A 72,089-nucleotide genomic window follows, 5' to 3' on the forward strand; every position below is an offset into this window, starting at 1 on the left:
AACATTTAAATGGAATCAACCCTTCCTATTAGGCTATAGCTATGTTATATGAAAAAATTCGCTTGCTCCACCGTGCTGAGAGATCGTTTCATAAAAATCGTAATGCACTCATTTGTGCACCTTAGTAGACAAAGAGACTTCCAATTTACCTATTTTTAGGTTCTCTATTTTTAGGATGTCGAAACGATGTAGTTTCGTGTTTATCTCTTTGGACGAATATGACTCCAGATTCCAGGAGTCAAGTCTCGGTCATGGTCAGATACCAGACGCTGCGATAAATGAAGATGAACTGGAGCCAAATTCAAAATTCAATGGATTTAGTTATTAACAGTATTGAAAAAACATACTAGTAACATTCCTTGATATTAAAAAAGCTGTTGATACAGTAGAATTTAAGGTATTAGTACAGAAACTAGAAACACTAGCAATTAGAGGTAAAATATTAGAACAATTCAGTTGCTATTTAAATAAAACATGATTTAATACAAAAATTGGCATGAAAATTTCAAATTTAGAAACAGAAACACTTGTGATGTTCCTCAAGAAAGTTGTTGATTAAAATCTTTATTAACAGTATTAAAAATATAAATTTTTATGAGTATATTTTTCAGACGACATAGACTTAGTTTTTAAAGGCAAAGACATAAAAAAGTAAACTATACTATAAACAATACTCATAGTATTTTCATTGGATGTATAAACCGTTTTGTAAATTTATTATTTGTTTTATATTAATCAGTGTTGTAACCTGCTGCGATCCGCGTTACATATATATATATAGCTTTTGTGTAATTATTTCAAATATTGAATGCAGATTGTAATGTACTTGCATGTAACGGTTTTCCGTTAGATAAATAAATAGTTAATAACAGTAAAATGATTGCTGATTCTTATTTTAAGATTTTATCATGTAACATAATGTATTACTAGTTCGAATATTGCATTTCTGACCCCTCTCTTCAGTTTGCTTGCCCTGATGCCCCGATCAAGAAAATATATACATATAAAGGTCTCGGAAACCTACTTGAGCAATCAAATTCTCTTTCACTCATTTCCGGTCTAAGATTTTTTAATTGACATAAGTTGGGTTTGCCTTGTTGCCCTGGTCTTGAAATATATTTACAGTTACACGTGGCTTCTCAAGTGTGTTCGCAGGCTTTGCACATATATCAGCGCTTCTAGTTCGATTAAATGTGCTTATTTACTCGAACCAGGATTTGTCACCCGTATAGTGCGTACTACAGTGCGTGCCAAGAAGCGGATGGCTGCTAACAGTGGAGATAAAAAATACAAAGTGTTCTAATTTTTACTATACTTTTAAAAGCTGTTATGAAACATAACTTAGTTGTCTACTGACAGAAGTAGGCTTTTCAGATATATGTATTTTCTTGATCGAATAAAGGTTTATATCATCAGTGGAACAAAAAAAAAAAAAAAAAAAAAAAACGCGAGACCAGAATAAATAACATTGGCCATAAATATAAAATTTTTAACAAATATTCTTGATCATAAAAAAAGGGTACAACATTGGCATCAGAAAATTCAATTTACTCGAACTATAAGTGCTCATACTGGTGCAAAACTTGGGTGCGAAACCGTGGGTAACTGCTAGAAAAAAATAAAATTTTTACGTTGCACTTTACAACTATAAAAAAAGGGTACAACATTGGCATCAGAAAATTCAATTTACTCGAACTATAAGTGCTCATACTGGTGCAAAACTTGGGTGCGAAACGGTGGGTAACTGCTAGAAAAAAATAAAATTTTTACGTTGCACTTTACAACTATGTTATAAGATTTTTCATTTGACTAGTGAATGAAAAAATAAATAGCTCCTGTCATTCTGATTATAATAATTTATTCTGTATTGTGTGTTCACACCTGATTTTATTTATTATATATTTTAACAGTACATTATGAAATAACTCATATCATCAGTATTGGATATTTAAATAAAATATCATGATCGCATATGATTGCACATGAGGTTGGAGATCTCTGAGGCCGCAGAAATAAATACTTGATTTACAAAGTTACAATTTTAAAATAAATAAATGTCTTGCCTTGCTGTTTCCAGAATAGAGTAATAAAGAACTTAAATGCTATCTTGAAGGGTTGGCCTAATGGTTCCTATTTTCTATAGAACATAATCATGATTAAATAAAAGATTTAAGTTCTGTATACTGAAACCCCGTGTTAATAAAACAATTCAGCTTCATGATTTTTCTCATAATCTGAAAAAAACACATTATCATTATTTTTATCATGGCGTTTATCAAAGTCACTACCTTAATGTTAATTTCAATGCTATAAAGAGAGGATGAGAAATATATTAAAGTTATAATTATTAGAATGTAAAATTATAATTCGAAGTCTATCTCACTATACCAAAACATCGTTGATATTTTCACATAAATGGTGGAAATCAAATGGCTACTTCAATAGGATTTTACCTTAGTCAATACATTGTGTTTGCAACGTTATTGGCTAGTGGTGTGCTACTTCCAATGACGTCAGGGCGTGGGTGAACATTGAGTGTATGGTCAGCGACTAACAGTTGATATATGTAAACATCAGGATCGACATTGCGGAGCATAAATTCTCGATTACAACGCCACAGCTAGAACCTCTGAGGAAAATAATCAGCAAATTTTAACCTCAATAAAATATTTTGTTTCAAAAACATTAGTCAAACCCATGGAGATCTTAATGTTTCCTGATAATCTTTAAAGTAAAAAATAATTATAGTTATTAGTTTCTGTAATCCGTATTTCAATCCTAGTGTAGGATTAATAATCGTATTATAACATTTCATACTGTGTTTTTATTACGACTTTGTAGTGCACAAAATCTCAAAAAATATTGTAGGTTGCTATATTGAATCAGGAGATAATACCAAACCATTGCCATACTATGCACTAAAATAAAATACTGCGTTAAAAAAGCTTTTAAATTATTTGTCATAGAGTAGATCTAGACTACCTGTTTTAAATTCTCGGTGATCCTGTTAAGTATAAAATATAAATAAAACGTTAACAATAATAATAATAGGCAGTAGATTTTACTGATTCGTTCTGGTGTACTTTAGATGGATGTGATGTTATTACGACTTAGATTCAGAAATAACTGATCTTTTTTAAGTTACAATAATCAATAAAAAGAAGGATTTTGTACACATAGTTTTAAACAACGATACCAAAAGAATGCCTCATATCTCGTATGGTAGGATATAAAAACGAAATGAACAACACAAGTGATCTATCCTTTCCCGTTAAATATTATTGCTATTACCTCAACCTCAGTGGAATTCGTAGGAAGTACCAGGGTTAGTCCCGTAACAAAGTCCTCCGATTCTCATGACAGGTTTCTTCTTGGATTTTAAAAATAAATAGTAACTCATTGCTCATGTGAACCGGTACACAACATATAAAGTAGAAGGAATTCATTGTAATAGTTCACTATGAATGTAAGGAAACTCATCGCTTTCATGTCTTGGAAGTACTTTCGTTAGATACATTCCTGCTTCAATTCCTATATCTTACTGGGGTTAAAGGATTTATCCCCTAATTCAGTAAGGAAGTAAAAAAGTGTTACCTTTAAATCAAATTTGCAATTTAACAAATATATACTACATGATTATTGCATTAAATCATAGTTTTATAAGTAATTTTTTAATGCATTTTTGTCAAATGAGTAAAGAGTCGTAAGTTTTGATGGAAAATTTATCATTTTAAAAACTTTAAACAATATTTCAAACTAAAAATTCATTACAAAAATATGCTAATTTGAAATAAATCTATTTTTAAATGTAATTTATTATGATCTATATTTATTTAGAAATGACCCACAGCTTGTTTGGGCATTAAAATGTATCTAAAATTTATTTTTACTCGCACCGCGTAAGATAATGTAAACCTACAATACCGGCACAGTTATCCTATAATTATTTAAAAATTACCTTTTAAATGCAAACGAGATGAAATAATTTTTTCTTTAACATTGAAGTAAACATCTATCGTAAACATAAATAGTTGTACGCTAGGAGAACACATTTTAACTCATACTACAGACGTGTAGCCATGAGTTGGTACGGTGTCATGTTCAAGGAGTTAACAATGTCAGGACATGCAAGTCAAGTGAAACTCCACGAAAGTCACTGAGTCACAATGGCATTGTTTAGAAACATTGGTTTCTATTATATCTTTTTGTTATTATTTGCCCAATTATAACATACTTTCTGTGGTTAACCAAGTATAAGATCTATTTTTCGACAACAGTGATCACTATAAATATAAAACCATGCAAACTCAATAATATTCTGTTTTTAATTTTTAGAATTATCCAAATAAATATCGGATCGTCGTAAAAGTAAGCTCCTTAATTTTAAATATTACATAGGTTTGATATGTGGTTGCAAGCAGACATAAACTTTGTCATAACTACCATAAAACAATGTGTAGTACGACACACCACATGTTTAGATACAGGCTTCACTAAGGATGGTTGTAAAACTTCAAATATATAGCTAGTTTCGTTTACAAGAGGTCCTGCGAACAGATCTTCAAGAAATCATTTCCTCTGGTATACAAACAGAGTGAGCCTAATGAAGCATTGACTTTAATGACGCTAAGCCGAACTCCGTGGTTGACAAAGTATTAATCTTGATCGTATACAAGGATCCAATGAACAATGTTCAATCTCTGTTTCTCCAAACCGTTACCACTTTAGTTATCACTGAACTCTAAAGTATTTTTATGTTGGACAATACAAAGACACAATTACAATTCAATTAGAATTTTCGTATTATATTAGAGATATCCCAATAATAATAACAATTTTAATAAAACAGTTAAAAATTTCTAACTAAAACATTTTCATGCTATTCAATAACTTCCTAAAATATAGTTTAATTTATCTCACTAACACTGCCAGCAAATCGGTATTAATGCACGCACATGGCATTATTTAAAGGTTTTTAAATTTAGAATATTTATATTGTTTTTTTTAATTTTGTGTATTAAAACTAATGATGTCCTGGAGTTGTAGGCTGTGAATTTCTTGGCACTGGCAGACCTTGGCGTAAGCTACTTGTTTTTATAGTGCTTCCTCGCCTGCGTATGATATACAAGCAGTACACCGTGATATATAAATAGTGGCCTAATAGCTTAAATAAATAGAACCCGAAAGCATTTATAATCAATATAAGTAGTCCTGTAATTTACGATGGAAATATAAATAATACTTATATGTTTATGGTATGGAAGTATGCAAAGACTTCCTCCCATGTTTCTACCTTGTACGACCTTTGCACCAACACAAATATATGGTATATAAATTTTAAGAGCTCAAATGAGATGGAACATTAATTTTGTAGAAAATACGTAATTCATTGTATTAGCTGTGTGGGGATTCAGAAAGAGATTTAAGAAACCAACTTTCTGACATCTTTAGTCCCATAAAATATGTATTTTATATAAGTGCATAAGCGTATGCATCTACAGACATAATAAAAATCACTCACTTATTACCTGATATTACAACGTACAGTTGGTTACAAGAGTACACTGCAGATATATATTTTATATCATTTAGATCTGGAAATTATGTCCTAAATGTTAGTATTTTCAGACTTTTGGAAGTAGTGAGACATTTATCACTCGAGTGAGTTATATGTATTGAAAGGTAAATGTACAGGGAAAACATCTGATGAAGAAAGTCGAACTTCCGAACTTCTTGCTTTGGGAGACACAAACTCCAACAACTTGGGCCAGATAGTGCTCCTTGCGTAACACAAAAGTTTGCTGTGGCGAATTTATTGAGACATCTATTAATAACGAAAAATAAACAACTTAAATAACTGTTCTAAAATCGATTATTAAAATCGTATTGGTTTGACATATAAACTATTATTTAGAACGCACATACCTTTAGGGCACAATTATTCTACTTTTTTTTACTTTATACACAACGTTTATATTCACAACATTATCATAATGAAATACATTTCAGAGAATAATATTTTGTGGAGTCTAGATATAACGATAGTAAAGATGCCATTCAATTGAAAATGATTTTATTGACAAATTAGATAATTGAATAAATATAAGTTACTGCTTAGAAATAGCTAATGAATTTTTATTTGGATTAAGGATTTTTATTTCACACTTAGCAACTCAAGTGATTCATACTAAACGGTAAACTTTCTCCCAAAAATATCAGCATTATTAGGACAATAATTGTTCTTGTACACGAGGAGTCCCCAAGGATATATACCGCAAATTAACGCCTACAAAAATACTTTAAAAAAGAAACGCTAGGAATTACTGAAAATGGATTTTTAAGAGCTAAATAATGTTCGATAAACACAAATATAGATGTTTTTTCGAGAATTAAGAAGAAATTGCTGGGAAGGATAAACTATTTAAAATGCATGTAATGTTATTTCCAAAGTTTATAAATTTCAAATTCTTGGTCCAGATTATTTTTATCAAGTGGAAGAATAATTGATTTATAATTGATAATACCCTATGCTTTCAATAAATTTTTAAATTATACAAGGAAATTTATGACATGAGCAACTTACAAAAATGTTATAAAACTTATAGATTTTCAGAAATTCTAGCCTGGAAGCAATTATTTTCACAAACCTTAAAATAAGGTTATGGTTTCTTACAAAACATTTAGTCTCCTATGTAACAAGTTATTTGCTTACAGGCAAAGGTATTTTTTAATTATATATTTTGTGATCTAGAGTTTCAAAACTAAAATCTTCTAGGCTCTGAGTGCGGAACATATCAGGGGCAAACTAAGCTATAAATTCCCTACCGTTAAATCGTAACTATCAGTAGAATAACCTATAAAATCATGTACATTCCCGAATAATTAAACCAATTTCTGCTTCTCTAAACCATTATTTGTGAGAGTGATTTAGTATCTGGAAAGTAAATATTGTAAAAATTAATTAAGTTAAAATGCCTTTAATTAAACTGGTCCGGAAAAGTGTACTATAGATTACCTTCCTTAACTCTGGCAAAACCTGTGTGTTTCATTATTTCATTCTCTAGGGGTATAAAGCTTCAATTTATTCACACATAGGAGCTCACATTGGAGAGTTGCCACCCTATATAAATGTCCAGTATGAATGGGCTCATAAAACCTAGGCACGCTCAAATCTTCCAATGTTAATAAAAAGTCTGATTTCAAAATGTGGTGCCATATGGCTTCCGGACTAATTCAATCATATTGTCTTTGGAAGGTAACGGAAAATAGGAATAGCAAAAAACGACGGCTAACATTTAACAACTACTAAGTTCTAGGAACTCTAGTAATTGGATAGTTTCTCTCGTAACGATTCGTCGTAGTGGATATCATAACGTAAGGAGATTACTTGACTATAAGAAAACTAGCAAATTTAGATTTATGTCTAACTGAAAGATTCTGACGGTTTCGCAAGAAATTTTATCAATGGAATATAAGTAGTCCCGGCGGAGCAAGTAGTTTTTGTAATATATATATATATATATATAATATATATATAAAATTTCAATAAACATTGTAATAAACATATATACAATGTATCAATATAGTCGACAGGGTGGTTTTCTGCACCTTCGGTGGACATATTTAAAGACAGAGAAAAAAGAATTTCGACACTTTGGACCAAAAGAATGTAATAGGCCTACTCTGCCCTCTGCAATAAAAACCCTCCTTCACATAAAGGAAAATAACAGTATTACAGGAATGTTTATATGATTAATGTTACTCGTATTTTTATCTTTATTTAATGAATTTTGTATACTTAGGCACAAGTTGCTATGGAAACAGAGACTGCCCACGATAGATCTAACAGATCTCTGTACATGGATGAACCATTTTATTTATTTATAGTGCTTCATATTGAGAATCTACTATGCTATCTGAATGTGGCAATTCCTACCGTTTCAATTAATATGTAGTTAATATTATAGTTAGTTAATAGTTATAGTTAATTTTGTCTTGTTGCCACGATCAAAATATACATATGCCAATTCTAGACCTGATTTGATCAAAACCGTATGTCCACTGACCTTTGTAATGTATTTCCGAACTTAGATACTCGTATTTTAAGAGGCACGTTAAATGTTGCCTTAGTATTTATAAGTTACTGTGGTGTGTATTTATACCGTCCGTTTAAATTCACTACCATTTAAATTCCTGTTCATCAATAATTGAGTTTGCTGTGTTGCCTCGATCTAGACATTAAGTACACATTTGGGCTTTAGAAACCCAAATCAACTTAGATTAAAACCGTCTATTTCTGACCTAAGATATTTCCGTTGCTATAACTAGTAGTATACCTCCCCGGAGGATAGGCCCTGCCACTGATTGGCCGATAACGGGTCACGTGATTTAAGATAGCGGCGTCCATGTGCACGTTTTAAGGGGAAACCAATATGCCGGCTAGGCCCCGTCCCCCCCCCCTAACGTCACATGCATGCAGAGGAGAATCTCCGCGGTGCTGGCGGAAATCCCTGTTGAGTAGGAAAAAGCCCCTTCTAACTCTCTCATGCTATCGAAATTTTACAAATATACTGTTAAAATTGGCAATTGTTTTGGGTCCTTACACTCTTATGCTCACTACGTTGACCAATATGACAACAGCTGGATTGTAAGAATTTGAAACAAATACATTGACTGAAGTAAATACTGCGATGTTATTTATTAATTTTCTACTAATTAATATATAACATTCAACAGTTTCCCAATTAGGAACAAAACACAATATATTAGTAATCAACAAATTAGGAATTTATATTAACCAACGCATCCACCCAATGGGTCGCTCATCTGGGGAAAGCATCCGCCTTGAGGTCACTCCATCCGAGAATCCCATCCCCCGGTGGTTATTCCATCCCAGAAGCCCATCCCCAAGTGGTCACTCCATCTGGGAAGCCCATCCTCCAGTGGTCACCCCATCCGGGAAGTCCATCTCCACCCAGTGGTCATCCCATCCGGGAATCACATTGAAAATTGATGTCTCATTTGCTTATAACTTGCGAAATCCTGTGTTGTGATAGGAGGCTCAGAAGTCTCATCATCTGAGTCAACAGATTTTTCGGGGCTGGTCATCGATTGTAATCTCAAATACCATCACCATATAGACAAGGTATGTGGAAAAGCGAGTAGTGGAATTTTTATATTGCGTCGCCTCTCTCATTTTTCTAACAGGGAAATACTTTTTGCAGCATATTTTGGTTGTATCTACCCTCATGTAACCTACGGTCTGCAAATTTGGGAGGGGGGCTGAATTTACTAGCACTCAGTACGTATTCCGGTTACAAAAAAAGGTAGTTAGGGTAATTCTTGGCCTCAAAACATCACAATCGTGAAAAGAACCTTCTGACATTTCCCAGTATGTTCATTTTAGAAAACAGATCCTTCATGAAACGAAACGCTCAAGCCTTTAGTTCTTACACACAAACCGCTTACTCTTTGCGAGATCTCTACCGCTTGCCAAATCCTCAGCATCGGACAACATTTTTTGAAAAACAAATTTTGGGCTTAGCGATTATACTATTTAATCACTTGCCGGTATACCTAAGATCTGAACAGAGTATGACTGTGTTCCGGAAAAATTTGAAAAGGTTTCTTTAATGCTATACTAATACTATTCTAATAATGCTTTCTCATCTGACAGGAATGTAGTATAATTAAGTTAGTTTAGTATATTAATTTTGTTATGTTAATTCTGACGTTTGTTATGTAATTTTATTTTCAATGGCAAATAAACAATTTGATTTGATTTGATGCTGTTAAATCTCAGTAAGTTTGTGACTTTATTTAATAAAAATTAAGCAATTTCCTTGTTAAAATTATAAAAGATATACATTTTTTAAATAAAAAAGGCAATTGCGGGAATTAATTAATTACGAAAATGAGTAGAGAAATGCTCTTTAATCTCGTATGAAAATGTTCCTTTTTTCAAAGTTGTGATACATAAAATACGAATGTTAAGAGTAATTTTGTAACATTTCATGCTTAATTACTGTAATATTTTATGAATATGACAGTACTACCACAGAATAAAAGTTGTATATCATAAGTAAAAATCAGAATTATGATTTTTGAAGTTATTTGATTCTAATCTCGAGTTAGTTTATAATAAAAATTGGATAAATTGTATTGCTCTTACATAGAAAATAGATCCAACATTATTTAGATATCTATCCTATTACGTTTCTTCCGTGATGTAGTTAAATTTTTTACAATATCCAGGAAATAAAGGTCATTATTAAAAGTGTTGTATTTGTTCTGCAGGTCTCTATTCAATGTAAAGTCAAGTTTGCGAAACTTATAGTGGGAGTAGCTTTATTACTTTTCAGCAAATTACATTTCCAGGAATTTCAATTCTGATAGAGTGTTATTGACTAAGCTGGATCATGATGTCAAAATGTTATGGTATTTTTATATTGAAAAAAAATTAAAAATATGTATTACTTAATGCTGTAACATTAAGTAGACCACTTTTATATAAATGTCTTTTAATATTTCAGCATTTGCTGTTCTCAAAAAGGACTAAGAAAAAATAATAAAATTGTACATAAAACAAACAGAATGAACATACATAAGTAGAAATTTACATAAATAAATAAATAAACAAAAACGTTTGAACATTTTATTAACAGCTAAGAGAAATACCATAAACAGAATTTGGAAAAAAAGTATTACATAATGAATACAATTTATCGAATGATAATTTAGTCAAATAAAAGGTTACTTTAGATTTTAATATTAAGTGATGTAACTGTTCTAAATGTTCAAAGTAAATTTTGTTTACATCTTCGGGTGCTTATCAAATACATTTAAGTGAATATCATTGCTAAAACCTTTTTGATGGTCTAATTGCGTGTTGGGATACCAATTTTTCATTCTGTTTTGTAGACGAACAACAATGATTAATTCTAATGTGCAATGAGTTTGTTGTCAATCCAATACAATCCATTGTGTTAATGTAATGCATTTAATATGGATTTTTGTTTTGATAAAAACAAAAATTATAAGTGCTCTTTTATATATATATATATATATATATATATATATATATATATATATTCTTATATATATACATATTCTTATATATATATATATATATATAAATCAAATTTGTATAAATGACAATAGCCTTATTTAATTTTTAATAAACATTGAATCACAAAAACTATACATACATGCTTATATACGCGCGCGCGCGTGTGTGTGTATGTGTGTGTGTGTGTGTGTGTGTGTGTGTGCGCGCGCGCGCGTGTGTGTGTGTGTGTGTGTGTGTGTGTGTGTGCGCGCGCGTAAAATACCCTCTTAACCTCTAAAGTTGTTTATTTATGTATGTTTATTTAAAGAGCCCGTTACGTGTAGTCAACTGCCCTGTGTAAGTATTATTTTGTGACGACAACTATATGTATAATTCATTTAACAACTATTTTCAATTTGACTTATTTATAGTGTGTGAAATCGTTCAGTAATAACCATTAATTTTCACCTCCTTTTTATTTTTACTCAATTAGGTAAGTACTCATCAACAATAGAAAATGTCCTAAAAAACAATATAGTCATAATAGGATTCCAAAAATTCCCTTTCAATCAGTCGGGATTAACTATGCTAGATGTAGTTCGCTGGAGTGTTAAACAATGTGTCAGTTAAAGCTCAAACATATTATAAAATATGAAAAATATTTTTCAATTTAGAAAGAAACTAACACGTAGGTATTCTCATAGTCAATGTACTTTTAACTGTACATTTTTAGCAAATTGGATATAAAAGATAAAGGTACAATCTAACTTTTAACATAAAGTTGAAGACTGTTACTAAACCCACCTCGGTTGCCTTTTGATAGAGGTAGGATTCTCTGGTCTTTGATACATATTTTCTTGATCGGGAAACAAGACAAAATAAACTATGGAAGAGTAGGCCTACTGAAAAAGAAATAAATGAATACGCACTTTTTATGCATATTCTTGAACGTGGTAACAAGGCAAACTCAACATTGGAGTCTAAAATACAATTGAACATAACCAGCAGTCATCTTTCACGTGCAAAAAACAATGAAATAGCGTGCAAAGCAGCGGGTACCTGTTAGTTATTTATATAGCATTAAACACTGTGACAAAGTAATACTTATCAGACCTGTTATTTACAATGATGTATTGCATGTACAGTATATAAACTTTATTATGAAAATGAACTGTGTTAAATTCAAAGATAATCTCTATCTACAAATAAAAGCTACACTATTGGAATATGAACGTCATCCTCTTATTCAAATCTTTCTTTGTGGCTTATTCGAATAACATTTCGTAAATTTCCAAAACTAACTTCTTCTTCATATCAGGTATCGTTGCAAAGATGATTTTTTATAATATGGCAACATGGTAAAGACCCCTCAAAGATTTTCTAGCTTCCCTGAATAAACTTACCACATTACATTTCACTTGAAATTATTTTCTGACATTCATTACCTTCCTAGATGTTGATGTGTTTGTAGAAGAAAGCTTTCTTAAATTAATGTTAAAGATACCAATACTATGTAATACCTAAATTATACTGAAAGTATTTTTCATGTTTTAAATAAAATAAATGAAATTAAGGGTAACTTCTTGAATGAGTATAATTTTGTATAATACCCCACTCCATACAAAATTCCAAGCAGTCAACTCAATCACAGTATAGTAAGAGCGTGCATCAGTATTTTATAAACTTAAGTTTATAACTATTCAATTTAACTTAACTCCTTATTAGAGACCGACTTCCGTCTAAGACCCCAAAACTGTGTTCATCAATCAGACAAACTCTTGAAAAACCAAAAGGAGGAAAGATCCAAGCTAAGTGGATGTTACAGCAACATTTTCAACAATAATGGACCGACTTCAGCGTTTCTGAGTAATTTAACCAATGGTCGATCCGTCACTCAGATATTCGATATTTGGACATTTTAATAACAATATAAATAATAACTTTGCTTTTCAAATTAGTATGATATATTACGGAAACGAAATTGCCCTAAGAAGTTACCGTGGTCGTAGTTTAAACAACTGCAAAATGATGCGGTTTTATTGAAACTAAAAAATGCGTAAGAACAACAATATTTTGCGACACTTTCCATTGTGATGTATTACGGAAAAAACATCAATTAATCTTTATTAATTACTGCATATGCATAGAAAAATACAGATTTAATAGTGTCAGTGTACAGTATTATGCTAGTAAAATAAAAGCAACCTATTATTTATACTTTTACACAGTTTAAAGGATATTATTTAGTCAATAAACAAAGTGAAGTGCAATAATATAAAATTGGCCTACACAATTACAGATTTTTGCTCTAACTCTAAAAAATCTTCAAATGAGTAAATTGGATGTTCCGTAAGGTATTTTTTAATTTCGTTTGAAAAGATATTTTTCTTTTATATTTTTGATTTCAGTTGGTATGAAAAACAAAAGTTTTACCCCATGTAGTTCTTAAGGACTAACCTATTCCTTTTATTATACTCATTAGTTACGGGATTGGAATTCGTATTACATTTTGTATATGTTACTTTTATATACAGGGTGTCCAGCAACCATTTGAAAAAACTTTGCCACATTGTTCAGCAGGCCAAAACTAACAAATAATGCAATGTAACAGGTGCCCTATTTCGCTTCGTTTAGCGTCTGTCTGTCTATGTGTTTTTTGGGAAAAAAATTACTACTCAAAAACCACACATGATACAGAATTCAAACTTAACAGTTATGTTAACCTAGTGTTGGTCCTTTTCAGTGAAAAAATAAAACAAATATCTCATTGCATTTCAAAATGGCGGCCGTTAAAAATTTTCAAATTGTATTAGCTTTGAAACGGCTACTTTGACAACAAATTCACCATGATAACATTTTTTAGCGTATTTTATTACCAATTCAACAATTTTTGTTTCAAAAAGATTGAATAACAAATAACTGAGTTACAGCACCAAACGTAAAAACATATTAAATCCATGCATTGCAAGTACATACAACAATGTAGTGGATTTTTACGAATAAACTTTTTAAGGTTCTTTATTAAAATAGTGAACAATATTATAACCTGAAATTTAATATTTATTTTTTAAATTTGTTTTAACGTAAGTTTAAAAAAAAGTTCTTAACCAATTAATTGTGAATCCTGGTTTTTAAATCTTTAAAAAAAATGTTAATGGTTGGGTATAGGGTTTTCTTACATGGCAATTGTGTGAAAAAGCGTAATTAATTCAATGTGTTTGAAAAATTTTATTGAACATGATTTTTTTTATTAAGAAATCAATGATTACATTACTGTAAAACTTTAATAATCGTTGCTCAAAGTGGCGTTCTTGTAACTCGTTGCAGGTTCTGAAGCGTCGTAAGCACGATTGTCTCACCCCTTCAAAAGGATTACTGTCTTGAATAACTGCAGCAGCCTCAACAACTCTAGCTACTAGATCCATTTGATTCTGTATGGGAGTGGTATACACTAATTGCTTCATGTGTCCCCACAAGTAAAAATCAATTGGTGTGAGGTCAGGTGACCGTGGAGGCCAAGGGACGGGACCTCCACGTCCAATCCAACGATCTCCATACACTTCATTCAAATGTTGTCTAGCAATCAGGGAAAGGTGGGCCGGTGCTCCATCGTGTTGGAACCACATTCTTTGTCTAGTTTCAATAGGAACATGTTCCAACAGCTCAGGTAAGATTTTCATCAAAAAAACTTCATAAGTAGGTCCGTTCAGTCTGTTTGTTATAATGTGTGGCCCAATGAAATATCCGTCTACTATTCCAGCCCAGATATTGAAAGAAAATTTGTGCTGAAACTTACGTTGCCCAATTTCATGAGGGTTCTCTTCAGCCTATAAATGGCTGTTTCGGCTATTAAATATGCCATCTCGAGTAAATGACGCTTCGTCAGTAAAGAGGACATACCTTAAAAAATCGGGTTCATCAACTAATTTGTGAAGGAACCAACGAGAGCAGTCTACCCTGAGAGGAAAATCTGCAGGTTCTATGGCTTGTACTTTCTGATGTCTGTAAGGGCACAAACGTTCTTCATTTAGCACTTTCCACACAGAACTTTTGCATACATCAAATTTATGAGCAATAGCGCGAACGCTGGTGGAGGGGGTTTCTTCTACGAATAATAAAACCTCTTCTTCAAAATCAACAGTCCGTACGGATTTACCCGTTGTACAACATTATTTTTCAAATGTCCAGTTTCCCTAAGACGAATATGAACGGCACTGAACACGCTATGAACTGGGTGCAGCCTATCTGGAAAGCGCTCTCTGTACAATCTGCTAGCTAATCCGGCATTTTCTCCAGCAAGTCCGTACACAAAGTGAATATCAGCATACTCTTCAAAAGTAAAACGGTTCATATCGTACAAGAAACAAAGTAATAAAAGAAATTTAAATTAACAGGAAAAACTAACAGGAATTACAAAGAAGAACAGAACATTCAAACAGTGACAATCACATTCAAAACATAGACTTGCTCAACAATGTCTTGATAGTTTTTTTATTAGTTTTTCTTCATTTAAAACACCTGATTTGGTTGCTGATTGTTGGTCAGCTGTTTTCATGTAATATTATGCTATTGTTTTTTTAAGAGCATTGTGAATAGTTTGTTTCTTTTTTATTTGTGTGTGTGTAACACATTGATTACTGAAAATGGAACAAATATGATAGTAATATTTTTTTAGGCTATAATAATTGTTCAGTATTTTAATAAAGAACCTTAAAAAGTTTATTCGTAAAAATCCACTACATTGTTGTATGTACTTGCAATGCATGGATTTAACCTGTTTTTACGTTTGGTGCTGTACTCAGTTATTTGTTATTCAATCTTTTAGAAACAAAAATTGTTGAATTGGTAATAAAATATGCTAAAAAATGTAGCCTGGTAAATTTGTTTTCAAAGTAGCCGCTTCAAAGCTAATACAATTTGAAAATTTTTAACGGCCGCCATTTTGAAATGCAATGAGATATTTGTTTTATTTTTTTCACCGAAAAGGACCAACATTAGCTTAACATAACTGTTAAGTTTGAATTCTGTATCTTAAGTGGTTTTTGAGTAGTAATTTTTTCCCAAACAACACATACAGACAGACAGACGCTAAACGAAGTGAAATAGGGCACCTGTTATATTGCATTATTTGTTAGTTTTGGCCTGCTGAACAATGTGGCAAAGTTTGTTCGAATGGTTGCTGGACACCCTGTATATACATATATATATATATATATATATATATATATATATATATATATATATATATATACAAATTACAAGTATAACATAAGAAATATGTAAGAAATATATATCTCAGCAATCAGGTGTTTTACGGTTTCTTTCTACTTTAAATTTTATACTGTCTACTGTTTTATCATGTTAAGATTTTTTTTAAAATTAATTTTAAATATATACATACTAATAATATAGAATGTATTAATGCAAAGTAAATTTGTTTAAAAGTGTCTTGGGTGAATATTTTTGATTTTTGAGGGCATATAGTCCAGTGTTCATGACAGATTGTACATTTTGATTTTAACTTAAACTTCCATCAATTAATCGGCTCAGAAATTTTGATTCCCCTACTTCTTATAATATATTTTGATTGCAAATTTAAATGTAAAACTAAAAATTGGAATTAGATTGGTATGTTTGAAAATTTATTAATGTAGTTTTGCTAATATTCAGTAAACTATTCTTTTTACTCATGAAAGAATTAATCAAGTGTAAAGAGTTAATGACAGATTCATTAACTTTGGATTTTTTCCCTAAACAACCAGGTTTGTGTCTTAAGCATATGAAACGGATACCATATATGTTATTTTCTATAACTATATTTGGTAGTCCTGTTATTTAGCAACTAAACAGGAATTGTCCCAATATTTTGCCTTGGGGAACACCGTATCCGATAGCTTTTTGCTTAGATAAATATTTATTTCTATTTTCATTTTTTTATGTCTTAGTTCTACATGCTGTTAGGTTTGACTGTTAGTCGAATAATAGCTAAGCTGAAAGCTCGATGGAACACCTATTCAGGTGTTTAGCGATTGTATCTTTTAAAAATCATTTAAAGGCACTTAAGTTATTACCAATAAGTTTGGATTGTCTTGTTCATCGCTCACTTCAGTATGTAACAATGATAAGTAGAGTGCTTACCATTCATTGTATCATTTCATTTACACCCGAGAGTTGTGAATGGTCACTAATTGCGATGGAAATCCAGTTACGTCGTTTTCAAAACAATGTTGGAATTACAGATGAGTTCCGAAAAATGTTTAAACATGTGAACCTTTATTGTCCACTCTTTACAACAATACTTAATGATAAATACTAAAACTTCCCATTCCGTTGTTCAAAATGTTGAAACTTTCTTATTGGCTGAAATAAGACTTATTTCAAAAAATGTATCAAGGCTGCTAATTGTACCGTAATAAGATAAAAAAAATACTATGTGAGTAACAATGAGGAGTCTGTAAGTTTTTCATTACAGTATGGACTCAAAAAATAATCTTGTTGAAACCCCTCGAGAAATGGAAATCAGACTGGTCCCTAGTTTGCAGATGAACCCTATGGTTAATTAATAGTGTTTTACAACATCACAAATTACAAATTTTCCTGTCAAAGTGTTTTGGTGTTTTTATAGATACGAGGTTCCTGATTCATTTTGGCATGAAAATATAATTCACTTCAGAGGAATAGTCTACAGTTGACGAAGTTTAAAAAAATATGGAATCATAAATGGGTAGATAAGACAAACAAAAAAATAAAAAGTTATATCAGCAGGATAATTTCATTTCTGTAACATAATAATATGATAAGCAAAGTCATTATTTATATTCTTATTAGAACGTGAGAGTACTGTATATCTGATTGAGGGTTGAACATTGGTTAAATTACTCAGAAACGCAGAAGCCGATCCATTATTGTTGAAAATGTTGCTGATAACATCCACTTAGCTTGGATCTTTCCTCCCTTTGGTTATTGAAGCGTTTGTCTGATTGATGAACACAGTTTGGGTTCTTACAAGGAACTCGGTTTATAATAAAGTGTTAAATAATAGGCTATTAAATGGTCAAATTTGTCTTGTTTATTTTTGTACACTCTTTACAACAATACTTGTAATAAACTAGTATTTTTTTTTAATATCACAGTTATACGCAAGAATACTAAATAAAATAAACATTCGAAACTTTCGTAGATAAAACAATACACACGTGAACTGAAATATGAGCATAACCCGACTAATTGCATTTTACGACTTTCTGTTTACTTTCATCTTCGTGCGTTGATGAAAGTAAACCAGAAAGCGGACACTGTTATTGTCTGTAATAATCTTTTGTTTGGTTTCAATCCTGTATGAAACGGTAAAAGTGTATGTTAATGTTAATGCTCTCAAAATTTGTATAAGGAAACGCATATCAATTATTTTTTCACAGCAATAGGATGGGTAAATTTAGATGTGTAGTGTCTGGCCGGAATATAAATGATAACTATTGCTGTTTTCTGGGTACGAGTAGTCATGCAACCAGTGGTGGTCCCATCATCATGTTGTAGTTTGTGACATAGTGCTTCCGTATTTTATGCTCGCTGTTGTGTAACACATTTATTAAATCCTATGGTTACTACAGTACTAGAGTTCTTTCGTAGCCTTCCAAATTATAGGGTTAACACCAATCTCTCATGTATGGTAAATTTATATTAACATTTTTTGTGAAGTAAACTGGATTTTTCCGGACATTTGCCATCGTTCCATGATTCAGTAAAATCAGTAACACTACGTTTCGAGATCTGCAATATGATCTCTTTTTCAGGTAAAAGAATAAATCTCGGAGAACATTTGCTATCATCACAATGTAATACAAATCGTAAGTAGAAATTTAAATTAGAAAAACTTTAAATCAAATAATTTGTTATACATTTGAAAGATCGTAATTTATCCACATAAAAATGGGATAGTTATAATCAAAAACGAAATTAGATAATTATGACATACTCGTGCCGGTTTAATAACAACTATCCACACTCTACTAAACCGCATCTACCAAACCACTGGGAAAACATGATTCACTCCCCCTTCTTATACTGTTACACAAATCCAACCCACTCGAGCACAAATGGAGTTTGAATGTAATTAAGAAACTTCAACATCATTCAACATCATAAAAGCAAATAATAAAAAACAATTACTACCGTTTCCCATTATTATGACTCAAAGTGATAATGGTTTGGGAAACGTAGTTTCATCGAAAATTTGAAACCTCAACTAAACACTTAGAACATTAGAGCTTATCCCCTACTAAAAATTATCTATATCGATACGTGCCAGCTCATAAAATGTTGTTTGAAATATCTTCATGAACAATGGCAAATCGAAATTAAAAACATAAATTAGAAAGAACATAATATATTCTAAATTTCTCTTACATCACATATTTCCGCTCACACAGATAAGAAATTATAAAACCGTTGATAAAATTTATATCGCAATTAGAAAATCGTTACTTCTTCTGCTATAACAATCATGCTTACATAATTATATAATAAGTTATTAATGAAAATATGCACCACATGTGAAAATAGTATGAACATTTGATATGAAGCTTTAGTTTTTATCATATGAATATTATATATTCTATTAATATTCAAGGAAGATAAAAACCGTAAAGTGATGAGGTAGCTACTAATTACATACTGTAACTATGGAAATGTTTTATGACACGATAAGCTTTGAATACAACATTTAATGTATATTTTAATAAATATTTATTAATAACTAGCAGTTGTCCGCGGCTTCACTCGCAATTTCCTATTGAAAAACAGTACACTATATTCACGTATTCTTCTTCTATCACATTCTACTCCTGACATAATTGATAGTCGTTCCTCAGTGAGACTCTTGGGCACATTATAAAGGTAGTTACCATATTTCCTGCCTCTAACTTTCATGGTTTTTGCTAGGTGTTGATATGTTATTCAGTACAATTAATTTATATTGATGAATTTCGATACACTAATTAGGTTATATAGAATAAAATTCGGTCTGTTAAAATTAATTTTCTGTGTTTATAATTGTGGTGTTTGCCTTGTGCTCTGATCAAGAAAATGTATCAACGAAAACCAATTTCGATCATAAAGCGTCTTCTTTCGGTTCTTTTCATTTAACTTCGATCTAACCAAATTCGATTACCTTATGTGCAGACATTTACGGCTTTTTGAGGTTTAATAAAACAACGTTTAATACCATTTTCATTGCTTTAGATTATTGATCATTGGTGTAATCTAAATTTGAAATTAGGCAATAACTTCTTCTATGCAATCTGCATTTAATTACTGATCAAGCGCGTTACAATAATGATTTTCGAAATTTTAAATGTAAACAAATGTTTCTGCCTCTTTGATGAACTTCAGCTGAAAGTATTAACAGCTGTTAAGTATATATAATAACAGTTTATCATTAAATATTGATTAAAAACAATTTAAATTGGACCAAAACTGTGTATACAAACCATTCTTGAATTCCATTGAAAACACACACAAAATTTCATCAAAATCGGTCCAGTCGTTTAGGAGGATTTTAGTTACAAACACACGATAACAAGAAATATATATATATATATATATATATATATATATATATATATATAAAGATAAGGCATTATTTCCTCTAAAAGTAAGATAGTGGGGTTCTCTTTAAAGTTTAACTAATTTAAATCTTTTCCTAAATATTAAACTAAAATTTAAATTCTTATAACTATGTTTAGAACCAAAGTCTATTATTTGAAATTCCTTATTTATCCAGTTTGACATGATAACTGATTGGAACATTTCTTCGATATCTAGTCATTTATACCTGGTATAATCAGATCAGAAATCTTTAAGTTGTGTAACGTAATATATTGTAACTCTACGTTCTTCCCCTTTATAACAAAACAATACATTTTAAAACTAATTAAATGATTACAATCAATATATTTTGTTTCAAATTTTATGTTTTATGTTCAAATTGAAATTTTTAAACAAGAAATGATCCTTTACTTGATTGCACATTATTTGAAAACTGATTTCCAGGTTCTAAAGAGCTTGGTGTGATGAACATTCAGAGTATTGGGAAACTGTCAGCTCCTCTTGCCCTACTAGGCAGACGATAATATTGCATTTTATCTTACAATAAACTATATTAACATTTGTAAGTATTCAGTCAATATAAAAGCATTTTCTATTGGATGATTTGTAAAAACTAATTTGTAAAGTACTAATTTTATACTGGTTAAAAAAATATAAACATTTAGATGCACATTTTATAGTTGAAAATATTTAATTCATAAAATTGTACGAAATTTGTTTAGTCGAAATGGAAACGTAATAATATAAACATTTTTTTTATGTGAAGTAATAATTTAAATACTATTACTGATGGCGAGAGAAGAGGAGAGACCTGGATTCTGGCCTATCTGAAATTTGCAGGCGCTACTACTAGTATGTTGCCGCACCTTGTTTCGTAATTCCATTATTGTTTCACTGTTCCATTGCTAGAATAAACAATTCGCAGGGTTGGCTGTGGGGCGAAGCGCCTGAAATTACCGCGCAACACACAAGTACACAGCTGTGCGCCGGCACGGGCCAGGTCTCTTCTTTTCTCTCGCCACCAGTAACTTATTGAAAGTAACTGCAGAAACCCTTGGTTGACATCCTGTTTGAATCTGTTGAATATTTTGTAAATCGAATGGAATTTTTTTATAAAACACGTTTATAATATTCTACTAGCAGGTACAAGCGGCTTTCCACGCAATTTTTAAATTCGAAGTACTTAGCCTCCTTAGTAGAAGCATTTAAAATGTAATATGATGAAGGTTTATGATTACTGAATCAGAATTATTCGTATATGATCTACATTAGACTTAATTTTTCATGGTTGAGAGAAGCAAAGGTTAAGTGAAATTGCGAGTAGTTTTATATAAGGCTTTGCGTGTGCAGGATAATTTCTGGTTCCAATGAATTATATTTCCGACGCAACAGAGTTAGTTGATATGATTTTAGATATATATATATATATTGGTGTATGTGTGTGTGTGTGTGTGTGTGTGTGTGTGTGTGTGTGTGTGTGTGTTTGCGCGCGCGCGTGTGGTTAGTCTTTTCGGTAAGTCTTGTTCTTTTCGGATTGTAGTATAAAAATAGATCGTTAAGGCATGTTACTGTTCTTGCCTCTGGGTTTGCTAAAGCCACTGTAAAAATGCCATATAAAATGCAAATATAGTAACCCAGTTTTTTAGTACCTAATATGCATTCAAAACTTCCTGGGTTTTATAAATGCGTTTAAATAGTATTTCCAATGAATTAGATGTTGTAAATTCGTAACTGGCGCAATCTTTAAGTACAGTGTAGATAGTAAAGAAGAAATATTTTATATATGCATTACACTACTTAACAAAAACTGAGTAGTATTTTCTAATATACAAATGTAAATAAAGTTCAGCCTCTTTAGTGAACTGAAACAGTCAAAATGTATCTATTGCCCGTAAAATATGAATTATGAAACTTACATTTTATCATATTTTTCCTATATTCAAAAATATTTCGGAAAACCTTCTGATATTTTTCTTTTTATATACACCTTTGCAGACTTCAACGAATACAAAAAAACCAACTTGGCCCCCATAATATCAAGATTAGCGTTTAGCAACGCATTTAGTCATTTTTTCAGAAGAGTACAAGTGTCAGTGTGTAAAATTTTGACAGTAAAGTTTACATGGATGCTTTTAATCTTAGAGATATTCATTTAAATGGAGTTACGTAGAGTAGTTAAAATTAATTACATAACTGATTATAAAAATCATACACATATTACTTTATCTAAAGTCTAGAAACTTTTAGCATTTTGAAGGTATGTATTGAATATTATCTTGATACTGGAATATTAGTATTCATAGCTTGTTCTACTAGTCCTCGTGCGATGTCATCCTAAATGACCACATCCATCTTTTGTTTCCTGTCGCTATAACCCGACTTGCTATAACATCAATCGTTATTACACAATTGCAAGGCTCAAAAGAATTTTTATTTTCCTGCCTCTACAAACTATTGGCATGTTTGAACTGAAATTACGCCTACAAGATATATGAAAATAAAGAATGATCTCATGTTGTAAAAGGGCGTCTAATTTTGCTGGACATTTCTGGCATTTAGAATAATTCAGTGACTAAAACATCCTGGCAGATTGAGCTACTCTGAAGGTGTGTATCTCTGGTATCTCTGAAGGTACCAGGCGTCAATGAAGATTTCAGGCTCTAAAAATTGTCACTAAACCTTGAACTACCTGCCATCAGCAGTTTTTTATGTTTGAGAGATGTTTTCTATTAGAAGATTGATATTAAAAATGTTTTCTACCTCTGAAAGATCCTTGCCGGTTTTTTAAAGTCTTTTTAGACTATTTAATGATGGTCTTTGACATCTGGTAGTTAACGTCTTTTGGTATTTTCCAACTTTTGGGGGTACTCGATCTTGAAATGCTCCAAACATCATTTATACTCCAAAATTCTATATATGAAGAGTTTTCCGAAATTCCAAGTGATAACCTAGCAACATGATACATCAATCATCCTCTGAGTACATTCTTAAAATATGGGCCTTCATAAGATCAGTAGGTCTGACTTGGAACTTGGTCTAAACCTCACTTAACATGATTTATTATTTTACTCCCATAGGTCAAAGAGCTCTGAATAAATATCAAGGGTGCCTAACTAAGTTTTAAGAGATATCAATAAACTTTTTTGCAATTAAAAATCCCTACGATTTGCAAAATAACTAAACTTCAAATATTTTTTTCCTGAGCCTTGTTTCCTTAGATAATCGTCAATTTATAGATTATTTTTATTCAAAATTTATTCTTTAGCTTCTCAATAATAATTGTAGTTACATTGTATAAAATCCTAGGCTGTTTAGAGTAGCTGTGTAGAAACCGGCTGAGTCCTGTGGTTCCATCTTCGAAGGTACAAAACAATTCAAAAACTGCACTTAAGAAGTGTCCTTAAGATGTCTACACAGCATTCTCAACACAACAACACTACATACTCTCCGAGCTCCTGCGCATTCACCTGCTTCAACGAAAACCCGATGTCTTTAGTAACACAAGTCTCACCGAAAACATTATTTTTTCGTAACAAACATCCAAACAAACCTGAAAGTAGTATGCTCACATCAGAAGACCCATCACTACATCCAAGAACCGAACAAAATCTTTTAGGCGTAATAAGTGTCAAGTGCAAATTAAATGTAAGTTAAGAAAATCTTGTATTTAATTTTAGGAACGTAGTATTATATATCAGGGTTGATTAATCATTTAATTACGTCTCATTTACAATTCCAAGGTACCTGTACCTAAAGTAATAAAAAGAAAATATTATAATGTGAAGAAATCAAATAAATAGTTTAGTATTGAAATTTATATTTTTTATTTCATATATTTTATTTAAATGATCTAAATTTGGAACAGTCACTCATTTGTTTTAATCATATACATTTATGTAAATGTTTAGATATTTTAAAATAAAGTTTTCTCACGTTAGTTCATGAACATATATTTATTGCAACACTACAAAAATTTTTAATAAATGTTATAGTTAAATTAATTAAACATAAATTGTAATGAATAATTTAATATTAAACGTAATAGGTATTAAAGTTTGTGTTCAATATGTCGGTTGATGATATCCATTGTTATTTAAAATTTTAATCAATATAATGAAATGCTATTACAAATAAAATATGTGTTGGTTCATTTGAGGGTGTTGCATTGCCAATCGTACCTATTATTTAAATCCTCTCACAACAGCCCTTGCTCATAATGCATTATAATATTTCACAACCTTAATATAAACAAAACCAACCTTACAGCTTCAAATTCATTACATATTATGTATATTCAAATTGTGGTACGAATAACTATAAGACGTCTAGAGTACTTGTATAGGAAAAATAAATTTGCTGTTAAGTTGCAATTAGGTTAGTAATCCTCCTTCGGTCTTATTAACAATACATATAACACTTGTAGGAACTTGATGAACTTACTCAAATATTTGTAAATACGTATTAAGGATTAATGATGTCTTATTTTGGTATAAACATAAACAAAGATCTGTTTACGCAAAAAAACTGTAGAATTAATGAAAATATATCCCAATATATAATCTCTCATAGCTTTTAGCCATTCAATTTCGCTTCAATCAACTCCAACTAAAATCAGAAACGAGTACAATCATAAATCAATGTGATGAATGTGTCAAAGTATAACTTTATGAATAAATCATGAAACGACAAGAAAATAAAACGATTTATTCATTATTCACAGGACTGCACGATTAATGTACATAATAAAAGAATGTAGCAAAATTTATCTAATTTCACATAAAATTATACGCATACTATGGTAACTTATTTTATGACGTTATACAAATAAAATATGTAAACTACTATTTAAAATATTGTATATTGATAAAAAACATGAAATAGTTTTTTATTTTGTGTTTGTTTCAGTTTATTTAACAGGATAACAAATAGAATATTAATACAATTTATTGAATAATGAATGGACAATGTCGACCATTGAGATATAAATATTGACTTTAAACGACAAATTGGGTTTTTACTTTTTAGACGGTCGAAAATTTGGGTACTAACAAGTGCAAGATTACATAAGGCTTCTACATTTTTTACAAACATTTTCATGGACAATTTTTCTCTTTTTTTAAGTAAAGGAGGTATATATAATGTAAAATTTATCAGTATATATATATAATATATATATATATATATATATATATATATATATATATATATATATATATATTAAAACACACATTTTTGTGAACCCATGTTATATTTCAGAAAATTTTGCTATAACTATAAAATATAAAATTATAGATAAACTCTGTGTGAACTTTTCTAAATAAATCTTTTGTTATTTTATAACTTTTACATATTCCCTTCTCCACTAAGCTGTCGCCTTAGGTGCCGCCTAGTTTACATAATGGTCGCAGCTGATTAAACATATTACTTAGACAATCTAATGAAAAAACGAATTCCTTAGTGGCCGCCTAGTTTTCCCATGGTCGCACCTGATTGAACCTATTACTTAGACAATCTAATGAAAAACACTTACTTAGTGGACGCATAGTTTGCCCAATGGTCAGCAAACTATGGCAATAGAATACACAAGGTATTATACATGTAATAATTTTAAATGTTTTAATAATAATTACAACATAGCACATTAGCATATAAATATTTTAGTATGTTTACTCATATTATCTAAATTTGCTTGTATATATATATATATATTTATCTAAGAGGAATTAAAACATCACTGTATGGTTTTTATAGATAGCTCTATCATCGGATATATTTTTAATTTACACTGGCTTAATCTGTAATAAAAATTAGTATTTATCTCTTTTTTATCTATAACACACTAATGATTAAGCACTGATACTTATATTCCATGAATGTTTCAGCACTCTTAGCAACAATTCGTAAAATCAATTTGCATAATAAATTTAATAGAAATTCAGAAAATAATGAAAACTAAATGTAAAAACATACTGTGTAAGCAAAACCGTTTAGTGATAGGCGTTGAATACGCTACTCTTTGAATAAGTGAAATCGTAGTCTGAGGACAAAGACATGATTTGTCTACTTCAGCTGCCCGGATATTGGTCATATCACTGTTCCGGAACTGATTTCCGGTTCCTTCACAAAAGCATTTCTTATTTCCTGTGTTTACAAGAAAGAAGTAACTCGTGGAAATTTTCCTTTTTGAAAGTGTTGCTATCTTCATATATATACATATATCATTTATTTTGCTGACGTTTAATCACATCTACAGTCAATAATGTATCAGAATTTTGATAAGGAACAAAAAATGAATTCATTCATATTATAGTTATAGTATGAATGGGCATATGTGACTATATAAATGAATCATAGTATGAATTGCAAATATCATCTTTTGAATACAATTTACAGGTTCTTTGATATATTACGTTTATTTGTGGTACTTGTTTAAGATTTACTATTAATATATTTAGAATTGATTAACATCATACCATTGCCGCTTATCACAGGGATTGCATATATTAAATGTTAAGTAATATTTTATTGAATGACTAATATTATTTACTATATTATTTTTTAGTATCGTTAAGATTAATAATTTTGGAATTGGTTATTGGTGCTACATTTCTTTATCTATAAATGTTTCAGATGCCCCTTTTGTAAAAGGACACTCTATACGTTCTTGTTATAAAGTTATGAAAATGTTATATATATATATATATATATATATATATATATATATATATATAACTAAAACTATTTTATACATTTCACAAAATCTTCGTTCTGTCAAATGCAAGATTGCACTTTACTCTGATGTGAAAATTATAATTTTGAACAAATACATTAGTATATAAGAATCTGATGAGATAGACCTTATGAACGCAAAATTACTAAGTTTAGGAAAATTGGAATGAAAGTCGCACAGTGTTTTCGTACCGTGCTAGCGTTAAAAGATCAAATATTTACCTAAATCAGATGTTCACATATTATATATATATATACACACACACACATAATATGTAAACATCTGGTTCAGGTAAATATTTTATTTTTTTATGCTATCTCGATGAGAAAACAATAAAGGAGCCATTCCACTGAATTTGTGCAAACTCTTTAGTTTGCAGGTAATTTTGTTGGTGTATTGTAAGATATTGGTTTGAATATATCCGCGATAGTAATTTATTTATTAATGAATCAAAAATATAATTAATTAATTTAGTGCATCATTTAATGACGGTATTTAAAGCTCATAAGGTTCCAGTTAATATAAATTCCTATTTCTGTTCACTACTAGTTTCGTCTTCACGAGGTTTACAAAAGGATTAAAAATAAATTGAATAAATCTTTTCTAGCTAACAAAAGCTTAGTGTAATTTATTCTAGCAAGAGAATTAGTCTTAATTAGTATATTGTTGATTATAATAGTAACATGTGATAAACTACATTGGGCCTTACTACCATTGACTAAAACAATAAATTATGTAAAAATAGTTAAAAGACGTTAAAACCATTAATTGACTTTTTTTAAACATAAATTAAATTTAACAATTTTAAACGATACAAACACAAGTGCAACTAGATATTGAACAATAGGTGCTGTGTTTACAAAATATTTACTAAGATTTGTTTTAACAATTTTTATTTCTCATTTCAGTCATCTTAAACCGATAATTTCATTTCATTATTTAATGACAGTTAAAATAAAGTGATTATTTAGGAAATACAATTTTTGAGTGAAAATGGTACGGACTTATACAAACTTGTATAAACGATAGTAATGAAAGTATTTTATATTTTATTGCTTTAATATTTAGAAGTCAGTGATCATTGTATTGTAGGAAATGTAAAAATATTACATAAATATGTATTTATAGAGATTATGAAAATTTTTATGTTAAAGACTTTAATGTCTTAAATTATTAAAATAATAACTATTTTATAATTAGCAATTGTACAGCCCGTTATAAGAAGTAGTTACTTCTGTAGGTCAGTCCCACGACTGCCTTAATTTTTTCACCCGAGTCAAATTATCAAATTGCAGACCTCGAAACGTACTTTTACTGATTGCTTTATCTCACTGTACGATGAGAAACGTCCGAAAAATCCTGTTTCCTCCACAGTTGTTCCATCAATAAAAACATATTCAAAGGTTTTTAAAAATTTCATTTTGTATGTTGTGTAACCAGAAACATTTACGGTTTAGATTTTAATGTGAAATAAGGTACGAAGCTAAGTATACTACTTATTTTATTTCTTAGATTGGACTATTGAATATTAACTGTGTAGCTATAATACGTGTAGTTTATACGTTTATTGTGGCTCTTTTTAAAATCTATATTTTATCATTCTATTGGTCATGTTTAAAATCGACACATTTACGTTATATTAAACGTTGCATTTTGTGTGTGTGTGTGTGTGTGTGTGTGTGTGTGTGTGTGTGTGTGTGTGTGTGTGTGTGTGTGTGTGTGTGTGTGAGATTTTAGATGAAAGCATGATTATCACGAATTGGTAGTAAGAGAATATAAAATTTTAAATTTAACAAAAGGAAAATCATAATTACATTTAACGCAAGTAAAATAGTACGTCAGATAATACAAAATATTTATTTAAAATATTAAAATAGATTATTGTCAATTAATAAATGTACATAATTAATAGATATATTATAAGTATTTGACTCTTTCTTTATTATAGATTACCACAAACCATGAATATGTTACTCCGACCTCAAAAATCACTTACATTTACGTTGTATTCTGGTAATAGTTTTGGTCAAATATTCCATAAAACACATATTTGCTCCAACAATTTCGTTTAACTTTGTTTTTGATATTACACAAAAAGTAAATTATGATCGGTGTTATATTTCAATGGTTGGTGAAGTTGATTTAGGGACATATCTTTAATAACATACCTACTGAGTGAATTCCAAGGATAGTAATATTGTTGTAAAGAAAGCGAATAGAAACCTTTTCTCGTATACTTGTTATATTGTAAATGTTATTTAATTTGCCTAGTTCGTTATCAAATTTTAATTTGCCCTTGATTAAATATATTTATTGATATTATATTTTTAAAGAGGTAAATAGAATCTAACTACTTAATAAAATTAAAAATCACTTAATAGTAAAATAATTGTACAATCCTTGTAAGACATAACAAGGGTAAACATCTGAAATACTGTTATCAATCGCAATTAGTATTAAATTTAAAATGCTGGGCATAATTGGGATAGGTTTCCTAATATATGGACTTAATGTAAAAAAAATTGGGACTGCATTAACAAAACCGTTATAAAAGTACTTACAGGTCACCTTTATTATAATTTCAATATTGTAGTATGGCGTGACACTAATGATAACCAAATCCACAAGGGAAAGCAATTTAATCGAGCTCCTACATAATGCCCTTCGTCATGCTATGTCGTATTTCGAGAACATAACACTAGTTTTATAGTCTTTTTATGGCGCCTCGTTCTGAATAATTGAGCTAACATTTGCCGTAATCCCTATCTGTATTTTAACGTTATAATTTTTAACACTAAATAGAAACATATTAACCGAATATTTCTGTAACTATACAGAATTTGTACAGAGATTTAATTATATTTGATATAACGTTCAAGGATTAACCTCTTAATGGCTCTTAAATGGCCATCTCCGGTTGTTTTATCGGACTTAACCACTACCAAAGGCACTGCATATTTTATTGGAAGCTGCAGTTTCACTAACCTTATTGCTCTAACTATAGCAGACTAACCATGGTATCAATAATGACATTGCAAATTAGGTTTATCGTCAGTGTATTTGTAACTTTAACTCGGATTAGGTTGAAGTAATTTGGCTCACTTGCATTTATCACCAAATTATTCTTTACATAAATTGCTGACTTGATCCTATGAACTACAAAGTACGAATGTCTATTGTAAACAGTAGATTGCAAAAGACAATGTATCTCGTTATATAGTTTTATATTGAGTAATGTAGTTGAGTACATGCTCATCATTGGTAGACAAAGTAAGGCATGATGTTGACAACATAGCAGTTATCCATAAAATACATTATTTAATTTGGGATGAGAAACTAAGGAAACCTCGCTCTTGCATACTGCTATAACGACTTCTAAACGTTTTCCGGATTCATGATAGTTAAAGATAGGAATTGGGACTGTCTCCTGTCAAATAAAGTAAACAGTTTAGCAACTGTGAGAGATAGTGGTATTATTTTTATCAATTACACTTTGAAAGAAAAGAGAATACGGTCTGTTTTAGCCTTTCCCATTTAAAATGTGTTGAGAACGTTTTGAATCCTCACGTTATGAAACGTTCTGTCACTAAAGATGCTCTACTCTATTCAAAAAGAACCTCAGCAGCAAAATTTAATTATAATTTTGTAGTTATTTATCATGCCACTATTTTATTGTAATATTTACAATTAACGTTATGTCGCTTCTTTCCATTAATTGTATTTCCTAGATTGTAAACGACACAAGACTTTGAACTCTTAATCACTTGAAGGCACTATTTGCAGGTAAAACAAGATCGGATCATTCTGAGGATTCACGGTGATTATCCACTGTTTTACACTAATAAAATGGAGTATAAAAGTACTTGTAACGAACGAGATGGCCACAAACGTGAAGACTTTTTACAAGATGAATCGAACTGTGCTCAGCTTTCCAGTTCTTTAGTACTCTCTAGAAGGGAATCCAAAGCTCCGCATGCGGTAACAAGGAAGGATTTATTACATATTATTATTTTATACCATAGAATCCCCAGTATTGACGACCCAGTGCCGGTGTTTCAAGCTCTTACATTTTTACGTTTGAATTGGAAAACGTAGCACAAATATTGTGGAAACTCGATTTTAAGAATGGAATATAACATATTAAAAATTTGAATGCTTATAAAATGATTTAATTTAATGTTGATATGTGAATCTAGTATCAGTTGATAAGATCATATTTCCTAAATCAAGCAAACATGCAATATATTTATTTTGGATTATCTGGAGTTGTTGTTCAATAACACAGCCATCTCATTAATAATGGAGTTGCAGTAGTTAAAGTATGGAAGTAAATGTTTTCACTAGCAATAGTTCTATATGAACCGGTAAAAAACGTTGCATTTTCTTCAATAAGAACTTTTTACAAGTACTTGTCACGTGCTCAGTCCAGTCAATTGTAATAGTAAGTTGAGTTGACAGTAAGTTCCATACTTCTATCACATACTGCAATTCGGTATCGGTATTCCGGTCACTGTCATTTTCTGTACGTTGTTAATGTTAACTGTGTTCAGTACTCAAGAGTGAGCAATTATTATAACAATAGGTTTCATTTTCTCTAAGTTAAGTTTAAGTCCATGATGTTCTGTTAATTTTACTATGTGTTTAATTTCTTCACTGTTACCGCAATTGTTACATTGCAATTCCCTTGCACTGAGCCTATACCGTACATGAAATTTGTCGGCATATGAGTCCTAGTCAAATTATGTCTATTGCTTATTTCGTTAGCATATAACCAAATAGTATTAGTCCCAATATAGATCATTCTGCTAAACCATAAAAAACTGTTTTCTAATCAGATATAGCACTTTAGGTACGGACAAACTACCAATAAGATAAGATTACAACCACAATTTAACTGTATTAATATGGCTAATACCAGGGCGTGATAAACTGAATCAAATGCCTTTGGATAATAGAAAAAAAACAAAATGTCCAATGTCTTTGATCCATGGCAAGCGGAATTATCAGTTATCCGCACCGTTATTGTGATAACGACGGAAGCCAGATTGAATATTATGGGCAGTAGGAATTCACTTATTTCCTAGTGCACTATCCTTTATGACCCTTTGGAGAAGGCAAGGGGAATACTCTGCAGTCCTAGGAGAAGGAGATGCGATCTTGTTTAGAGGTCGGACACAGATTAAATTCCATTTGACGAGAAAAACACCTTGCCTGAGAGACAGATTTAACATATCTTTAAGTTCAGAAATACTAGGAAAGACAATATTTGTAACTATATCGAATAAATTAAATATTTCCAGCTCCTGTAGCATTTCATTGAATTTGGAGAATGGTTTTAAAAGCATCTATCTGTATCTAAGGCTTAAACAGAAGTTGTGGGATATGGTATGCTCGAGGATATTTTGTGAGGTGGGGTTTATAATTCTGCATCAAAAATTTGAAAAAATTGCTTATTCGTGTAAGTAAATAACTCATGTTGTGAATAGATCATAATATTTTCACATCTGCTTTACAATGTTTTAACAATATTCGTAAGGTATTTGTTCAAAAGAAGAGGTATTAAAGGTGCATGTATAAGAGGTAAATCTGATAATTAACTTTGTTTCTTGTTCTCAGAAAGGTCTCATACATCGATATGAAAGGGAATTGCAAAAAAATCATTACTATAATAATGCTCATAGTGGCTCCTTCTTGAGTAACTCCTTCATATAAGAACTCTCATATTTAATATCGTTATGAATAAGTTTCTCACAAGTGTAATTTCCGCTGCAGCCTAAAGTTTACCAGGAGTATTCACGCATTTTAATAAATGGTAACCTGGAAAGTTTCGTACATTTATTGTTAGGTAAAATTCCTATGATGAAACATTTTACTGTGTTGTAAGATATTTAAAAAGTCCGCAGAACATAATTAACTGGCATTTACCATTAAACATGTATTACAGTGTTTTTTCATGTTACACTTTCTGAAATATAAAGGCAAAATATTGTAACAATATCTAGGTGTCTTATTAGCCATTAAATCTAAATTATATAAATAGAGAGCTATGCTAGGCCTTTGAACTAGATCAAAGTAAGATTAGTACAATTATAGATATTATAGGGCACTATAGTCTAAGTGGTCCACGGTCTGTGTCAAGTGTATAATAATACACATTACCGAAGGATAATTAAATAGCTACTGTGAAATAAGGGAACTCTAGATGTAGCATTATATTGGATTGTGTAATAATTTTTAAACATTTGTAAACAAATTGATTATATTTCAAACACGGTAAAAATAATTTGTTAATTTTAAATTGTCATTATGAAGATGAATACGTTCCTAAGGATATTATTATTCTAATTTTAGAGACGTTCGATGTATTACTCATAAATAATGAATTCAAGCTCATCTAATTTTGGTTTACACTTAAGGTAATTTTAAGTTTTTAAAATTTGTATTGACCGACTAATCCCGTTTTATTCCTTGTTCTTCATGAGCTACAGACCTGTACAAGGATTTTATTAAGCAGAGTAAGGGGGAAGTTAGATACAATACCAGGTCGATAATACTGATAAAAATACTAAGATCACTAAATCAGAACAAAAATCCCATGTCTTTAGGTCACTTCACTATCGACTCTCTTAAAGGAAAGGTTTGATTTATTTCAAACCGATTAAGTCGAATAAATTTGGCGGAAACATGTTCGTTGTGACATCTTAATTTTTTTTAATATAAAATGTTTAGTCACTGATATGGAAAATCTGATATTTTTGTCTTCTATCAGCGTTGATGGTAATAATGTATTTGTTGTGCTTTCGGCGTATGAATGTGGAGGGACAGGAATGGCTGTTATCAATGGGAACAGTATAATGGTTTTAAGCAAAGGGAATGGAAACACGTTGTAAGGGGGCAAAAGAAGCGGGAATAGATCTCTTTTATCTGTTGTTGTTTAACTAGTCAAGTCCTTGCCAGGGGTGCGGCAATTTATCTTGTCCCGGTAGACACAGATACAAGGATTTCATTTTACACTTTCGATCTGACTTTCTTATACTGCTGAGTTTCGGCAACTGTAGGGTCATGTTTTATCCACTCTTCTTTCATAGAGCAGTTTGTAAGTGAGGCCGTCTGATTTACACTTAAGTAGACATCAGCCGACTAGGTTTTAGCTTCTGCTGTTGCGTGGGAATCTGGAGTAGATGATGAACAGTCCCTAAATATGATTACCGAACTATTAGCTCTAGCTCTAGATATGCACTGCACTTATGGAGGTGAATGAATGAGTTTAATAACATAGTTTAATTACACCACTGTGCCGATGTATAATTATCGATGTCTGCATTTACATTAGTCTTAGCAGAGTTGCGGAGAGAACAGTCACATTTACCAGATAATAACCCACGTAGGTATTCATTCGTTTCTTATGGTCTTAGACATGACACATTAAATAAAAAAGGTTACAGAACTGTAAACTAAGTAGTTATACAGAAAATCAATATAAAATAAAAAATATGATTTGAAAAACACAGGTTTTACGATTTAGAATTAAAAGAGGTCCATCCTGGTCCACTAATGCAATAGTAGGCTACACCTAATACTCCAACATCCTGCTAATTCCCATTCTTATGTATCATAGTAATAATCTAATTAACTTTTCCTTAAATGTTCTGTGAATACGGTTTGATATATACGCAGTTTCGCAGTAGAGCTTATGAACGATTATACTACTATCAAGATATATATATATATATATATATATATATATATATATATATATATATATATATATAATCTTTAAAAAAACATTTCAAAGCAATACTTGATAAAACGTGCTTTGAATCCATAGGGGAGATGTTAAACGAAACTCCTTAGCCTGATTATTAACTAATGAGTGATTGACCATCATTTTTAGCTTTAATAACATTGCTCTTGTATACTAGCGATTAACGTTTTAGGCTACGTTATTATAAAATATACTACTACTATATAATATGTATTTCTGATATAATACAGTATAATACAAACTATTACTCTGTTCTGTGCATGTATATGTCTTTGAACAATCAATATTTCGATTTCAGGAAGACCACGTTTTACATGGTAAGTTAAAATCCGAGCGAAATGTTTTGCTAGCCAACACTCGCTAATAAATCATTTCCAGACCCATGTGTATGTAAATCTTTTTCAATATTTATACATAAAGAATGAGTTTCCACAACTTCTGCATATCTATGTGAATCACCCATTATATACGCAGCAAATAATATATTTTAATAAGTACATTTTCTGTAAATAGTTGTAAATCGTTTAATTACCACTTCTCTGTAAGCAGTGATGTCTTGACACGATATGTAAATCTATTTATTTTAGATATTTCTGATATATTAACAAGATAAGAATACACCAGACCCTGAATCGCGTATCAGGCTTCGGTTTTGAGGCAATAAATGTTTAGCAGAACGTAATCCAGGTAGAATATGGCTAAACAAACTGTCCAAAAACTACTTTCACATAACAGCTATCAAAAACTGCTAGTAAAAGGTACTAAAAGTTCGCAGTAATTATGATAGGAGTACGCTTTTCTTCAGGATTCTGCAGTGACCTCATTAGAAACCATTAGGCGTATGTTACAGTCCTGATTAGATAAGTAAAATCAACTTAAGGGACAACAACAATCTTGCAAATGCAAATATAAAGTTGTGTCGAAATTTCTATTCCGTAACTTATTTCGTTCTGTTCTTTATTTTCTCACACAGTAATAGACTCTAACGCTCAGCCAAATTTTACCTAGAAACATGCACAATCCGCAATCTCGATTTTTCTTAAGTATAATTTAAATTCCATCCAAATTTTAAGAGTATAAGTTAACTATATATTTTGAGGCATTTATTTATTTGTCAACGTCAATCTGCATTTACATAGTACAGAAACATAAAAGTTTAAATGAACTGCGCTAGATCGCAAAATTTGACAACTGCGCTGTAATCAAACAATTCAATCCTAAATGCGAACCCTCTTCAAAATTTTAAAAGAGATTTATAAAATGAAAACATTAGAATTCTCTCTCTTTACTTAAGAGAAAGGCTCAAATTTTACCATTCAATTGATTTAAAATCTAGTAACGAAAACTTAAAAACTTTTATAGAACATTTAAACAAAATAATCGCAAGGAAATAAAAGCCGCTGAAGCAGGGGATGTTGAACAAAAATTGTAGAACGTAGAGCAATTTTCAAAAAGTGCGTGCGAAGTAATAAAAAGCGTTACCTCACAAACAAACTACTCAAAACAATCAAATCCGAAACTTAAAATTGACGGTAAATTAACAGACGACCCCTTTCTAGTGGCTAGCGAATTTAATATTTTTTTTCGACTGTGGCTGTACCAAGCATATCTTTAAGTTGTGACAATCTTGTCGAAGATTTATTCGTGAGACCGGCCTCTTCTATGGTTCTGTTTCTTGTGGGGGAGGTGGAGATGGCAGTCGTTTTGAGAGACCTCGAGCATAAGATGTCCACCGACATCAACGGAATGTCACTGTGGTTGATCAAGCGTTGCTTCAAGCACATCTTGACACCACTTACTAAACTGATAAATCTGTCCTTCGCCCAAGGCGTTTTCCCTTCAGCTTTGAAGACAGCAAGAGTGCTTCCGATCTTTAAAAAGGATGATACTTGCATAGCAAGTAATTACCATCGTGTTTCCATTCTTCCAGTAATGACCAAACATTTCGAAAAGGTTTTCATTAGAAGGCTTGAAGGTTTTCTTGAACAGTTTGAAATTCTTAACCCTGAGCAGTACGGATTCAGGAAAAACAAATCGACTATTGATGCTGTAAAAAAACTCATTGACTGTGCCGTTGATGGCTTTGGAGAGGCGAGAATAAGTGCTCAGCATATTTCTCGACCTTTCAAAGGTGTGCATCATGGGACACTGTTGCATCAGTTATGGACATGTGGTGTCCGAGGTCAGCCGAATAAATGGCTTTCGTCGTACCTCAGTGACAGAGAGCAGTGTGTGCAGATCGCGAACACCCTGTCAGGCAAAGTAAAAATTCAGTGTGGTGTTTGTTCCCCAGGGTTCAACTTTGGGGCCCATACTTTTTCTCTTTTACTCTCAACGAGATCTCAAACGAATTAATGAACCCAAACAATTCAAATCTAGATTTGGACACTTTTTGTTATCAAAAGCATTTTACTCCGTTGATGAGTTTACGATGAGCCGCTGGGATGAAAATTAGCATTTTATTATTATTATTCTATTTATCCTTTTCTGATATCCAAAACGTGCAAAATACAATATATTGTTAGGTTCACACATTAGTATTTGGAATTGACTGTGCTTATGATAAGATAGGTTTAGTTTATAGATTTTTTACTCAATATGTTGAAACGACGCTTGCAATGCAATTTTGTAAATTTTTTTACTGCAATAAAGAATTATTATTATTATTATTTAAAATTAAAAACAAGAACGGTAGATACAGGGTGCGGCAGACCACCCGTCCGCGGAATATAGCGGTTGAACCGAGAAATCTACCTTTTTTCAATTTAATGACACCCCCCCCCCCATATTTCGATCACATAGATCTCCGGAAGGAAATTTTAACACAAAAAATAGCACTTATGTAGGGTAGGGGTCATTAAAAACAATTCCAATGTAAAAGTAGGTCGAACCGTAGCTCATTTACACGTCTCTATTTATTCAGTATTCATTCATTTCTCTCTACGACAAAGTCAGTCAGATTACAGTCCAACAGTCATGCTGGATGAAACTGATATCGACGAGGTCTACTCAACGAAATTCCTTGGAAAACACCTAGATTGGGGGTTGACATGGGATTTCCATGTAGACAGTGTTTGCTCAAAGTTTACCTCAGGAACTTATATATTGAAACAACTATCCTAATATTGCCCAGCCCGGGTGCTAATGAAGGCATATTATGGAGTAATCTACCTACACCTCTCTTACGGATTGGTTTTGTGGGGAGGTTGCACAAACACAAACCTTTCCAGATTGTTTTCACTTCAAAAACAACCAGTCAGAATAATTGAAAAATTGCAATGGAGAGAGTCGTATAGGCCAGCATTTAAAAATTTGCAGCTGTTGGCACTTCCCTACCTCTATATTTTGGAAGTGTGTCTCTTTTTAAAGTAAAAATATGAACATTTAAGAGGTAGTAATGCATACTCTTATCAAAGTAGAGGCAGGGACAATTACCGCACTGCGAGACACAGGACGGTATTTCATGAACGCGTGCCTTCACAGGCAGGCGCTCGGTTTGTCAACAGACTGCTAAATTCCATTAAAAGTGTAAATATGCCCAAGGCATTTAAAGCTCGTCTAAAATCATCATTAATCCGTGCAGCATTTATATAGAAGAGTTTTTAATACAAGATTGGGAGACCGATGAATTGGCTGACTTAAACTGCGGCCAGAGTGGACAAATTCGAACGAACGAGATTAAGAATGGAAACTATGTATGTATGAATGAGTCCAATTGTCTTGAATGAATGGTAAAATTTTGTTAACATATAAAACTGACAATTGCAGTACAATTTTGTTCAATGTTTACGTAATCAAATATTTATTATTATTAGTATTAATTTATTACGCTTCTTGTATACAGGGTAGTCCAAAGTGTCGGTTTCCCAATACATAAATTTTAATATGTACATATTAATTAAAATAATATAACTCGCTTACCATTTATTGTATTAGTTACAACTTTAAAATTTGTGGTCTCAACAGGAGCTCGTACATTAATATATAAATCTAAGGGTGGTTTTGGAAAATGCATTTCCATAAGAAGTAGATAGAGCAAATAGTATGACTAGATTAGCCTTTGCTCCACGTTTGCCCCCTCGAGACTTCGTCTTTGGTTCCTAACTGAAATGGAATGATTTAATAAAAAAATCTTATGACTTGGAAGAGTGGAGCTTATCCCACTTATTAGACAAATGTTCGTTTCATATATTATTCGTTTCATATCTCTAAACAATATGATATCTGCGTTCGATGAACAATTGGGACTGATTGTAAGCAATTTGTACACTTATTAAATTAAAAGTTTTGCTCTTTTCAAGTATAAAAATAAAATATAAACCAACGACTTCAAATACACATACTTAGCTGTACACCTAATGAGACAATGAAAATACATGTTCACAAAGATGAATCTATATTTTTAGTATAGTATCCATTCATACAGCATATGACAAAGCACATAGTTTAATACAGTTAAAAGCGGAATATAAAATGTGCTTATTATACTGTAATTCACTAAAAATAAATCCCCCCTTCCCTAGATTTCTTAAAGTAAAAATATTCAACCTATGACAATTATCACAGTTACATTTGAAAATACGTTTTTGTTTACTTTTTTCAGCAAGTCCGTCGAACTTAAAAAATAGAGCAAGGATCCACTCTGTGTAGGAGTGTGAGAGGTAAAGTAAAAGCTTTTAGCGCCACTCGTCGTGGTGAAAATCAGTTACACTGAACCTGACGTAAAAGTTAGTTTTTGTTCATTCGGAACACACTCTGAGGTAGATAAAAGGCTCTTGACATTAGTAATTTCCTTTATTTGTAATACTTAACTGATGTAAGCTTCATTCAGTACATTCACTTCATTCGTTAAATTCTGTGCTGGACATTTAAGTAGAACATGGTTAACCCATCAATGCTATGGGTAGTGTACAGCTACCTCATTTTCTGTACGTTTATAATATTAGAATTCTTTTTCTATCAACTGCTTCGTAAATATTTTTATACTTGCTTATAATTAGCTCATATTTTCATGTATATACATACTACTGAATAATTGACTCCATCCCCTTTCAAAAGTGACGTTTCAAGGAGATAAAATGCTAAAGTATGTGAATACATATTCCAAATAGAGTTATTTTCTTGTTGGTTTATACCTTCACGTTGCACCTACAGTAGTTACAGAAAAAACTGATTTGTCAGTTTCATTCGGGCAACAATATAAATGTCCATGAGCAGCACATAACTAACAGCAAAAATGTTAAGATAGTGTTAATTTTGCCTAAAGAATCAATAGGTCTAGAATTAAATTCTGTTGCTAGTCTGTAAATAAGTGCTATATCTGACCACTGGGAATATAAAATACGGAAAAGAAATGGTCTTCTAGCTTCAGGTGTCGTGACTGAGATATAGCCCGGTATCCCTGCGCATAGGAGCTTGTGAGGCGGTGACTCCTATCCATAACCATATCAATTCTCAGTATCCTGCCGTTCTGAAAGCAAGCGCCATCCTCAAACAGGTTGGCCTAAATGTCATTGGTAGAAGAATTTCAAATCTTCCTGTGCGTTGTCTGCACGATCTCTCTAAAAATACTCCTTGAGGTATGGAAATAAAATATGTTAAGTGTGTTGTAAAGCACATTTAACATCCTGTTTTCAGCCATATTAAACTATAATTGTATGTGTTTTGTCATGATATTTTGTATGATGTGGTAGACTACTAGTCTAAAAAATATAGTCTAATATATGTAAGCAGGTACTTACAATGTCTCATCTGGTGCACAACTTCGGATTTATATTTAAAATATCTATAAAATCGTTTTTTACTTGAAAAGAGCAAAACTTTTAACATAATAATTGTTGGCAGCGCCCAATTCGTCCTTTGATCGCTGATATTGTATCGTTTAAATATTCAAAAAGGAATATTCTTTATCTGTCTGACAAGGGGGTTTCTCCACTCTTCCAGGACCTATACTTTGAAGGTGCAAGGAAATGCATCTCAGGGTATTGTCTAAGTGACAAAAACCTAGTAATAAAATATGTATGAATAAAGTCCGTGTACATTAAAAATTAACCCAGATATCCTCAGTAGCTTATCACAATAGGTACTGATAAATATAATCCTATTATAGAAGCATCCTTTACGTATCGTATTATTGACTAAACTCGAAACTTCTATTAAAAGCTGCTACATATCAGATCTGTAATTCCAAACCACTTTTCAATTTAAGGTACTTAGTATAATAGATGGAAAGTGCTTCAGACAGAGATAGAGGTTCATTAACCAAGTGTCCCAAGTAAGACTAAGTACTATCAACAGTTATTTATGAAGTGGTTATTACAACACAATATCGATAGACGGCTTGTGGCGAGATTATTGCTAGCAATTACATCCCTTCTCAATCACAACAGAGAGTACTTTGTAACTCTGTACATTCCTACCACCACTTGTACTTCATTAATTGGATTTGGTAAAAATCAATTCAAAGACTAATTAAAAGATATAGATACAACACAAAATGTCTTTTGGAACGCTTGAGACGTTACCAAAGGTACTGGTTGTAACGTTTATTTTTCTGTAAAAGTTCTTGATTTATTTATTACATATAATTATTTTCATATTAATATATCTATATGACACATTTACATTTAATGACAATAAATCATAATATTTTAGCTGTTCTTAAGTCAACCTATTTCTTCCGGCTGAGCCAGTAGTTATAAAACTGTTTTGGATTGGTATAAAACGAAATTTGAGTTTTAAACTCATATTCATTTAGTATCAGTATTGAAACCAGTAATTTGATTTGTAAAAATTATTACTATGTTAATTACAATAACGGCATGAAAAATATTCCTATTTGTGATGTAAACAGGTGAATTGAACATAACTTGAAGTGAAACAGGTTCTATGGAGACCATTTCCATATAGAACAATCCCTTATATACCATTTATAAATAAAAAATATTATATATATATATATATATATATATATATATATACTGTAATATATTCAATCATTCATAGATCCTAATATTATGAATTATAATTTCACCTTTCTAGTAGAGATTGCTAAATCTTAAAATTCTCATTGGCGACATCCGGTTTAGTTGCAAAGCTGATTATAAATCGAGTTTAAATAATTTCATACTAAAACTAAAATATATCACTTGTATCAAATAGTTTAAATAATTTGTAGTTTCCTAAAGATTCTAAAATTGTAAAAAAATGTTCCAGCATTTTATTTATTTAATTTGAATATTTTACCCAGAATTCAACTTTTTAGTAAATCGAATAAAAGGATATTAAAATTAGAATCCGTTTTACTCAATTGGTCGACCATAACTGAAGGAAACCGATAGCAGGAAAAGGTTTCAGTTAATTCTTTTCTCTCCAATCTTCAGATCAATAACTTTTTGGTTTTTTGTCTAAAAGTATTTCAAGTAGTTCTATAAAAATGTATTCAATTTGAAAAATAAATATTATTTGTATGAAATATTTATCACACTGTATTATAAGAATTGAATATAGGATTAAAAAGTACTTATTCAGTTACTTTAGCATATTTAATGTCCTAATCATAGTTCATGGAAGTAATAGAGCCTATTAGACTAGTATGTTAGTTTACACAACTAGCCAAGTAGCCAAGTCATATGTATTTTCAAATAATTGTTTAATAATTGAATATAAATGACTATGACGAAAATAAAATACTATGTCCTATATGTGTCTTCATGTTATTGTACACTTTAGAGATTGAAACATCAACGAAGTAAAGCTTAAGCTAATAATACTGCAACTGGTGATTCATGCTGGAAAACAAATGTTATCACTTATAATCTGAAGAATATATTACCCAAAGCGAGATTTTAGGGATTTTGTGAATAATTATATGCTCATCAAAAGATGTTCCTGACACAGTTGACTGTTGTTCTAATGGAAAATCAGTCAATACTTTTAGTATATATTTGATATTCAATCCATGGGAGACTGACTTCTTTGCCGGCGTGTAGACAGGGGTAAATATCTTACAATGCGGTCAATATTGTTCTTCAATGTCTCTCTCCAGGTCTGTAATAACACATTTTTTTAGATATTTATTACTTATTATTTAGAGTTAGGTTACGGTTTCACGTCACTATTCATTGAACTAGGTACAACTGACCGAACCAACTACACCCTAATTGTCAATAATAAATCATTAAGGTTTTAAATAATAATATAAAAGTCATCTTATTGGCCTTTGATGAAATAAAGGTATTAAAACACTTGATGTAACTATAGTGATGTAAGCTATCCTGGTGCACTGCAGATTTAGGAACTGAAATGTTAAATTACAATAGCAATAAGCCGTTAAAAATATTAGTATGCTACTGTGCTTAATTTTGTGCAATAGTTTTATAGCATAATAAGCTCTATTATACTACCCATTGTAAAGTTTTAACAACAGTTCACTAGTAGAATTCACTATATAATTAATATTTAAATTGTCAATGTAATTAGAATACTTTTAATGCTAGGTGATACCAATTTTCATGACCGGGAATTCATCCAGAGTACTACTAAAGTAATGCTTTTACTTGTTTAATGAAAAAAAGTTGGAGTTAATAATAGTTAAGCTGTAGTTAGTAGACCATTAGGTATTATGGTCGAGAGACGATGTTAAATCATGATAAAGAAGTTGCTATATCGAATATTTGTAGCCTAATCAATAAAGGTACATTGGAGGATTATTGTCTATGCGGCCCAATTACCAACTATCGTAATTAATGCGTTTATGATGTAGGCCTAGTAATAATTAGATTTGATCAGAGAGTTTTTTGTATTTATTTAAGCAGATTCATGTACCACTCCCCAAATAAAATTTACATTGAAGAGTTTTTAAATCACAAAACGTTTAAACGAATTTTGCATGACTGTACCTACCACCTTTAGAAATATTCATAATTTAGTAAGTAAAATATCATATAACAATTTGTGTCATCACAGAAAAGTTTAAATGAGAAGTCTTAGTTACTATCATGATTACTTTACGCTGTAACACTATGAATGCAATCAAATTGAAAATATTAATTAAAAATATAGGCGTGCAGTCATAAAACTAGGTTTACAGGTTGACACAGAACTTAGGTACACAGAAGAGTTGACATTTAACATACCCTTTTAATTAATACGAGTATTTCTCAACCTTCGAGACCAAGATGTAATTTAGCTACTTTAGACCATTGATTATTAACCCTCCTATAGTGGAGGTATTTTCGAAATTAGAATAAACCTCTTTTATACCAGGTATCCTAAAAATGTACAATCAATTTAAACGCGTAAAATAAAAAAAGTAAAGTCACATTCGCACTTATAATATAGTAATTTCTTAGTCAGGGCATTAATGCAAATGGTAAAGTACTAGAAAGAGCGTAAACGAGATCAAAATTAAAAGGGATGAAAATCTAAAATTTTTTTTATAAAGAAGGCTTCTTAAACCGAGGATATGTGTATTTTTATCGTAGAGAAACAAGGAAACCACCACTGTGACATTTAAAATGTTATGAAACTGAAATTTATAATGCTATTTAAAAAGTGTAAGCATTCGACTTACATCTTTAATAGGAAATTGCATCTCCGAAATGTAAATGTAGACGAAATAAATTCTATACTTGTATTTGTTTAGTAATTTTTGTAAAAGTGGTTATTGCAAAAAGTATAGCACTTTTTTATGCATGCTGTAGTTTACTAACTCTGGGTTTTAAACTAAGGATTGTACATTGCATATTTGGGTGGGTTAAACAAAACTGGATTAAATTACTTGTACCAACAAACACCAATGAATAGTTTCGGATTAATTTTTAACCACGCGGTTGATACCCGATGGTCACAGCTGTATTCATTAAAGTTGGAAAGAACATCCCATTTAATTAGTTTTGGGAAATTGCTATGATCTAATTAATTCCTACATTACAATAAACATTGTACACGTAAAATAAACATTAACTCAAGAAAGTGAATAGTACTGACACGTATACAAATCTGTAAAGAGGTAGAGACTAAACTTATAAAATGTTTTCACTTGGTGTGGCTTGGACGCCTTAAGCGACATTGTATTGGTTAGAAAAAACTATCCTTATAATCTTGATACCAAAAAAACTGCAACCAAGAAAGATTTGGTGGTAAATAGATATACCAAAATTATTCGACAGTCAAAACGAACATGTAATGGATCGAATAAAAACCCAAGTTTATAATTGACATTTTCCCTTCCGCAGCCTGGTACATAATTGGAAACTAAATAACCAGTCAACTCGAAGCCACCAAGGATTTTTTATGGCTTTAAAGAGTGGAAACTGCTTAAATACGGTTGGCTAAACATGATAGCGCTTCAACCATGTGCATTATAATGCCAGTCCATTAAAGGAATATGAGCCTGTTATGTAATTTAACTAAAATTAAGCAGTGTTTACTGATTGGTGGGGGGAGGTTAAGCAGATAGTTAGGTGACATGAGATTAAAATGGTTCTCTAAATTTACAGTAAATTAACAAATATGTATGGGATGATAGGAAAAAGCTGCAAGAAAGCGTTTGAAAGGTGTGATTTTATGCTACTTATATCTTATTACCGAAAACATATGCTATACTTATTATTACTTCATCATCCACCAGTATTCTGTTAAAAGTATTTTTATTTCTACTATTTTTGTTATGTAGTGAATGTTTACCTTCCTTTTATGGGAATACAATAAAAAAATTCTCTGCAAATCAAAACTTACATGAAATAGTTTTAATAGCTGAATTAAATTATTATTAAAATCTGATAAGATAGATTTATTATGTTTTAGTTTAATAAAAAAATTAGATTTGTTTATAGATTCCTGTAGTTTTGGAGGATAACCAAATTCTTTTTCATCTGTAACGAAGTGTTTGAGTCCCCAAGTAGTAACGGGGGGAAAGGCCGTACTTGGACGTGGAAGGTCGAAAGAGATGAGACAATTTGTGTGGGTGGGATTAGAAATGTATAATAAATCAAGCAATGCCCTACTGCTAGCCAGCCCCCACCATAACAGGCAACCCCCACCACAACTCTTTCACTAGATAAGCAGGAGGCGTGGAGCTGGCAAGGCAGTCGGGCCCTAGCGGCCTGACCAGTCGGACGGGCGTGTTGAGCCCCCGACACCCCCGCATGGGCGTGTTGAGCCCGCGGGACACCGGACGGGCGTGTTGAGCCCCCGGTACCTCTTCGGACGGGCGTGTTGAGCTCCCGACACCCCCGCATGGGCGTGTTGAGCCCGCGGGACACCGGACAGGCGTGTTGAGCCCCCGGTACCTTGTCGGACGGGCGTGTTGAGCCCCCGACACCCCCGCATGGGCGTGTTGAGCCCGCGGGACACCGGATGGGCGTGTTGAGCCCCCGGTACCTCGTCGGACGGGCGTGTTGAGCCCCCGACACCCCCGCATGGGCGTGTTGAGCCCGCGGGTCACCGGATGGGCGTGTTGAGCCCCCGGTACCTCGTCGGACGGGCGTGTTGAGCCCCCGACACCCCCGCATGGGCGTGTTGAGCCCGCGGGTCACCGGATGGGCGTGTTGAGCCCCCGACACCCCCGCATTGGCGTGTTGAGCCCGCGGGACACCGGACGGGCGTGTTGAGCCCCCGGTACCTTGTCGGACGGGCGTGTTGAGCCCCCACACCCCCGCATGGGCGTGTTGAGCCCGCGGGACACCGGATGGGCGTGTTGAGCCCCCGGTACCTCGTCGGACGGGCGTGTTGAGCCCCCGGTACCTCGTCGGACGGGCGTGTTGAGCCCCCGACACCCCCGCATGGGCGTGTTGAGCCCGCGGGTCATCGGATGGGCGTGTTGAGCGCCCGGTACCTCGTCGGACGGGCGTGTTGAGCCCCCGGCACCCCCGCATGGACGTGTTGAGCCCGCGGGACAACGGATGGGCGTGGTGAGCCCCCGGTACCTCGTCGGACGGGCGTGTTGAGCCCCCGACACCCCCGCATGGGCGTGTTGAGCCCCCGACACCCCCGCATGGGCGTGTTGAGCCCGCGGGTCACCGGATGGGCGTGTTGAGCCCCCGACACCCCCGCATGGGCGTGTTGAGCCCGCGGGTCACCGGATGGGCGTGTTGAGCCCCCGACACCCCCGCACGGGCGTGTTGAGCCCGCGGGACACCGGACGGGCGTGTTGAGCCCCCGGTACCTTGTCGGACGGGCGTGTTGAGCCCCCGACACCCCCGCATGGGCGTGTTGAGCCCGCGGGACACCGGATGGGCGTGTTGAGCCACCGGTACCTCGTCGGACGGGCGTGTTGAGCCCCCGACACCCCTGCATGGGCGTGTTGAGCCCGCGGGACACCGGAGGGGCGTGTTGAGCCACCGGTACCTCGTCGGACGGGCGTGTTGAGCCCCCGACACCCCCGCATGGGCGTGTTGAGCCCGCGGGACACCGGACGGGCGTGTTGAGCCCCCGGTACCTCGTCGGACGGGCGTGTTGAGCCCCCGACACCCCTGCATGGGCGTGTTGAGCCCGCGGGACACCGGACGGGCGTGTTGAGCCACCGGTACCTCGTCGGACGGGCGTGTTGAGCCCCCGACACCCCTGTATGGGCGTGTTGAGCCCGCGGGACACCGGACGGGCGTGTTGAGCCACCGGTACCGGTACTCGTCGGACGGGCGTGTTGAGCCACCGGCATCTCCGCAGGGGCGTGTTGAGCCCGCGGAACATCGGAAGGGCGTGTTGAGCCAAGGATGTCATTAATAACAGATATGGTTGGATGGGGATGGCCCCCCACTCCTTCCACATGTTATCTGATACATATAAAGAGAGTTTGTATGTTCTCAGATTCATTCTGATGCAGGATCGCTACCTGATCAGAAGTACTCGTAGGAGTCGTGATTTTGGATGTGATGGTCTGCCAGACAGTCGAGAGGACACGGAGCTAGGGGACATCATACGCCGCTGTTTCAACCGGGGACCATAGAGTCATGACAGCTATGCTGATCTCCGAAGCCTGCTACTAGACCTCGAGCACTTCAACGGAGGTTAAGGAGCTTACGGGGGCTACCAGTCGATCCCAGGACTGCACCTGACGAGATCGTGGTTCGATAACCAGCTCGGCCATCCAGCTCCAGGTCCAGTGCGGGAGTTCTCAAGGGAACACCAAGTTGTAAATATTAGAATTAAGGAATCAGAGCTCATTTGTATATAGTGTACATAGACTGGGGATAGATGTAATAAAGCAGACCAGTGTTTCACTTAAACTGTGTTTCTCATTTTACTTTAGTGACCCAGGATAGAATCCCCTTACAAAAGACTAGTGCGGAGGTGGGTTTTCCCGCGGGATAGAAGTGTTTAGTGAGAGAGAGGAAAACCCCTTTACATATTTTGGCGCCCGAACAGGGACTATTTAAAGTATTTTGGGTGCAGTTTGTGAGACATTGTGTTTGCTAAATTTATAAAAAAAAAATGTTAAAATTTTTTTTAAACACTGGTTTGGATTGTGATTAGTTGTATATATTAGATTTATAATGAAACGCTGGTTGTAGGCTACATATAAGAACATTATTATTGGTATGTAAGAACATAATAGGACATTGCCCCTATAATATTAACACACATAAACTTAAGAACTTTAAGATTTGTTCGCTAGTTATATGAAAATTGTGAAATTTCTGAAACTTGTTTCAAAAATGTCAGACTGTGACTCGGACTCTGAGAGTGTCGCGACCGCCCAAAATAAAAAGAATCCACGGATCTCGTGGATTTATCAGTTAAAGAAAGACGAACTAATTGAAGAATTGAAAAAATTTCGCCTTCCCTCCGCTGACACCGTAAAGGAACAACGAAAGATCCTTAGTCAATTCCTAAAAGGAGAATATCAATTAAACATTACTCCAGCACCTAGAGTGAATTATCCAAGCACTTCGGAACAAAACTCAAGCTCTTTGCCCTCCAGTGATAGCACGAGTATATGCAATATGGTACGGAAATGGAACTTGAATTATGATGGCGATAGAGATGTAATGCTATTCCTTGAAAGACTGAATGAGCTCAAAGAAGCATATAATACTAATTCGGAACATCTCCTTGTAGCTTTACCTGAACTATTAAAAGGGAAAGCACTCCTGTGGTACCGTAATTCTAAATCCATGTACTTGGGACGAATTTTTGAAGTGCTTTGAACTACAGTTCCTACCGAGGAGGTTCAGAGAAAAATTAGATATCGAGATTAGAGGTAGGACCCAGGGTCAAAATGAAAGTTTCAAAGATTATACGGTGGCTATTCAGACACTAATGCGACGGCATGGAAGGTATTCCCCGGTCCAACAGTTTAACCAAATATTTGAGAATATGTTACCGGAATATAAGCTATACGGGTTAAGGAATAACATAACTACACTTCCAGAGCTGATCCAAGCAGCAAGTGACTATGAGGCTATAAAACAGGCCGCAGATAGCTATAGACCACCTAATGATCCAGCTCAGGCTATGTACCCAGAAGTAGCGTATCAAAGAAATCAACAGAGAAGAGTCCCTTTACCCAGACCACAAGGGAATTATCCTCCTACAAGAAAGAAAAATCCGCGTCCCCAGGAAAGTACAGACCGAGAAACCAATGGTACCTGTTGGAATTGCGGTAAAACAGGTCATTTTGCTCGAGACTGTAGACTACCAAAAAAGATCACGTGCAGGTTTTGCAGGGAAGACGGACCAACTAATACATGTACTTGTACGGAAGCGGTAAACTACCAAAGGACTTGGAGAAAAGGGGGCACCCCGAGTCCGTGATTAACCAATTCTTGGACCCCTGTCAGGCTTTACCAGATAAATTATCAATACCCGCAGAAACAAGCACTGAAGGTGATAACAGAATATATGTTAATATATAAATAGGTAATATCTCCATTAAGGCGCTCCTGGACACTGGTGCTAGTAAAAGTTATATAAGTAACAAAACCGCAAGTAACTTTTTAAAAATGGGACTACAGTCAAGAGAAGAAGGTGAACATTATGCAAGAGTAGCCAATGGGACTCGTATACCAGTAAAAAAGTCATATCGTATAGACTGTAAAATAAATGGGCATAAATTCCCTCTAGAAGTATATGTGTTACCAGGTCTCACGTCCGAGTTAGTTATTGGATTAGAGGCCATGAGGAATTGGGGATTAAAAATAGATATCCTCAAAAACGAAGTGAGCTGGGGATCAGACGAACCCGTAAACCAAAGAGGAGAAAGAGAAAAACACCTCTCAGCAATAAAACCATTATCAGATAGAGACGAACAGGAAATCAATGAGTTTCTCGCTCAAGAATTACCAAAATTCGAAAGAATTACGGGCCCAACTCACCTTGTAGAACATGTGCTACAATTAAAACCTGGGGCTCAGCCCATAAAACATCGATATGGTCCTAAGAACCCAGCAATGCAGAAAATCATAAACGAAGAAATAGACAAAATGCTTGAAGCTCGAGTCATTGAGCCATCTGTAAGTCCCTAGAGTTCTCCAGTGGTTTTGGTAAAGAAGCCATCAGGAAAATACCGTTTTTGTGTAGACTTACGAGCGGTAAATATGTGCACCGTCAAAGACGCCTATCCCTTGCCACAGGTCCTCGCTATCCTCGACAGATTAAAGGAAGCCAATTATATTTCTAGCATTGACCTCAAAGATGGTTACTGGCAAGTTCCGTTAAAAGAAGAAAGCCGTCCCTTAACCGCATTTACCGCCCCCTCAAGAGGACTCTTCCAGTTTAGGGTTATGCCCTTTGGACTACACTCTGCTCCCGCAACCTTTCAGCGTCTCCTCGACACAGTCCTGGGCCCAGATTTAGAGCAAATAGCATTTGCATATCTGGATGACATCATTGTTTTGGGGAAAAACTCTTAAGGAACACCTAGAAAATTTGGCCAAAGTGTTTAAAAAACTTAGGAAGGCAAATCTTCGTCTCAACCTAGAAAAATGTAAATTTGGACAACCAGAATTAAAGTACTTAGGCCATGTGGTAAACTCCGAAGGAATATTAACAGATCCAGATAAAGTCAAGTCTATTATAGATTTCCCTGCTCCAACCACGATAAGAGAATTGAGAAGTTTCTTGGGACTTGCCGGATGGTATAAGAGGTTCGTCCCTGAATACTCTAAACTGGCAGCACCAATAAATCGTCTACTTAGAAAGAACGTTAAGTGGAATTGGTCTGAAAAGGAAAATAAATCTTTTGAAGTAATCAAGTCCCTCTTAGCGAAATCACCAATTTTATCCTGTCCAGATTTCTCCAAACAGTTTTATATACAAACTGATGCTTCAGACTTCGGGTTAGGGGCAACTTTATTTCAGAAGTACGGAAATCAGGAACATGTAATAGCTTTTTCCAGTAGGAGTCTTCAGCCTCATGAGCGCCCATATTCTACTACAGAAAAAGAATGTCTCGCTGTACTATACGCCTTGAGAAAATACCGGCCATATATCGAAGGTTATCATGTTGTTGTAATTACCGATCACCAAGCCTTAAAATGGTTACATAATCTCAAAAGTCCCTCCGGAAGAATAGCCAGGTGGGTTCTCGAATTACAACAATTTGATTTTGAGGTAGAATATCGTAAAGGTTCATTAAACAAAGTGGCAGACGCCCTGTCACGTATTCCATATTCACAGACTGTAATCGAAGCCCTCTCTACCACAGACAATATCCCAAAAACATCAAATCAAATCAAATCAAATCAGATTTTTATTGCCGGAACATTCTATAATGCATGGCAAAAGTCAACTTTTTACTTGCTAGAATTTTGTCATACACCCCACAATAGATCTCATTCAGACATACAATTTACAAATTTACATACATCCATTCATTCGCCAATGATTCCCACTTCCAGCGACGGATTCAGTCAGTTTTTTTAATTGGTGGTCTCCCAATCAAATGCTAAAAACTCGTCTACATTATAAAATGCTTGTGACACTAAAAAGCGTTTCAAACGAGTCTTTAACACCTCGTTTGAAACGCTTCAGAAGACGGAGTACAAAAGGATTGGTACTATCATACAATACAAAAAGTTAAAAAGTGGCCTGATAAATACTTACGATATAAAATTGAAGATGAAAAATTGTATAAGCACATTTGGAATAATGTGGGAAGGAATAACCAAACTACCACTTCACCTTGGAAACTCTGTATACCACGGGAAAAGATACAGGAAATCCTCATAGACAATCATGATAAGGCAACAGCAGGACACCTAGGCATAGCTAAAACAATAGAGAGAGTCAACCGAGTGTATTACTGGCCGGGAATGTTTAGAGAAATTTCAAAATACGTCCGGAAATGTCACAAGTGTCAAATGTTCAAGCATCCGACACATTTAAAACAAGGGGAAATGCAGTTTAGAAATATTTCCGGTCCATGGACAACGGTAAGCACGGACCTCGTTGGTCCCTTTCCAAGATCGACCAAAGGCAACAAGTACCTAGTGATGTTCCAGGACTCATTTACTAAATGGATCGAATGTGTTGCAGTTAGATCAGCCACCGCCAAAACAGTGGGGCAAGCGTTTAAGGAAAGGGTTATCTTACGCTTTGGGACCCCTGAAATTTTAATTTCCGATAACGGCACCCAATACACTAGCCAATTGTTTTCTCAGCTATCAGATGAACTAGGAATAAGACATAAGTTCACTCCCCCCTATACACCGCAGGCAAATCCCGTAGAACGGGCAAACAAAGTTATAGAAACAATGATAGCACAATACCTGGAAGAATCACAGAAGAAATGGGATGTTTTACTCCCGGAGTTTATGTTCGCTATGAACACAGCCACACATTCATCTACAGGATTCTCACCCGCCTATTTGAACTTCGGTCGAGAACTAAGGACTCCAAAAATGTTGACGCTACCAGAATTTTACGGGGAATCTACGGAGCCTACATCACTACCACCGGAAATGAAAACCATCTATGGGTTGGTAAGAAGGAATCTCGAAAGGTCCTATGATAACCAAAGACACTATTACAACCTACGCCGACGTCCGTACAAACCGAAAGTCGGAGACCCAGTCTATTGTAGAGAAAGACACCTCTCCTCAGCGGAACAGTCAATTAATGCCAAACTCCTACCAAAATATACAGGTCTCCACATTATTACCAAAATCCTCTCACCGGTAGTCGTCGAAGTCAATAAAAATAGCAAGCATGTGAAAATACATGTCAAAGATTTGAAATCCACGTAAAAAAAAACAAAAAAAAAAAAAAAAAAAAAAAAAAAATGGTGCAAAAAGAAAACAGAAAGTATTCAAATCAATTTTAAGTATAAACTTTGTTTAACTAGTGGCATCTGGTTTATCATGGCATTAACAGATAAGAACATTCCTGTCCAGACCTGAAACTGATAATCTAAGATTGATTAAAACTAGCATAGACGAAATACAGTCAGTCTAAGTCTGGAGCTACTACAAGTACCATCAATGGAGCTAACCAGTGAGGATTATGCGGCGATCGTTAACAACGAGAGAATTAGCGATAAGGTAATTACGGCTTACCTTAACTTACTACAAGTGAGGGGAACCAGGTCCCAATGGCCCACCATCTTTGTGTACAACACCAACTTCATGAAGAAAGTTCTCTCCGAGAAGTACAGTGGTCGCCAGGTGGACTAAGAAGGTAGACATTTTTCGTTTCGAGATGCTCTTGGTGCCCTATTTTGTAGAGAACATTTGACACTGGGTATTAATAACAATAGACATGCGAACAAAACAAATTACCGTTTTCGACAGCATTCATGGGGACCACACCGCAGCCTTAGAGAAATTGACAGAATACTTAAGTGCGGAAGCACTGAACAAAAGAAACGAAATTCTACTAACCAAGAAGTGGAAACTGCTGGGGAAGGCAGGCCCCAAACAATATAACACAGTGGACTGCGGAGTATTTTTGTGTATAACCGCTGAGGCCTACACAGCTGACCGCACAATCACTTTCACACAAAGTGACATCCCCTGGTTAAGGGGAGTAATTGCGGAGGAGCTGAAGAGCGGCAAACTGCAATCTCACCAAAAACCACCTCCCCATATCCCTGGAGTTAAAGCCCCACCAGTGAAGAAGGGTCGAAAGAAAATAGTACGCAGCACCTCACCGATGTTCGTGCCCAATCCCTCCCAGACTCCGACAGACGCCGATCCACCCAAACCGGAGTTACAGGTAATAAAAATAAAAAATACAGAAGGGCCATCTCCAAGAAAACCGATGATTAAAATGGAGGAACGTTATATGGAAATCTCATCGTCAGAAGATGAGGAGGAAGGAAACAATGCCGCCGCAACATTGGAATTGTGTCTTCAGGAAGAGGATAGGCTTCTGACTCTAAAAGACCTAGAGGAAATCATAGAGGAAGTGACCACAGGAGAACCCAAACATCAACCCTCCAACATCCAGGAAGAACTGGGGACAGACTGGGACGTCCTATCAATACACGACAGTGAGTCCCTTGACCTCAAGGAAGCAGAAGACCAGGTCAACCCACAGCACCGAGCAACAGTTATTCACCTGGGGAAGTCAATTGAAGTGCTCGGGGGACATACGGCATCCTCAGACAGACCAACCGTAATTCAGCAAATATCGCTCGATGCCAGAGAGGTAACCTTCTCAGGAGAGGCAGGACGTTTGGACGAGGATACAATGACCATCACGGTACCCAACTCAACCCAACCCAGAGATCCATCTTCAACGGAGAAAACAACGAAGAAGAGGCTAAGAGACAGGAAGCAGCGGACCAGAAAAGTGAAGCGGCTGGGGAAAGGTACTAGGAAGTACAGGGACCGACAAACAGGATCCAAGTACTGGAAGAAATAACCTTACATTCTTGGTTATTATTTTGTGTTTATAGTATTAAAAAGTTATTATTGATTTTTATTATTATTATTATTAAGAAGTTGTTGATTTTTATTACTATTAAGATGTTATTTTTATTCTTTGATATTGTTAAGCAAAAGTTGGTTAATTTATGTATCTTATGTTGGTTTCTATTTTTCTTAGACAGACAAAAAGTTCTTAGATTGTGTGTGTATAAAAAGAAATAAAAAAGGGAAAAAAATTTTATAAAGAGAAAAAGTATTTTTGAGTTCTTTATTATCCTTTTAATTTTTTTAGAAAGAAATGGGAGAGTGTAACGAAGTGTTTGAGTCCCCAAGTAGTAACGGGGGGAAAGGCCGTACTTGGACGTGGAAGGTCGAAAGAGATGAGACAATTTGTGTGGGTGGGATTAGAAATGTATAATAAATCAAGCAATGCCCTACTGCTAGCCAGCCCCCACCATAACAGGCAACCCCCACCACAACTCTTTCACTAGATAAGCAGGAGGCGTGGAGCTGGCAAGGCAGTCGGGCCCTAGCGGCCTGACCAGTCGGACGGGCGTGTTGAGCCCCCGACACCCCCGCATGGGCGTGTTGAGCCCGCGGACACCGGACGGGCGTGTTGAGCCCCCGGTACCTTGTCGGACGGGCGTGTTGAGCCCCCACACCTCCGCATGGGCGTGTTTAGCCCGCGGGACACCGGATGGGCGTGTTGAGCCCCCGGTACCTCGTCGGACGGGCGTGTTGAGCCCCCGACACCCCCGCATGGGCGTGTTGAGCCCGCGGGTCATCGGATGGGCGTGTTGAGCCCCCGGTACCTCGTCGGACGGGCGTGTTGAGCCCCCGACACCCCCGCATGGGCGTGTTGTTGAGCCCGCGGGACACCGGATGGGCGTGTTGAGCCCCCGGTACCTCGTCGTCGGACGGGCGTGTTGAGCCCCCGACACCCCCGCATGGGCGTGTTGAGCCCGCGGGACACCGGATGGGCGTGTTGAGCCCCCGGTACCTCGTCGGACGGGCGTGTTGAGCCCCCGACACCCCCGCATGGGCGTGTTGAGCCCGCGGGACACCGGATGGGCGTGGTGAGCCCCCGGTACCTCGTCGGACGGGCGTGTGTTGAGCCCCCGACACCCCCGCATGGGCGTGTTGAGCCCGCGGGACACCGGACGGGCGTGTTGAGCCACCGGTACCTCGTCGGACGGGCGTGTTGAGCCCCCGACACCCCCGCATGGGCGTGTTGAGCCCGCGGGACACCGGACGGGCGTGTTGAGCCCCCGGTACCTCGTCGGACGGGCGTGTTGAGCCCCCGACACCCCCGCATGGGCGTGTTGAGCCCGCGGGACACCGGATGGGCGTGTGTTGAGCCACCGGTACCTCGTCGGACGGGCGTGTTGAGCCCCCGACACCCCTGCATGGGCGTGTTGAGCCCGCGGGACACCGGAGGGGCGTGTTGAGCCACCGGTACCTCGTCGGACGGGCGTGTTGAGCCCCCGACACCCCCGCATGGGCGTGTTGAGCCCGCGGGACACCGGACGGGCGTGTTGAGCCCCCGGTACCTCGTCGGACGGGCGTGTTGAGCCCCCGACACCCCTGTATGGGCGTGTTGAGCCCGCGGGACACCGGACGGGCGTGTTGAGCCACCGGTACCTCGTCGGACGGGCGTGTTGAGCCACCGGCATCTCCGCAGGGGCGTGTTGAGCCCGCGGAACATCGGAAGGGCGTGTTGAGCCAAGGATGTCATTAATAACAGATATGGTTGGATGGGGATGGCCCCCCACTCCTTCCACATGTTATCTGATACATATAAAGAGAGTTTGTATGTTCTCAGATTCATTCTGATGCAGGATCGCTACCTGATCAGAAGTACTCGTAGGAGTCGTGATTTTGGATGTGATGGTCTGCCAGCCAGTCGAGAGGACACGGAGCTAGGGGACATCATACGCCGCTGTTTCAACCGGGGACCATAGAGTCATGACAGCTATGCTGATCTCCGAAGCCTGCTACTAGACCTCGAGCACTTCAACGGAGGTTAAGGAGCTTACGGGGGCTACCAGTCGATCCCAGGACTGCACCTGACGAGATCGTGGTTCGATAACCTGCTCGGCCATCCAGCTCCAGGTCCAGTGCGGGAGTTCTCAAGGGAACACCAAGTTGTAAATATTAGAATTAAGGAATCAGAGCTCATTTGTATATAGTGTACATAGACTGGGGATAGATGTAATAAAGCAGACCAGTGTTTCACTTAAACTGTGTTTCTCATTTTACTTTAGTGACCCAGGATAGAATCCCCTTACAAAAGACTAGTGCGGAGGTGGGTTTTCCCGCGGGATAGAAGTGTTTAGTGAGAGAGAGGAAAACCCCTTTACACATCTAATGCTCAAATAACTAACGTCCTATATACTGTTTGTATGCATATTTTTGTAAATAGATGACCGTTCCCACGCTAATACACCGCAACGTCTTATACACCACATAAAAAGTATTCATAAATGTAAGATTCGTAATCATTTAATTAAATAGTAACTTAATGGTTTGTATACATTTAAAAGCCTTAGTAACATTGTATATAATTTAACTTATCTTGTAGTATACATTTTTATACAAAGGTAAAAATATTCTGTATATAATAAGTATCATATTTTACTGGTATATTGTAGTTGAAAACTGCGGCCTGTTACTCTCTGTAAAGGAAGGTATTAAACGTCATTTCAAGGTGATAACGTGGTACTCACGTGATAACAGCGTGGTGACAGGAGCTTCTAGCCAATAAGCTTGTCATTTGTGACGATCCATTATAGGGCTTTGTAAGTAGCGTGCTTTGCACATCACACTGACCAAGTGATGTTACCAGTAACTGTGTATAAAAGCTAAATACCTTGTCAGAAGAATCGTTGTTCAAAAATATCCACCTCACAAAAACAATTTACTTAGTAGCCTTAACCTCTTATTAGCCTGCTCTATAAACTTATGCTATAATGGTGGTTATTTGTAGTGGTTGTAATAATTACCTAATATTCCTATAACAGGCAAAATAAAATCCATGTAGCAATTATATTATTATTTTAATAATTATGCATAAAAATAACGTTTTCAAAGTATTCTTTTTAGTACTGGAATCCGTTATCAACTTTCATATTATCCAAAAGGTTCCTGACGAATACATTTTGAAGCTACCTTATAACGTTTTTCAGGTAACCGTATCGAAATGCGGTAGCTTTTACCTATTAAATGGGGTATACCTTCTATATTTATTGAGTGTGGTAAGATTTCGGATTGCTACCATAAAATATATGTTTTTCCAAAATCGTTTTTATTGGACCATTTATAATTTGCGTTAAATAATGCAGGAATGGGTGCTGCTATATTAATACTTTATCGCTCTTGTTATTGTACTTCTTAAATCATAAAATTTAACTGAACAAGACGATAAACATCTACAGCTGTTTATGTGCCCACTTTTATATTAATTTTCATGCTTTTAAAGTAGTAAGGAATTTATTAATACTATGAAAATATAAATTCTTTATCAAAATATATTTTGTGTAATTAAAAACCCTGTTGAAACAAATGACACTCTAATCAGGCATCCAAGCGGTTATAATACTAAGATTATAAGCAAAAGTTTTAAAAGCAGATCCGAAATAGATTCGGATGCCTCTGTAGGAACTTATAAAATAGTAAGTTTTCAGGTTCGTAATAAAGGAGTTGCGTACAATGTTTATAAATGTGTGTGTTGGTAAATGTAATTTATATTTTTATGTGGAATGCGTAGGCGAACTGTTAGAAATCTGGCAATGTCAGCTGTGTGCACAGGACTGCAAGGACCTTTATCTACTGATAAGAAATTTTCTTATTCGGGCAAGGCTTATCTGGTGACGTAAGTGATGCTGTATCATTATCTCGGAATATGAATGAAGTAGTGTCATCTCAAAATAAAGTTAAACAGGCAAGCGCTGATTTTAAGGACTGATGGAAAAACCCTCGAAATGAATTATTGAAAATGGCCGATGAATTGATGATGCGGTAAAAAATACCTGGATTATATAAGAACTTAAATTTCAAAAGACGGGAAAATATACAATCTCATGCAAACTGTTTCGATTTCGATTAATAAAATGGATATTCTTGAACAGGCGTCAAAAAACCGTTGAAATTTGGAGTTTACCTTATGTGGAAAAAGAAAATGAGATGGAAATGATTGAAAATACGTCTGTAGCTATCAGTTTTCTTTATCATAAAAATATAGTTGTATAGAAGTATATAGCTTCTAAAATACTGAGGTGTAAGTGCACAATCACAATAAAGATAAATGTAATAGTTTGGAAACTAAATTCGTTAGTATGACTATGGGTTTTATGAAAGTGGCTCGAAACCACGTTGAGAACCTAACACCTATTACAGACTCTTTTATTTTTTAACTGGGGATGATGTTTTTGACATATTTGTAGTTAAGAAAACATTCATCGAACCCACTTTGACTTCTGATCCTTGTAGTGTTAGTTATTTAAATAGGATATGAAAAAGAAGGTAAGGAAGGTGGTGGAATTGGAGTGTACGTTACTAATGTTTTGATTGAAAAATATTAGTTTCCTTAATAGTTAAGAGATAACATGTTTTCTTTGTCTTCTTTGCAATGTGTTTGTTTCCGAAATATATTGTGCGCTTGCATATCGCATTGCAGCCGGAACGTTCAGTACAGTAATCAATCACCAAACGTCACAATCTGGCCAGCTCCCAATCACTCCTGACAGTTATCTCCTGACATCGATTATCACAAGCTATCAGCCACCTCTGCATCATATAGATAATCATATTAATCATGTAAACTTTTATAGTTTCCTTCTAGAGGAATAACGTTTAATATGTAACTGCAACTAAGTTGTATAATAGGCTTAATTAAAACAGTAAATAACTGATTGAGATAATTTTCCTTAGTCAATCATTGCAAAGATTATAAACATGGAAATCAATAAACATCTCCTGCTAATCAACATTACTTTTATTATATAAAGGCATCAAGAGTCTTTGCCGTCAGGATATGTCATCCTACTATAAACATTGAGAATTATGACGATGCTCTAGCTGGACTGGTAGAAAAACTTGGATCTCTAGAATGAGTATCACTTAAATTAGGAAAACTTTGCAGACTAGATGGCTGATTAGAGATATGAATTGTTGTATTTCACCTGAAACAAAAGACCCGCTGCCATAACGATATCTTGACTTAATTTATGGAGCTGGTTTTATTAGTTGTATTAATGTGCCAACCAGACTTACTGGATTCTCAAAAATGTTATTGACCATATGTTTACGGAGATAAAAACTACTAACAGTGGTAAATTGGAGGCCAATCAAAGCGGAAATGACCAATCACTATTTTACTGACTCGCAAAGTCTACACAAATTGATTAACAGAAAAAAACCAACATCATTTGTTCAAAATACTTATATTGAAAGCCGTCTATTCTCTCAACTGAATTGGAAGAAGATTTTAGGGATCGAGGATTTAAATCTTTCTGCACCTAAGTACATTGAAAATGCAAAGTGTTCTATTATAGCCCTCAATGAATAATAATCTAATTTCTTCTTATAGGGCGTAAAACTAAGCCGTGATTTACCACTGGATTGATTAACTCAACTCATGTCAGAGATAGAAAGAATAAAGGGCTCAAAACCAGGCTTTTAATACAATATTAAAATAACGCTATAATTACTATTGAAGTCTATATTATTTAATTAAGTCTATTAATTAAATGTATTAAATCGGCAAAAGAAATGTATTAAAGGAATAAATTAATCAATAAAAAATTATAGTAATCTCCTATTGAAAAATATTCTTAAAATTGTGAACATGAATTAAAAAAATCCCTTATCTATTGAACGGTTGCTGGATGGCAAAATACATACCGAGACCAATTATATAAATAACGTAACTAAAACACCAAATGAGTACTATGTCGGGGTGAGTTCCAACTTTGCCGGTGTTATGCCTTCTGGGACTGAATTCGTTGTGAATGACGAAGATTATGGGGCAAATTCTAAATTCCAGTTGGAGGTGATATCCGAGGATGTTCCTGCTTGTGTTATTCAGAGCCTTAGTTGCGCGTTCCTCCAGGAGGAGACGGAGTCCCGGCTTCTCTTATTCAAAGTTTTTGTTCATATCTTAAGATTTCCACTTCTACACATTATAAACACACACATTATTTTCATCGAGGTTAAGTGGTAGAGAGGACTTTATAGTCCTAACTTCGCCTCTAATTTTTTATTTCATTTCATTATAAAAAAAGTATGTCACAGGGAATTTTCCCAACATATTTGAAATGGGTGAACTATTTCCGATCTATAAGGGGATCCATAATAACCAATAGTCAGGCCAATAATCCTTACTAGGTTTTATTTAAATTATCGGAGAAGTATATTAGAAATTCAACTTGAACAATGCTTAAATAACAATAATATTCACGTACAAAATCCATTCGGCTTCAGAAAAGAATAGACGTAATAAATAACTATTTTTGATGTTTATAAATTTAGCTAAAGGTTTCGAGACAGTTCATAGACAATTATAAAATAAAATTAAAATACATTTAAATACAAGGCAACTATAGGAGACAGATGGCTTAATGTTAACTATTCAATGGATATCAAGTTGTTTATGTTTTAGGCACACAAGCGTTCCCCAGACAATCGAGTGTAGAGTTTTGTAAGACAGTAAATTTTGCGCTTTCAGTACTTTAGTATTCAACCTATTGTTACTGTCACAAAATTATATATTTTCATTATAAAAAATAGGTAATCGTTGTTACTAAAAACATTTTTGTTATAAATTGTTAGTCGAAAACTCAATTTTTTCAATGTATACACATTAAAATACACACATAACAATATAGTTGTATATACCATAATAATCGTTCGATATTCTTACACGTAGATTAACAATTTCACAATCTAATCTTAACCCCACATTTTTTTCACCTTCAATGTTAATGTGAGGTACCTTTGATAGATGTTGTTAGTACCTTAGAAAATCCAAACAACATAAGCTTTCACTGTGTTATATTAAGTTGTAATCAGGGATAGTTACGTCATGTATGCAATTCAACTAGATCTCCGTTAAAACAGCTTTATTTAAACACCATTTACACATCAATAATCGCAATATTTTATTATAAAATTAAGACTGACATAAACTTAACATTTTAAACCAGCTCTTTGGCTATTAATTACATTCCACAAATTTTTTGAAATAAAGATTCAAATTGACGAGATCGCGAGTCTCTTATTATACGTTTCGTTTGATTTCGCAAAATTCGTTAATAATATATCTGTAATTTAAAGTGCGATCAACATGTTATTCAGTAGGCCTACTGTAAAACTTTTATCTATTGGAAATAATGAGCTGATAGTTAAATATATATAATTTGGCTGCCAAAGGACTTAAAAATAAATAGACAATTATTTTTTGAGGTATGTAAAAAATTTAAAAATGTTTATGTTAGGGAAACTCATTTTTCTAATATAAAAATCATGTTTTATAGAAACGTTATCTATATCATTCGTATTGAAATCTATAACATTATTGGATGGCAACTGCGTGAAAACGATACTGAATCTGATGAAGCATTTATAAAGATATGAATGAATAATAATTCATAGTACATCTCTACGGATTCAAGTCATTGTAAAATCGAGAGGAGGAGTGGACCATTGGTCGAAACCATAAGTAAAGAAATTGCCAGATTTTTCTTTCTGGAAATCCACAAAGTATTTAATATGTGACAAGAATAAGTCTAAGTAACGATAGACATTTGGCACTTGCTGTATAAAATATACATTTTCAGAAGTACTGCAGATTATTTCTGTACGGTGTTTTTGGATCACTTATTCTGACTGAGCCACGATATCGAGTGAGTAAATATTTGAAATTTTTCGTCAAATAATATTTCACTATTCCAACGTAAATTTGTATATTTAATACTAATTTTTGCTATCTGATAATTGAAGACAAGGTTTTAAATTTCAAGACCACTTCTTGTAACGTGAAATAAATTATTTAATGTCGTATTTCAATGTAAATTATTGTTATAAACCATTTTTTAGTATACATTTTACTTCGTTTCAGATTTTTTTTTCAAGAGATTAAAATTAAATTAAATTTCATAAAAGTCACATTAAGAAAATTAAACATTTCCCTGTTAAATTTAAATTATTATTTTATTTTATTAAGAGTTTTGCAACATGTTATAATTTTAGTTTGTCTATTTTATGTGATTTGAAAGAAATATTGATACTTATATATTTTTAATTGTGTCAAAAAAAAGGTTTTTTACTTTTTTCTATCTGAGAGTAAATTTTATTGTGAAGAAAGATTTATAAGCGTTTAGAGGTGATTAAATATTATTATTAAAACATATTTAATATTTGTTGTAGACAACTAGACCTTTTTGACGAACGGATGAAATTAAATTAAATTTATATACCTGGTAATTAAACAAAATAATCGTGCACTATATATAATGAAATAAGTATAACTCTTCATCTTATTAGCAGATAGTACAACACGCATGAACAACAACCCCGGATTGGAAGGGAAGCATGAAGATTAATGTTAACTAATAATTTTTAATGTTAAAGTTTTGAAGTGTAAGTTCAACGATTTAATAATAGTACAATTACAAGCATTTCAAAATGTTCCTATAATTTCGGAATAGCTAATAATACTTCAATGCGGTTTGAAGCTTTTTTTAATAATAGTGTTTATAGGAAAGCTCTGTTGATAAAAATGTTACACTTAATCAATAGCAGCAGGAAATAAATATTCTATAAAAAATCGTTGATAGTTTTTCTGATAAGTTTTAACAGAAACTAAGTAATAAACTTTGGTAAATAATAGTATGCTATTTTCATTGTAATATTCCACATGGATATCGGATCTAAATTTTTCGATCTGTACAGACCTACAAAGTAATTGTTGATATAGCAAAATTTCGCAGTACTATAATATTTGTACTAATCAAGTGCGGGTTGATTAAATGAAGTGAGCGTGCAGACTTCTCATATACAGTTGTATTAAACCGAAATTGGCCAGTGAACTCTGCGCCGCTCTCTTTCATTCGCGTAATTCTTTTAATATTCCTCCTCTATTTAAAGTTTGAATATTACTCGTATATGCAAGGTACAAATTTCCGTTTTTATTCTATTTAGATACTGGCTCTTGTCTACTACTTTAGTAATGCACATCATTAAGAGAATTTCTTTTGCTCATAATTTTTGCTTTTCATAATTTTATACATACATGAAAAAGTGTTATGTTATTAATATATCTACTTCAAAAGATTAATTAGAATACGGGTACAGAAATCCAAAATCTCCTAAACCAACATTTAATTTTAAGTTTATTACAGAGATACTCACGGTTTTGTTCGCATTACTAACTAGTCACAAACATTACCTGAAATGTAATTTTAGTTTTTATTCTTTAGAAATATTTGAAAATTTCTAAATGATAACATTTAATTTATAGTTCTTGTAAGGTATGGAACAATGTTTTGGACTTTCTTATTGAAGCTTTAGTATATTCCTTCGTTTTAAATTTATCAAATAATGTTTACGTATTCAAAAGGTGTCATAATTTAAAAGCACAAGGTAATTACTTAGAGAATTGTTCCTTTTAATGTACTGAAATTCCAGAGAGCCATTTCTTTAAATAACCAGCATTGACTTTATATTTAAAGATTTCCGCCAATTATACTAGTATCTTCCATATTATTCGAGACGTTCAAGTCTATTTTGTTAGTCTATAAATCTGTTCTGTTTTGTACAACCTTTTAGATGATTTTTTAAAATTATTAGCCATGTTTTGCTTGATAAAAAGCTCTATATTTTCTTGTATTGATTAAAAATTACTGTAAAGAAATATTAAATTTGTACAAGACATTGTTCACCATTTTATATATAAGAAGAACGAATATACGAATAAGTTGGTATATTTTAGAATAAATTAATTCATCTATAAAACTATTCCCGCTGAATTTGTTATAATTTGATTAGATGGTCTTAAAGTTGGAAAACTGGCAAACATATACATGTTACCTCTTTTTTATTCAAACTGCAAGATTGCTGTTTAACCGTAGGCGAATTCATTCGTTCAAAACTCCAAACATATACGGTTAATGACTCGCATTACTTGTGTCTTCAGATTAAACCTATCACTATATATTTTGTATATGTCACTAAATATGAAACCGGTGTTACACTAGACAGCCTTTGACTCTCAGGAAACTAAAAAGGAATGAAAGTTTTCAATTTATGATTTCTATCTTTTTAGTTCAGTAATATCTAAAATTTAACTAACTAGTTCCAGTGCATAAAGATAGTTCCGTTTCAAAGTCAACGAGAACTTAACATTTTCTTCTCTGTCTCATTATTTCCTAACTAATATTTCAATACTATTTACCTACTGTTCACCAACCTCTGAGTATTTATTCTTGTAATCATGGATATAACGATTGATGTGTTTTACAACAGTAGCTTGGATATTTCAAGCGAATTAAAATATCAAGTTACTTTTGTTAAGATCATTTACATCGAAAGAGTATAAATCGCTTTACTATATGTTTTTTATTGTTGCTTTGATAAAATTTAGCATATATGTTCTACAAAGTGGTTGTTAAAACTGCAGTTTTGACTCCAATGAGGCGGTGCTCAAGAACAAAACACTTTCAATGTTTCAAACTTTCAATTATTTGTTAGTTATTGGCTTTTTTGGTGTTAGGTAATGGATAGGTCTGGTATTTCATACAACCTCGTATTAGTAAACGCGTAATTTATTACGAACCTATTAGGTTCATAGGTTTGTTTGTACGTCGTCAGGAAAATAATCCTAATGAGGGAAGAGTGGTAAACGGAGGAGAATATCAGTTCTTTAATTTAATACCAATATATGCTGATCAACAGCAATGAAATCTATTTATTTCTTTGAATTAACTTATTTATATGCATAGTGAAAACGTGTAGGAACTATAAAAGGACTTTCTTTAAAGCTTATTCGGTTCAATTCCTACACTAACTCAATAGGGTACATGTCTGTGTCTAGGGCTTTCATGACGATATTAGATAATTTATCGTTAAATGAGATATTGATTAAATTTTAAGTTTTCAAACACCAACGCGTGCAATTTTTCTATTGAAACAATAGATAATTAGATATTGTTTTAGCAAATTTATTAAAAGGATGAAATTGGTGGAACATGATAAACAAAATGCAGAATGTATAATATATATTTTGTTTTCACCAGCACTTTCATACACTCTCAACAATATTGCCAGCGGCCAGCCTACTCATTTTAATTAAATGCACCAAATCAGGTGAAACAGTCTGTTCCGTTAATGAATCCAATTAGCTAAACGAGACTGCAGGGTGAATGTGAATAATGTGAGACCCGTCCTGAGTCTTCTGGTGTTCAGTGCAATCTACTCAGTCTTCAAACGTCATTTTTATTGAGCACAACGTGAATTGAAAGTGACTAAATGACTTGGAGCGTCAGATCATGACGTCGTGTCGTGCACCATAACGTTAGGATATCTGAAAACTCATTTAGTAGATAGGAAGTCTGTCTGAGTCAATTTCGGGAAATTCTGTGAGATATTGTATCCGCATACAGGATGTTGGGAAAGTTACCTTTTTAAATGGAGAAACTATTCCGCCTTTTGGAGTCTAGAAGATTTTTTTGTTACAGTCAGGCAGGAACCCTTTGACGCAAAGTATCTCAAACAGACGGTAGAGGTTCTATGTGAACAAGAGCTACATTACTACATTTAGTTGGAGGTGTGTATATGGTGATTCTGAAGGCATTGGAAGGTTTTATTGCGAACTCTATACGGAAGCTGTAGTAATTGACGAGTCAGTTACGTATATAAACATGTCGCAGTTCAAGGAACGTGTAGTTTCCTGAGTGATAATTCATGATAAGATGGTCTGCGAGGGTTGAACAGCCAATATATAATATTACCAGTCACCGTAGCCACATTATTGTAATTTTAAAATATTTAGCACCTCATGGAGATGGTTCAACAACTTGCATGATAGAAACAGAACTGTTAGAGAATTAGCTTCCTGGTTGGACTACCGAGGGGTAATATTTACCACCTTCCTTCCAGAATAGATAGTTTGACGCTCATGCGACAGACTCCAAAGGCTCTGCATCGTGCCGTTACAAAACCTGGTTTAGTGGCGCTTCATCATGGAAGCGGAGACTGACACAGCACTATATTATTTATGTGTTTTAATAATTGACCGCATTAAAAGTGTTGATTTTTCTTAATTAAGAGACTATTTCTTATGTCACAATAATATGTAAATGTGGTTTTTAAAGGCCATGGGAATGATATTGACGTATTAAATATCACTAATAGAAAATTTAAATGATTTGAACAATACACAATTGTGATGATAATAGTATGCAATTATTAAAGTATTTTGAATAAATTAGTAGGGTGGGCTGTCGTAATGGTAACATTTTCAGAATATATTCAGAATAAGGTATAATACTCCTGGTCTAACTTTATAAAGGGGCAATAAACTAGAAGGAAATTCCCAACACTTTTAGGGAATACCGACGTATAAAATGTTGGAGTTGATCAAATATATATTTAACCATAGTACCTTTATGTTTAGTAAATAACACATATTGTCCTCTTTTCCGTCACACAAATATATAAATGAGAAAAGAAAACGAACGATAGAAAAGAGTTCTTTAACTATTTCTGTAAAAAAGCATTTAGTCTTTATTTCTGTAAATTATTTTTCAGCTTGTCTAGTATATTCATATTATGAAGTAGTTGTCACTATCGAAATATTTAAATAAAATGTCTATAAAATTAAACATTAAGTACATTAGGAGCATTTCTCACGATTTTGCAAAAATAGCTAAATATAATTTAATAAAGTTTGGTTTTAGTTAAAGCCAGGTTGGCTGGAAGAAAATATTATTGAAAGGTAGGCTTAGCAGATAATTACTTTGGAAATATTTTAATATTGAGGTAATCCTGCAGTCTCGTTTAGCTAATTGGATTCATTAACGAAACAGACTGTGTCACCTGATTTGGTGCCATTTAATTAATATGAGTAGCCTGGCCGCTAGCAATATTGTTGACAGTGTATGAAAGTGCTGGTGAATACAAAATATATTATACATTCTGCCTTTTGTTTAACATTTTTCACCAATTTAATCCTTTTAATAAGTTTGCTAAAACAATAACTAATTATCTATTGCTTCAATAGAAAAATTGCATGCATTAATTTTTGAGAATTTAAAATTTAATCAATATCTAATTTAACGATAAATTATATAAAATATAAACTTTAAAGAATGTCCCTTTATAGTTCTAGATACGTTTCCAATATGCATACAAAGAAGTTAATTCAAAGAAATACAATTAATTACATTGCTGTTGGGGAGCAATTATTTGTATGAATATTGTGTGAAATATCGTACTAAACCTTATAAGTAATGATTTATAAACATAGACAAAAAGGCCAATAATTCACTAATATCTAGCAATTTCTGTGCACCTAGAATATTACTTTTTGTACTTTTATGTACTTTGCAATGATAAAACGTATATTTTCTTTGCTAACATAATATTCTGAGATCCTAATAATCTGTCAAAATACTTTCACATCTTCAACACTTCTTTAAATCTCGTTAGTATGACTCGTCACTTACTCGTAATTTAGAATGACACGTTTGATTATTGAACTAGAGAAATGGTAATCTTTTGTTTCTGCCTTATAGTAAACAAAATATGCAACACCAAGTGTTGCATAACAGGCCTTACTGACGTAGCATTCAAAAGTTCAAGTATGTAGCTTATTTCATTCTGTGATGTCTGCAGACATCTCTGGGGAAATATCTCTGGCACATATAAAATAAATATTGTCAGCCTATTGAGGCTTGAATGACGCTTAACTTGAAAAACGTAGCTGGATATGTAACATCATAGAACAAATTATTGTCAATGTAGGAATAAAGCTTCCTGCAACTATACAGTCTACAAATAATCCTGGCCACGATATAGTCACAAGTTTTTCATTTAGTTAGATTTCATACCAGTATTTATGTAATAAAAGTTGTGGTGTGATTGGAAAGCATTAGAAGGTAAGGGTGCGCTAAATGGAAATGTTGTCAACAACATTTAACTGACTTTATAGGAAAATTTTCTCAATCTTGTACCGTTTGACGATAACACATGGGGGTGGTGACTTCTGAGGTCGTAGTAATAAATACTCGAATTGCAAAGTTTACTTATAAGTTCAGTTTAATTATTAAAACTTACAAGCACCACTTTTAGATGGTAAAGGACAAGAATGTAATGCCACCTTGCTGCCATTTAGAATATAAGAACTAAAAACGTGTATCTTATAGGTGGGCCTAAAATATCCAATGTTCTCTGGAATTATGCCTACGATGTTCTACTTTATAAGACATTAAGATTTTACTTCCCTTCGCAATGTGTAGACTCACAACCCGGGTGTCGGCGTCTTGGCACGTGACAATGGCGCTGTAGTCTAAGAAGGGTTATGTCTAGTCGGTGGGTACTAGACGATGAGTAGAAGTTAATAAACTGGTAGCCATCTACTCAAATAATATGTGCCCTGTGAGACGTGAGACACGTGGGACACGTAAACTCGCCTAAAACAAATTCGCGACGGTATTAGCCATTTAATGATACAAATTACTATTTATAACAACGTGATAGGACGACGCCATCACTTTTATCTATTTCAATCAACCAAATAAAAGATCTTCAAGAGTACGTTACTTTACTATTTACAACTTTACTTTACGTTACATTCATTTTTATATGTTTGGCATCAAAGGGCTAATTTAATAATACGCAAAGATAAATTTGACTTACGGACAAAGTGCGCGAGGTCTGCTCGGTCACATAGTTGGGCTGCTACAAAGGGTTAGAAGAAGATATTCATACGCGTGCCAATTAGGTAGTTACTCCGCCCAATAATTTACTTCAGGAACATTGGATAAAAATAATATTAAATTATACTGGCTGACTAGGTTTCGAAATTTACATTATATGAAATTTAATTAACTAATATACGGTACAGAATATCCCCCAAGTTTTGAGTTCGCAACCTAGTTAGTCACTTTACTTTAAACATATTCTAAATAACAAACTTAACTCAACCTTTCATTCATTACATGAGTTCAAATTTTCTATCATAACAATACGGTAGCACGGGGTTTCAAGAGTTTCTCATTAAATCCGCTAGATCACATACCAATGCAGTTTTGTTGGCATCTGACTCTTTATCTGCTCGCTTAGGGACCAAAAATAGAAAATCGATTTAAGCAAACTATTTCCATTCAGTGCACGTTGCAGCGTTTTAGAATTTGCGGGTCGTTGCGAGAATAAGGGCATTTAAGGCGATTACGTAGTGAATAAGTGTAGTGTAGTGTTTTGTTATATAGGTGCCACATTCATACTTCTTTTTGCATTCATACCAGTGTTTAATGTATAGGGTTTTGCCATTTACCCCGAGACTTGCGAACAAGTTACCAATATTGATCGGATACTTTGGAATGAAATGTCCCCTCACGAGAAGTTAAGTCTGACATTTCTTATTAATACTGCATTACTCTTAATATATAGTTACATACAACATCCTATACATCTTACATCTACATGAATTATAACACCTCGAATATATCCACAACATTCAAACTTCAATACTTTGACATACGTACAAAAGACAGACACAACTTTTCATACTTGTTTCCTTCATTACAAACAGTCAGGATCAACTCTGTATCATTTCTTTATACCAAGTCTATTTAAAAATTTATTTTCTATATTTTATTTCCATTTAAACATTCGTTTAGAATTCACCAAACAATTAACTTCCTGAGTTTTATGTTATATTTTAAATTTGGCAGCAAGTGGTTTCTTAAGCTAGGGATGCTATAAAGTTTTTTTATACAGAACATGTCTTAATTTAATTTTAAATCTACAATATGAACCCCTTTTTTACATTCAAAACATTTTCAGTGAGTTGTACAATAATAGCTATTTTCTCATCACAATTGAATTTAAAATAAAATGAATCTCCATCAAGATCTAAAATTAATTTGCTGTTAGTTACAAATGGGTTTCCTAATACAATGTCCCATTTTAAATTATCCAATACAATGAGTTTTACTTTCCAACAAAAATTTAGAAATTTTTATCTTAGCATAACAGTAACCAAAACATTTTATTTCAGTGTCATTTGCAGCAAACATTCTATAATCTGACTTCATTAATTTAGAAAAATTTTTATTCAACAATAGGCTATCATAAAATTCTTTACTCATTATATATTTTGTAGCACCAGTATCTAATAAGCAGTTTTATTTTTACATTTTTACCCACTATAGCTTCAATTAAAAGCATATTGTTACACTGTCTAACATTTAGTCTTAAATTAGGTTTTCTATAGTTCAATTTACTCAAATTTTTTATTACCTTACCATATACCCTCATAAAATAGCCTAGTGTTTTTCTTTTCTTCTTGCATTAATATTTATAAAATTATTATTCTTAGACTTCTGAAACCGGGGAGGGATATTTTTAGGTGTTGTGTGTAATACCACTCCCCTACCAACTAGTTTTTGGATTCCTAAAACAAGTTTTTGCTAAGTGACCAGGCCTATTACAATTGAAACATAACTTTGGGTTTTTGACAGTAGGCCTACTATTTCTAGGTTCAACATGTGGTGGATACATGTTGTTAACATATGTCCTACTTAAATTGTTCCTTAAGTTATCATTAAAGGTTATATTGTTACTAGCTGGACAAAAATTCTCCAAATCTGTAAAACAAATGGGATTGTTTTCAAAAATTAACTTATTTCTATCTGTAGGCTTGATACCTCTTTTTATACAAGTTACCAAGTCCTGTTCACTTATGTTACACAATAAAACTTGACTGAGCTCTTTGATATCATAGATGTATTCATACAGTGGCTCTTAAAACCTTTGTGGCCTAAAAACTAAATCTAGTCGAAGTCTTTCAATTAGGCCTACAGGGATAAAAGCACTAATTAATTCCCTGTGTAGATAGTTGACATTTGGCAT

Source organism: Homalodisca vitripennis, chromosome 4, assembly GCF_021130785.1.
Source record: "Homalodisca vitripennis isolate AUS2020 chromosome 4, UT_GWSS_2.1, whole genome shotgun sequence".
In the NCBI taxonomy this organism is placed as follows: Eukaryota; Metazoa; Arthropoda; class Insecta; order Hemiptera; family Cicadellidae; genus Homalodisca; species Homalodisca vitripennis.